At 47.3% G+C, this 72089-nt stretch overlaps 1 long non-coding RNA gene across 1 annotated transcript; it reads right to left on the bottom strand.

Moving 5' to 3' along the window:
• Positions 1-45310: 45310 nt before the first annotated feature.
• Positions 45311-50855, bottom strand: LOC146829591 (uncharacterized). The gene is made up of 3 exons (XR_014962018.1): positions 50800-50855; positions 50645-50702; positions 45311-45367 (listed from the first exon to the last, which is right to left on the bottom strand). It is a non-coding gene; the product is annotated as an uncharacterized LOC146829591 (long non-coding RNA).
• Between the last annotated feature and the right edge of the window lie 21234 nt (positions 50856-72089).

Genomic DNA, 72089 nt, shown 5'->3' with positions numbered 1-72089 from the left:
CACTGGTCAGCAGTGGTAAAGTGCCCAGAGTCCAAACACCAGCCAAAACGAAGTCCAGCACACAATCAAAAAGAGGAGGGAAGAAGCAAATAGACAGGGAAACCACGTCAAAAGATGCCAGGTCTAACAGGCCCTCTATCTTTTTTAAGCTAGGGGTGTCAGTTACAATCAATTGTCTTTGAGATTTGCTGGATTGCTATTCATCATTATTAGGACTGAAGCAAGCTTCAAGCAGCCGCGGCCGCTGCAGGTAAGAGTGGTGGGACGGTGGGGCTGGCTGGAGGGAGATTTCGAGAGACGACCACCAGGGAAAATTAAATACATCATTTTTCCTCATGGTCATTTCTTTAAATCCCCCCAGCGGGCCCCACCGCTCTTACCTGCAGTGGCTGCAGCTGGCTTTAAGCATATAAATCCTAAATATTGGATTATTGCTGCTCACCAATATACAATAGGCTTTGCTCAAACAAACCAGTAATATACGTCCCTGGACAATCTGTAGGGTTAGAGAACGGGCATTAAGAAACTGCCCACCCCTAACTAATAACATGCTGAGAAACAGTTTCTTCAATTACAAATTTGAAGATCAGAGGGATAACTTAATCAGTTAAAAATACTTGTCAAGCTACCTCCAATAAGTTGTCAACCAGTCAGGATGTAGCACAGAGCCGGCTGTAGCCCTTGTGGTGTTTGATCACACTCTTTGTATGCTAGTTGAAGGTGTACCACATCTATTAGTGCCCTTGAAAAGCTCTGCTGCATTTGACGTGGTCATTCAACGAGCCCTCCTACCCATAAAGCCCTGTGTGGTACTCGGTGGCAGGATAGTTAACTTGTTCTTGGTTCGGTTTAACAGGACATGGGTGGTGAAGGTTGTAGATTGCCGCTCCTTGTGCCACTGTCTCAAGAATGGTCTCTCCAAGGTTGATCCTAACAACTCTGCTTTTCAGTCTGCTCAAGAAGCCACTGGAGATCTCCATAACACTGGGATCTGTTCATTATACCTCCCCCTCCTCTTCACAGACCAATCTCTGTTGTCTCCTTCTCTTTCTATAGAAAAGGCTCAGAACCCCGTGAGAGCTTTGATGCAGCCAGCCCTGACACTTAAATTTAAAGCCATTGCAAAATGCACATTATACCGCACATGCGTAATTTGTGAAAACTCACACTTCTGTTCTTGGAAGACCACATAGCCGTGCTTCTCATGGGCTTGATTATCTGAATATTGTATACAAAAATATTGTCTAGCATAAATGTCATGTTCTAAATATCGTTTGAAAAAATATCATTTCGAACACCAATTGAGTGTTATTTTTGTAAGCAATAGTGAGGACACAATCTTTGTGCCAGTTCAATATTCTGATGCAACACCTCTCATGATCATATTGCACCTTGAATAGTGCAAGTATATCCTTTTGGACTTTCAGACCCTAGTGAACTATGGAGAACCCAGAAGTATGCCACATGGCTCATATTTTCCACAAGATACTCCAACCCTGCTTGGAATCTCTCCTTTCAGTCCCTTTAACTTAAAACCATTTGTTGTGCGCACAAGACAGTGCCATGAAGTGCTTAATTTGTGCTGGTGGTTGGCACCAGCACTCACTTTTGGGGACCAGGACTTATTTTTCGTCATTACACTTTGACCCTGTTCAAAAGAAAGACAGCCTGAAAAAGAGAAGAAAGGAGGAAGATAAATATAGGAAATCAGTGAGAAAGGTAAAAAGTCTGGATGAAGAAGAACGTGCAAGACTGAGAGAAAGGGATAGGTAGTTTTTGGTGGTGGAAGAAAGAGACCTGAAGTGGATTCAAAACTAAATAGCCTGGCATTCGGCATCCCCAGCAATCCGAGTGTATGGTGGACCTTTGAGACCCTAAACGTCTTTATTACACATTAAGCACTTCCTTTCCAGACGCTTCCGTCCTGAGCAGACGCCCAGACATCACAAAAAAAGCGGCCTATACACCTAATGTACACCCACCTGCATAGCAGCATTTTTGTAGATGGCTTATGAGGCAATCTCTGTCCCTTTATGGACTGCTGCCAACCCTCTGTGATTTAGCCAGTGTGACCCCTTATGCTCTAAAGGTAAGTATTCATTAGCTGGTTTCATGCCCAGTTCATCGAACATTGATATAATTCACTCGACTAGATTTATGAACCTAAATTGCCATGTAAAAAGGGTTGTTAGTGCTATACAAATGTGAACAACATAATATAGCATAACATAGTGAGCCTTCTTGGCCGTCTGGGCCTTCAGGGTACTTAGCATCCTCGGCAGGTGTTTTTATTCTATTAGCATGAATTGTATGCTTGCTGAGGTCTGTTTCCAATATGTGTGTGCCTGGAACTATCGGGGATTGCAAGCATCATAGAACTTCTGGCAGAGATTGAATAGAGAAATATCAAACCTCTGTAAGAGAGAAATAGAGGGAAGTGAACTTAACTCGGCGTCTCAAGCTAGACAGAAGTTAGATAAGTTATGCGCTAAACTTTCCTTAGAAGCAGATCAATGGAAATCAGGTCAGCAGATTCCCAAGCAGGAGCTTCGTGCTATTATCAATACTAAGGCCCGAGAAGAAGATTTACTTTACTTGGAAAGTAAATCGTCCACCCAGTTCTTGGTAACCGGGTGGACTAATGATCATATGTCCGCCTATATCAAGGCCATGCCTAACTCAAAACTTAGAAATACTGTATTGAAATTTAGAGTTGGTCAGAACCCATGTAACGCTGTTTGGAGAATAAAATCTGCAATGACGATTGAACAGGGGCTGTGCATATGTGGATTACAAGTAAAATGCAGTGGTCCACATATTTTGCTGGACTGTTTGTAGTTCCTCAAAGAACAGAAATAACTTTTAAAACCTCTTTATTGCCTATAAAATAGATAGTAGAGATCAAGCACTTAGCCTATTGATAAATATGAGATTTTTAAATGTGACATATGCAATAGGAAGATTTTTAATTGCAATACAGTAGTCATTGAATGAATTGGTAATATAATCTGAAACGGGGATGGGGTAGAAATATAATTTTACCCAGGACCTGAGAATATCTTTGAGCCTTGGAAGTCATTATGTATGTATAGATGTATATTTAATGTCTATGTGACCCTTTTTCTATCTGGTGATGAAGTATGATCTTTTATAGAGCGATATTGCTCCCATTGTATATTCTACTAGGATTTTAATGAGTTTTATATAGTTTTATGGTTGCACTTTTTGTATAATTCCCATTTTAACTGTTTGCTGTATTGTGGTACTTGTTTTTATGGGTATATTTGCCGAATACAAATATATTGCAACAATAAACAAAAATATGTGTGTGCATTGCAAGATCTTATGTAACACCATTTGCAAATAGTATGCCTCAACAGATGTTCTAGAATTATCCATCTGATAAGAATGTTCTTCATTAGCAGATGTGCGACCCAGAAGCTTCCATTAATGTAATCTTTCTACATGGTCTCTCATCAGTAAAGAGTTCCCCTAGTAATAAGTTTTGCAGGTACATTCGTCAGATGCTCGTCCACCCCACGTTTTTATTTGCATCCTGGGCCTTGCAGTCCTCATTTTATAATGGGAATGCAGAAAAGAAAACCATAACCGGATGACCTCCTCACTCACGGAACAGGAAACCTGCGAGCGTTGTAAACTATAAGGAGGGCAGGGTTAATGGAAGGGCCGTGTGCCTGGAAACCACCATAGCAAGTTGGAAGAGCTGGGCAGGGCAGGGCCTTCCACGGTTAGAGAAGAAGGGCCAGTGGCCACATAAGGCACAGGTGTGTCTTTTTCCGTGATAGGCTAGAACTGTAACCAAATAGTTATCAAGAGACAGTTTTTACAATGGCGATGGCGGCCATCAACATCACCTGACTTAAGTACCATGATTGAACTTTCCAACTGCAAATATATGTTTTGAGATATTTGGAGTTTGCTTTTTAAATCAGGCACGTTTTTATTTATGTATGTGTTAGAAATCCTCTGGGGGTGCCATGGGCTTGTTTCAGCTATAACTCAACAAGTGTGTCACTAGTTGAAATGACAAATACCCTAAACAGGCAGTCACAGAAAGGAACTGCAAACACAGATCTATAAGTTAATACAATTAGCAGCTTTGTCAAACTAAAACTGCTTGTCACGAGATAGTTTGTATCTGAACACACACGAAATGCTTCAAGACTCATAAATAAGGCCTCTTCATTGTTAATTCTCTTGTTGAACTCCATCAAGCATATAGGGGTGCTGCAGCACCCCTACTCCCAGCGCCAATGAAAGAGGGGTTGAGAAGCGGTGCCGTGGCACCAACAGATGTCTGGAGCACCGCGATTGATGGGCAAAGGCTGAGGTCACTGCTAAGTACTCTGGGGCAGATTTATAAGCCCTGTGCGTCACTTTTGCGCCGCCGTTGCGTCACTTTTGTGACGCAGCGGCGGCGCAAAGCCAGCGCCATGCTGCGGCAGATTTACAACGTGACGCATCTAGGGAGATGCATCACGTTGTAAAGCTTGCGCCACATGTGGGCGTACCTTCACGGGGGGGCGGTCCGGCGCAGGAACGCCTCCGAAAAGTGGCTGAATGAAATCTACAAGATTTCACTCAGTCACTTTTCCGGCCATGCTGCGTCAAATCCCTGCGCCTGCTTGAAGCAGGCGTAAGGATTGACGCAGCATTGTACCGATAGGGCACCCCCGAGCCTTGCTGTAGCTGCGTCGCGCTTGCGACGCAACTCCAGCAATGCGCCGCCCTTCCGCCATCAGATGCGTCACGCATCTGTTTATCCTTGCGCCACGATGCGCTGCATTGTAAATGCGGCGCATCTATTGTGGCGCAAGGGTAAACTTGTGTGACGCATCTTCCCTGGCGCATCCATGCTGATTTGCAGGGATGCGCCAGGGAACATAAATCTGCCCCTCTGTCTTCATCGATGGCACGCGCTGAACTCCGAGCAGCCACAGAGTACTGTGCTGAGGAGGCCCCCTGCAGTTCGGGGCCCTCCCGCACTGCGGGGGCTGCGGGGGCCTGTGTTACGCCCCTGATCCAACATGTGTGTGTGCGTGTCACCATTATGCTCATCTGCCCTCACACACTGCGCAGTCAGCGAGCCCCCGCTCACCTTAATACTGAACAACTGGCGACAAGGGTGTCCGTTTGTGTAAGGACCCATGGCTGCCGTGTCTGCTGGCACTTCGCCTGCTCCGTCGTTGGAGCGTTGTCCTGCGCCTTCCTGTGGCGGCGGATAAGCGGCGAAGGATGTGTCCGTGCCGGGTCCCGCCGAGTCTGCGGTGATCCCCGCCTGCCTGCCGCTGGTGAGTTTGTGCCCTTCCTTGACCAGCGCTGCCTCTTGCACCGGCCCGCTACCCTGTTTCTCCATCTTGGACTCCCCACGCACGTGAGACTGTGCAGGCACACCCTGACGGACGGCGGTGGCGCCGCGTGTGAGCGGATCCGCGGTGCCTGCAGCCTGGCCGGGTCTACGCGTGCCAGGAGCATAACTTACAGCACCGCAGCGTCCACGGCATCCGTTGCAACTGCTGCAAAGTGCGGATGTTGCTTTGACTTTCCACAGGCAATACAGACTAGTTACGGGCTGCTGGCACTGCAAGTACAGTTTACCAAGGATACTGCTCCAGAGCTCACAGGCAGTGCAACCTGGTCACAAGTGCTGGCACCTCAAAAGTAAATGTACAGTCTGGTACACCTGTGGGGCTGTGTCTTGCTGAAGTTTCATCCATGGTGCACGTCCTTCGCGGCAAGCTGCCTTTGCTGTCTTTCTCCAACCACGGTGTTATAAGGCATACGCCCATCACAAGCCTGCTGTGTTTAGTGAACATTTTGCCGTTCACGGATTAGTCGTGCAGTCAAACTCTGCATCCATTGGTTCTTCACGAGCGGATTTTGATCTGCGTCTTGCTCTGCGCCACCAGCCAGTGTGAGGAATGGCGACTGTGCCCCCGGTTGAAGCTTTTGTGGTGGATGGTCTGCCATCTGCACAGGTGGCCAAGTGGAAGGACTGGTTGGAACGCCTGGAGAACTACTTTGCGGCGGTGGGCCTGAACCCAGAACGTCGACGGCCCATGCTCCTACATCTGGGCGGTCCCGCGATCCACAAACTGGGAAAGTCTGTGGTGGAAGCCGGTCCACCCCACACCTATGCCAAGCTCAAAGCTGGCCTGACCATTTATTTCGAACCTCTGGCCAACCCAGATTATGAACGCTTTCTTCTACGCTAAGTGTGGCAACTGCCGGAGGAATCGGTCGATACATTCTACGCTTGCTTGAAGGAATTGGCGAGCACATTCAAGTTGCCTGATGCAGACGACAAAATAGGGGCGCAATTCATTCAGGGGTGTTCGTCCGTCAAATTGTGAGAAAACATACTCCAAGCGCCAGGAATCTCCATGGCTGACATACTAACCATGGGCTGATCCAAGGAACTGTCTAAGGTGCGCACGGCGCACATGGAGGCAGCCCTCCAGCAAAAAGTAAAGACTGAACCGGTAAATGCGGTGATGGCCGAATTTCCAACGAAAACCTCCGCAAGGAAACCAGAACGCAGCAAGCCACCAGCGACGACTCAGACTTGCTATATGTGTGGAGGATCATACCTCCATCAAGGCCCATGCCCTGCTCAAAGGGAAAGGTGCTCGGTGTGCCGCCGGTAAAATCACCCCGCAAAGGTGTGCCGCTCGGCTAGGCGACAACAACAGCATGGCCGGCAGATCAATGCTGTGGACTCCCCACAGATGTGGGAGGCGGAAGACGATATGGACGATGATGATGTAGAAGGCGCGGTCCATGTCATTCATGCTCTGCAGCCCAATGGATGTCTGTGGCGGAGAATCCCGTAAGTGCAACATCAGTGTTGCGGGGCATCCAATACAGGCGCTCCTCAACACGGGGGCTTCTATAAACATCATGGCTCAATCCATGCTAAAGACAATCCCACTACAGCCGACCCTGCGGCCAACGTCCATACAAGTGTTTGCTTATAGCTCCACAACGCTTCTTTCAGTGGTTGGTCACCACCGACATTTCCCATGACTCACGATCCATCCGCACCAAGGTCTACGTCACCCAGGAGGGGTCTGGGATGCTCCTGAGTTGCCGTGCGGCAGAATATCTACAGCTGATGGTTTACCCGTTTGCTGTGCACCTAGAGGATGTAGAGTCCCTGGTGGAGGAGTTCAAATCCCTATTTGACGGCATAGGATGCCTCAAGGACGAGATGGTACGGCCCCCATGTGGACCAGTCAGTACAGCCAATTGCTCTTAAACATTGAAGTGTGGCGTTTCATCTGAGGCCAAAGGTTGAAGAAGAGCTGAGGAAGCTGGAGGCACCTGACATCATCGAGCGCGTGGAAGGTCCAACTCCCTGGGTATCTCCCATCGCGATAGCTCGAAAGCCGAAGCAGCCAGTCGAGGTCAGAATCTGCATCGACATGCACCTGCCCAATCATGCAAGAAAGAGGGAACGTCATCTAACCCCCACGGTCGACGATATCGTTGCAGAAGTTCGCACTGGTTTTCAACGATGGATCTACGGGCAGGCTATCATCAACTCCTGTTAGATCCCGAGTCGAGAGCCATAACGACATTCTCCACCCATGTGGGCCTATGCAGGTATAAACGTCTCAGCTTTGGAGTGTCCAGTGCAGCAGAAGTCTTTCAAGACACCACTAGAGGAGTACTATCTGGCCTCAGAGGGGTCATAAATGTCAGCAATGACATTTTGGTACACAGGCCCACCCTGGAGGAACACAAAGACCATCTTCGCTGCGTTTTCCAGAGACTACAAGATAGCGGCCTCACCCTACATCATGAGAAATGTGAATTCCTCAAAAAGGAAGTAGCTTTCTTCGGATACCATTTCTCCCAACAAGGTAAGATGGAGCCCGATCCAGCGAAGGTTCGTGATATCCAGATGGCACCAGCTCCAACCACCGTGACTGGTGTCAGAAGTTTCCTGGGCATGGTCACATATTGTGGCCGCTTCATCCGCAACTCAACAGACCTAACTACGCCATTACGAGAACTCCTGAAGAACACCGCCATTTGGGAGTGGGGTCCTGTGCAGGAAAAAGCTTTTCTGGACACCAAACACGCCCTTTCGGCAGAGACCACGCTAGTCTATTTTGACCCAGCCCGTGAGTCAGAACTATCTGTTGATGCGAGCCCCATTGGATTGGGAGCAGTATTGTCCCAGAAGCAGCCGGACGGGGAGTGGGCCCTGGTAGCCTACTCAAGCCAGGCTCTAACCGACACTGAGCAAAGATACTCACATATCGAAAAGGAGGCGATAGCGATTCATTAGGGGTGTCACCACTTCCATTTATACCTATATGGGCAACTATTCACAGTCCACACAGACCACAAACCGTTGTTCCCACTCTTCATGGGCGTTTCGTCGAAACCTCCACCAAGGATTGAAAAATGGATCCTGCAGCTTCAGGAATACCAGTTTAAAGTGATCTATCGCCCAGGAACACAAAATCCAGCAGAATTCCTGTCCAGGCATGCCAGGCCAGTAACCAAAGAGGAGGAAAGTGAAGCGCATGAGACTGAAGAAAGCGTCAGACTAGTGGTTGAACGCTCTCGTCCTCTTCCCGTCCTGCTAAGCGACATCGTAGAAGCAACCAAACTGGACGAGTGCTGAGAGATGGCAACCTCGGTTGTAGTAGCGGGAAGGTGGCATCTCCTTCTTGAGAACCTGGCATGCAGAACTGAAGAAGCACAATCGTCGCTCAAGGCTCTGCACAATGTCCGCTCAGAGTTGGCTGTGTCCCCGGAAGGGTGTTTGATGAAAGGTACGTGCCTGGTCATCCCCAGGATACTGCAACAGCGAGTGGTGGATTTGGCTCACATCGCTCCCCAAGGAGTAGTGAAAACCAAATCACGTCTGCGCAGCAAGGTATGGTTTCCTGACTTGGACAATGCCGTAGAGCGGACAGTCCGCTCATGCCCCCTCTGTCAAGCTGTTGGTCCGGCTGAACCGCCTGCACCGCCTGTACCGATTGTGATGGAAGATATACCTCCTCACCCCTGACACAGGGCGAGTGCTGACTTTGGGACCGATTGTGATGGAAGATATACCTTCTCACCCCTGGCACAGGGCGAGTGCTGACTTTGGGAACCTACCTGATGGCAGACACATGTTTGTCGTCATCGATGACTTTTCCAAATATCCAGAGGTTGAGATACTAGACTCAATCACGGCAAGCAACACAATACCTTGGCTTGAAAAGATAATGGCCACTCATGGGCTCATTAGGGAGCTGCACACAGACAATGGACCACCATTTTCTAGCTATGAGTTCACCGAATACCTTCAGTCCCGAGGTGTTCAGCACATGAAGATCACACCCCGGTGGCCCCAGGCCAATGTTAATGTTAGTTAAATTTGTAAAGCACTGCTGCTACCTGAAGGTGTCCTGGCTCTAAGGTGAAGACCTACCGGAGATGCAATGGTTTGTGTATTTCGTGACCTAATTTGTGAAGAGTCAAGTTTTTAAGGCCTTCCTAAAGGCCATCAAGTTAGTCATGCGTCTCAGATGTAATGGAAGTGTGTTCCAAGCCTTGGCTGCGTTAGAAATGAAACTTCTGCCTCCCCAGTTAGGTTTTTTCACCAGCGGTATTGTGACTAATTTAGCATCCGAAGACCAGAGTAATCTTTTTGGTGAGTACCAGCGTACATGTTGTTTTAGAAAGTCAGGCCCTGGGCCCTGCAAAGCCTTGAAGATCAGACACAAGGCCTTGAAATGGGTACGCTTCCTGACTGTCAGCCAATGAAGTTTTTTGATAGATGCTGTGATTGATGCATACTTCGGAGTTCCTGTAAGGAGTCTGGCAGGCGCGTTCTGCAGCATTTGTAATTTATTCATAGATCCTTCTTGTAACTTGAGGTAAAGACTGTTGCAATAGTCCAATCTGGACATTACTAATGCAGTGACCACCGTTTGTTGTGCATCTTTAGGAAGTAGCAGCCTTATTTTTTTACACGATCTGAGAATGAAATAAGTAGTTGATGCCACAGAATTAACTTGGTCCTTGAAACTAAGCGTGTTGTCAATCCAAACTCACAGGTTCTTCACCTTCCTGGTCGGGGATGGCAGTGGTCCTAGTGAGTTTGGCCAGCAGTCTGGGGTCCAGAAAATTGGATTGTTGCCGAAGAGCACAACCTCAGTTTTACTGGAATTTAGCTTTAGGCAGTTCTGTGCCATCCAGTTTCGCACCGCATTCATACACTCCTGTAGTCTGGAAGCGGTGTCTTGTAGCAGCTCAGGTCGTATTGTTACCACAATTTGGGTATCGTCGGCATAGGATGTCAAATTAAAACCAAAGGATTCAATCAGGGGGGCTAGAGAGGACACATAAATGTTAAAAAGCGTCGGACTCAGTGAGGACCCCTGCAGGACTCCACAAGGCAGGGAGAATACTTCTGCCTCAAATTTGTCCAGTGGGGACAAATCCCATATGGGGAAGCAGAACGTTTTATGCGCACTCTAAACAAGGTCCTGAGGATAGCTGTTGCACGAGAACAAAACATGGAATACGCCTTATACAATTTTCTGAAAGAATACAGACTAATGCCTCATTCCACGACCATGGTCAGTCTGGGGTCGCTGTGCAACCAACGGGTGTTGGAAGATGTTTTCCCTCATGTGACACCATCGTCTGACCTACGTGATCAAGTTGCTGAACGACTTCGGAAGCTGCGCACCAAGAAGGAGCACATGTCTAGACGGCGGCATGCCAAGAGTCGATCGTTGATAGCAGGTGACCTGGTGTTGGTAAAAAATCGACATCCACGAGGAAAGTTCTCACTTCCATTCGAACTCGATCTCTGGGTTGTCCAGACAGTAAAAGGGACAATGGTCACAGCGCAGAAAGGCAGTAAGACAATTATAAGAAACATTTCACATTTCAAGAAGTATCAACGTCCTGTGCCTCCTAGTGTGGTGGAGCCAAATGCAGATGGTGGCGAATCTACCAGCGAATCCCGCACCGAGGAAGACTGGCTGCAAACTGGTCAGGACATATCTCTACCCAGTGCACCCTGTGACGTCTCTCCGGGGACAATCAGATCTGAAGATTGCAGAGATGGGGGTGAACGTCGAGGAGGACGGAGATACCACCTCCGGGCCAATCCTGTGGTGTTGTCTCGACTGAGAGGGTTTGTTATGGACTAAGTGTTTTTTAAAATGGGCAAAAGTTTTCTCTCTCTCTCTCTCTCTCTCTCTCTCTCTCTCTCTCTCTCTCTCCTTTCTCTTCTCTGCCCATTCAGTCACTTTGATGTTGTTGTTTATTTTGCATATTCATGATAAAAGAGGAATTTTATGTTGTGTGGGCCACCCCATGTGAGTGTTACATGGAGGGGGGTCCTTTATGCTCATCTGCCATCACACACTGTGCACCACCCATGCAGTCAGCAAGCCCCCGCTCACCTTAATACTGAACAAGTGGCGTGCCCACACCCGCTCGCGCTAGCAGAGCCCAAGGGTGGAGAGTGCATTGCTACAGTCGCCCGCTGAGCCAAAGCAGACAGAATCGAACCGTGTGCAGGAGATGTACGATCTAATGTAACTAATAAAGGTGGAAAGTACACAGATACAGTCACCAGCTGAGTTTTAAGGGAAAAATGCAGGGGTAGTCTACCACGTAAATGATGTTTTCGATCTCCTGAGATGGAGCAGACAGCCCTAATATTGGATTTAAAACCGTTGTGAATAACAAAACCATTCATATAATATATCAGTGGAGAAGCAATTTAGTGCTAATGTATACATTTTACAAGACGGTTCTGAATTAACAACGATTAACAGAAAATAAGCACCGAAAAAGAATCACATTGCCACGATAAATACATTGGATAATACGTAAGTCAGTGCTGAGTGCTGTCGCATTGGTCTTAACTAATACACATAAGTAACATCAATGGAGAATGTGTGCCTAGGCCCACTGAAAGTAACCACATCAAAACCTTGTTACCAGGGTCCATGGAAGTACATCGTGTCCAATGAATGGAAAAGCCAAAGTATAAGGGAAGAATGCTGGCATTCCATATTCTGGTTACCTGCTTGTGTAAAAATAAATCCCCGGCTATGCAGACAAACAGGCGTGACACCTAGATGTACCTACAAGTGTTCATTAGTTCCTCAGAACTGTAGTCGCAGTGACTGGTGAAGACAGACTACGGTGTCCATCCAGTGTTAAGCAGGGAAAGCTGTCTATTGATTTCTTCCTGCTCATTCAGACCTTTATTCACTGTGTCCAATGAATGCCTCCATTTTCATTCTCGTAGCCTCAACATATCTCCTAGGTTCCCACCCCTCGGCCCTAGGCACACCTTCATATAAAAAGTCCACCCAAGCAAGGTATGCCAAGTAATGAGGAACAACAGGCATTCTCTAATCTGCTGCAGGGCAAAGAAAAAGGCTGGTGTCAGAGTGAAAACATGTAGATAGTGAAGGTGTCTGAACCTACCTTGCAGACCACAAGTGAAGTGCTACAGTCGGACTAGCGGGTTCGATCCTTAGTAGAGAATTAGAGAAATCTGGCAACTCGAAAAGTGCCCAAAACCATAAAGAAAGGGCCATGGGAAGCTTTGATAAAAACCAGTCTGTCACGTCTTAGGAACAAAACAGGCCATAGCTCACTTTGGCCATAGGACCTCAAATACATTGGGAGTGTTACATGCTTTGAGCGTTCTGCTTATATGTCCGCCATTGCATTGCATTTATTTTGCATATTTCTCATTTATGAAGTCATTCAGTATTAATTGTGCATGTTTATCATATTATGTTTGGTTTATTAGAACATTGGAATGTTGAGAGCTACACTGAAGACAATGGCCTGTATGAACTGGTACAGGCCTGCTGCTCTCAACATTTCAATGTCCCAATACACAGCCTCTGCCTTTATCTTTCCCCTGAAACTTGAAAATATATTAATTGGGCAGAGGACAGCGAACAGCGCCATGCAGGAGGGCACATGCAGCCTTCACCCTTCCGTCCTCCTGTAGCTCAGTGTCACTAGGGCTTCAGAAGGAGGGCAGTGGAATGCTGCTCAGCTCCTGCGCCTCCCTGGCTTGGCTGAACTATAAAAAGCAGTTCAGAACCAGGAGACTCACTTCAGCTCCCTTTCACAGCTCTTGCTGTAAATGTTCAACTACTAACAGTTGTGGACCTGTGCACAGCTGTTAACTGTAGAACATTCACAGCGAGAGCTGTGAACAAAGGCTTCGGAGCTGAGGGGGATTTCAACCCCCTGGGTCTCCGAGAGGCCATTGTTTTTCTAATTAGAACATTCTGCCCTCATGTGTCGGAATGTTCTAATAGCGTTATAGCATGCCGTATCTGTGCTACAGCGGCTATTAAATGCCCGCTCCGATTAAAGGCCCTCACCTTTGGCTCGGGCTTTTAACACTGGAGCAAGCCTTTAATGGTCAGAATAGCCTGCTACGGCAGGCTATAAAGCTATATTATAGATTTATATAAATACAAATATATATATATATAAATATAAATATATATATATGTGTGTGTGTGTCTAAATTTCAATTAGCAGCAGATTTTAGTAAATATACAATTCAATTCATTTTACATCATTAATTGCGAGGTCTAGGCTTTTCATGAAAACATGAAAAGGGTTTTTAAGTCTGATGCAAAAGCATTTTTAGAGAGAGACACCTTCTGCTTTCCTAGGCAGCTTTGAGCGAGCTGTGTAATGCAAACATCCATGCTGAAAGCCTCAGGCTAGCAGAACCAGGCCTTATCTGTAAGTTCGGAACGCGATATTAGAGACAAGCTGCAACCTTCTAAAAACACAGGAGCTGATTGGAAACAATATTGTTATCCAAATAATGTATGCATGCAAAGGCCACCTGGGAACTCATGTAGGGGCATATCTACAAGGCAGCGATATAAAATTATCGCCGCTTTTGCGGCCGTTTTCGGCCGAAAAGCGGCGATAATTTTATCGCTATATCAGCAAGGTCACGCTATCGCGTAAAACCTTACCTTAGCGCCTGAATTCCTAACGCCCATCTTTGCATCTCTAATGAGATGCAAAGTGGGCGTTCCTCCCCAGGATAACGGGAGAAATGTCGCTACGAGACATTTCTCCTATGATCAAGCCTCACGCAAAGCAGCATAGCGACAAGAAAAGTAGCGATAACCTCTGTTATCGCTACTTTCCTTACGCCTGCTTTGAAACTGACTTAGCCATGATATCCTATGGAAGGTGGATATCATGGCTAAGTATGTGAGGCCCTATCAGCAAGCTATCGCCAAACTTCGTGGGATTATCGCTGGGTTTACAGCGATAATCTCACGTTAGGCAGTTAGCGCTAGGATTTTTATCGCTTTTGAGATAAGCGTTGCTAATAGCACGCTATCTCAGCGATAAAAATCCACGCTAGCCGGCGATAATTATCCTAGCGCTAAGTGCGCTTAGCGCTAATTATCGCCGGTTGTTGCTGATATGCCCCGTAGTTACTTTGGTGCTAGGATAGCTTTGGCTAGGCGCTAGAACGAGAGGGGTTCCATTGCAGGCTGGTTTCAGCATTCACTGCTTTGATTTAATGAACACCATCTACAATGTTCAATTCTTTTTAATGCACTCACCGCCTGTTTTTACTGCAACCAATATCTTTATTTCTATAGAAACCTTCATTCAAAGAATCTGCAAAAGGTTAGGGCATCTATTTTTAATAAAGTCTTTTTAAATATATAGAGTGATTTCTTGTCTGTGTTCATCCATGGAGACAAGAAGCACTGCAACTCACTAATAAAATCATCCTGTGGTCCTACGGGTCTGGCTGGTGCCCCACATGCACCACTCTCAAGCATGTCATGGAGGGTAGAAGGGTTATTGTCCTGACACCCTAGCTCGAGTTGGGAAGTTTCTTCCAGCCTTCGCTTTCCAGAGGGATTTGGATGTTTGAAATTGGACCTTATTTGCTTGTTAAACTGCAAAATCATATCAGGCCCTTCCCTAAGCATGCTACCCAGCGTAGCAGTGCAAGGAAATTAAAATCGCCGATATTTTCAGTCAGCTTTGGAGACCCATGCGCTAATGCGCTACCCGTTCGTTTGAATGGCCTGTCATAGGGGGGTGTTGGTATATTTTAATGAAAGAATCTTATGAAATTAGAACTGGGCTCTCAATCCAGGAAACTGCGCAGGTTCCTGATCGACAGTCCATTTCTAATTATTTAATTTTTTCCACTTTCACCCGCTTGTTTGTAGCAACTACCCAGACGTTTCTTTTTCTTCCTTTTTTCCAGAGTTTTATATAGCGCGAACTTGACCGAAGGTATCGGGTATCAGAGCTGCTTTACATGAGTACCAGTTGCGTTACACAAGTGACATTCATTTGTGTTCGGGACGGGGAGATTAAGGGGCATATCAGCAACGAGGCGATATAAAATTATCGCCGCTTTTGCGTCCGTTTTCGGGCGAAAAGCAGCGATAATTTTATCGCCTAATCAGCAAGGTCACGCTATCGCGTGAAACCTTGCATTAGTGCCCGGATTCTTAACGCCCAGCTTTGCATCTCTAATAAGATGCAAAGTGGGCGTTCCTTATCTGACATGACTGGAGAAATGTCGCTAAGCGACATTTCTCCTATCATCAAGCCCCACGCTATGAGGCATAGCAGCAAGCAAAGTAGCGATAACCCCTGTTATCGCTACTTTCCTTACCCCTGCTTCAGGACTGACTTAGCCATGATATCCTATGGAAGGTGGATATCATGGCTAAGTATGTGAGGCCCTATCATCAAGCTAACGCCAGTCTTCGTGAGATTATCGCTGTTGGCAGTTAGCGCTAGGATTTTTATTGCTTTTGAGATAAGCGTTGCTAATAGCATGCTATCTCAGCGATAAAAATCCACATTAGCAGGCGATAATTATCCTAGCGCTAAGTGCGCTTAACGATAATTATCGCCGGTTGTTGCTGATATGCCCCTAAGTAATTTGACAAGAATCACAGATGTTGCGGAGACTCGACCCCGGTTTTCTATATTTGAGGGCGACCGCCCTAGCCATTTGGCCACATCCTCTCCCATGGAAATGCTACCACCACTGTTTATGCACTGTCGGTGGCTCCACCACTAGCCACTCAGCTGTCTTCCCACTCTAAACTGGGGCAAACACAAGTTTTGCGAGACTCGAGAACCACTGATATACAATATTTCTCCCATTCCTGTTAAACTTGAAATCATCCTTTAAATCACCCTCCTCATAGTGAGCATTGCCCCATTGCTGCCCAGTCACAATGGCAGATCCCAAACCAGCAAGAACCTTTTGAAAGCACATGAGAGACTTGGAGGGGTATCTACCTTGAGGCATGTAACAACTTAATGAAGCCCCTTAAACATGATCCAGTCTTAACCAGGAAACAATGCGGGTTGCAATAACCCCTCTCCTGCTGCACCAATGCAACAAGCAAGAAACTAAGAAGAAGCCTTATTAAAAAGACTGAGGGCCTCATTTACAAATTTTTGCTGTAGGGCAGCACCACAAGCCTTCTTGCTGCGCTGCCCTATTGCAAAAGAAAATGGCAGGAATGCACCATATCTACAGATACAGCGCATTGCTGTCCTTTCCCACGCACTGGTGCCCAATGGGCTGCCATACGCTAACGCGGGCACCATGGTGCAAGGGTGTCTGCGTTACAGGGATGATTGTTTTTCTGCAGGAAGGAACACCTTCTGGTCACATTGCCAAAGTGGGGCCCTAACTGGACATCGCACCAAGGCATCACTAATCATGATCTAGGACAACCCAATACACTCCTACTTGCTCTTCCTCCATCATTTGACATTGCCCATCATACAGCCTTACAACAGAATAAATTAGCTTTGAATCCAAGGGATCCAGCTAGATTAGATTTACTTTACCTTGTAGAGAGACGTCAAATAATCTCATCTTTCCAATCATCATTACCTCTCATGACTGAACCACATGCACATCTAGGCTCCAATTTCAGGCTCCTACTTTTCAACGCTATTCACGGCATGCCAGCCATTATGAAATCATTCACTCTCTCCTGCTACAACTATGGTGACTACACCCAGATCATCCTGAAACTTGAAAAAGCTACAGACATGGGCAACTGCATGCTTGGTCCTTGCATGCTGCATTAGGCAAATGGATTTCTTGCAAACACCTAAAACTGAACACACCAAAAACAGTAATATTAACCTATACGCCTTTGACGCAGATACTTCACTCTTTTGTGGGTCTTTCTGGATCAAGATCTAGCTTTCTGCCAAATGTGGTGTAATTCCGTTCAGCGGTTCGGGCAGTAGTCCTTTCTAAAATCTCTATGGGAAATTGCATGTGGAAAACACCTTTTGGGACTCCCCTTTTTCTCAGCCCCCACTTGACAAATCCCCCTGACACATTCCACACAGCAGCTTAAATGAGTGGCAAACTAGTTTTGAAGATTTTGGGAAGATTTATCAAACTGTGCGAAAGTTATTAGAAAAACAAAAACACTTATCGTATGGAAACTACGTCCTAACTATAACTACGTACTAGCGATTGCCAGTAGGTTATATGTATATATATTCACTGAAAAAACCATAGGTTTCAGGGGCGTTATAGTTAGCTGGACTTTTCACTCGTACAAAACCATAGAAATTCCCCCGTTATAGTTAGTTCAGCTAACTATAACTTGCGCGCCCGCAATGCACTGCTGATGACGTCACATATTACATCACTCATGACATGGTCAGTGACATCGCTCATGACATCACTGATGACATCTCAAATTACATCCCTGATGACATCACTGATGACATCATCCAGTGAATATGTGTTTTTCTGAAAATTACATATGTTTTATATATGTATATCTCAAAGTCGATGGAAGAATAAATGGGTATATAAGTGTCTAAATGGATGATTTGTTTTTGAAAAATTGATTGTATAACTGACTGATTAAGTGTATCTTAGTGAATACATGGCTTAGTGAGTAATGTTTAAATATGTAAATATCTGTATCAGTCTCTCACTTTGTGTATAAGTGGCTGCATGGGTTGGTGAGTAGCTACATGAGTGTCTATATAGGTTATTAGTTGGTTTTTTGAGTATCAGTAGAAGTGTCTGATGTCTGTATGGTTCGGTGGGGGGTATTACATAGTGCATAGGTGCATGAATGAGTGACTCACTGTTTGTATGTGTTGAAGACAGCATGTGTGCAGGACTGTATGGGTGGAAGAGTGTGTGCATGGGTGTGTTAGTGAGTGAATGACTGTCTCAATAGTGTCTCTATGAGTAACTACATATGTTTTAAACTAGTATATGTGACTATTGGTGTATATAAGTGAGTATATGTGAGAGTGCGAGATTGAAAGAGTTCCTGTATGAATAAGTATGTGTTTCTATAAGTGATTGTTAAAAAGACTAAGTATGTGTAAGTTTCTGTAGAAGTAAGTGTGGTGGTATGTGTATAACTGTATATGCAGGTAAACGGATGTCTGATTCTTTATTAGCATGAGTGACTATGTGTGTGAGTAACTTTATGGATGAGTGGCGTTGTGTAACAGGATGTATAGGTGTATGAGTACATATGATGAGTGAGTACATGTATGAGTGACTGTATAGGACTGTTGGTGAATGAGTGGATGTGGATGTGGATGTGGATCTTACAATTACTGAATAGGTTGTTGTAACTGGTATTGGTATGTCCATTGTTTTGAAACTTTTAATTTCTATTTTTGAATGTGTGTATCAAAGGTTATATTAGGGGGAGAGGAGGTCTGCCACTCTATCACAAGGATGATGTCATCAGTGATGTCATCAGTGATGTCATGAGTGATGTCACTGACCATTTCATGAGTGATGTAATATGTGACGTCATCAGCAGTGCATTGCGGGCGCGCGAGTTATAGTTAGCTGAACTAACTATAACGGGGGAATTTCTATGGTTTTGTACGAGTGAAAAGTCCAGCTAACTATAGCGCCCCTGAAACCTATGGTTTTTTCAGTGAATTTCTAAGGTTTTTTAAATGCTAATTCCTAGCTATTGTAGGAGAGTAGGGTCTGCATTCTATGTTCACTCCCACTTTTTGCTTCTTCTTTACTGGTTTTCAACTTAGATGTGGCTGTGGGCCTGCTAATCAGACCCACAGCCCTGCTGTTCTCTCTCTAAATTGATACTATGTACTTTAGGTGCATAACCCATTTGGATAGGATCACCTTATTGGCCCCTGTACAGTGTGCCTTAGGTACCCAGGGCATAGGTGTACCCTAGGCCTACCAGGGGCTGCAGCATGTATTATGCCACCCCTGGCCTGGCCTTCCATTATGACACAACTGGCTGATCACTCAGCTGGGGCAAGGTCGTGTAATCACTCCTTGCTTAGGTGTAGTATTCCTATACCTAACTTACATATAGACACATGTGTACCTATCAGCCACTCCTATGGCAGGCCTTAACAAACCTGGAGGCAGAGTGCTTGGTAACATGTGAGATGGTGCTCTAGCATGAGCTGAGCCTGTCTGCAGCTTTCGGAACCATGTCCTTATAGCTGTTCTATGATATAGCCTACCATATACTCTTAAAGTGCCTTATAATCTTAAACGGTTATGGTAACTATGGTTTGGCTTTATCAAAACATGTCGTGTAAGGTGTCTAACACTTTGGAATAATACCCCCATCCCATTTCAGGGGATGAGGATATTATCCCTCCCTTCTAGAGGGAGAAGACATGTTGTAACCTACTTACCCAGTTAAAGTTAACCAGAGCCCCAGCATCACAAAATGGATGCTGTTGCCACAGACACGAGTCTGACTTCCTGCTGCTGGGAGTGATCCCGGCAAGGGAGGCTTGGACAATAGGTTTCCTGCCTTGGGAGGTGGGAGCACCACCCCAGACAGGTCTTAGTGTATTGGGGCAGGGAGGGATGAATAGAATGAGACATGCCTGGGGCACACAAGGTGTCCCGTGCATAGTCCAGTTCAAACCGGTGGTGGGGCTCTCCAGCCCCAGTCCTGGCGCGAAACTGGACAAAGGGAAGGGGATGTAACCGCCCCCCTCCCAGGTCCCACCCATAAGGCGTGACGTAGCAGGTAGTCCAGCCCCCCAGATTTGGATAAGAGTGGTAGCTGGGCCCCAGGAGATTAGATTATCCTGAACCTGCAACTTGAACAAAAACTCTGGACCTTCGACATTCGACGAAAGAAGAAGACTGAAGAATCTCCCTTGTGGCCAAGGAGTGGCTACCCTGCGCAAACAGGCACCATCAAGAGACTACCCTTTGCTTTGCTAAAGTTCTACGAGGTACCGACTGCAGAGCCCGACCAGAGCCTTGACTTCCAGACTTCTCCGACCCTGATCCACATCCACAGCCGAGCTGAGATCCGTGGAGGCGACGAGAGACGTGGGACCGGCTACCTGGGAAAAGTGGCGAGTATCTTCCAGCGCAGCTTCTGAGGCACCCTCGAAGTTGTGCACGGGGGATTGAGAAGCCCCAACCCCAAGCACCATCTGCACCGAAGATCAGCCCCCCACACTCCACGAGCCCTGCGTGGGGCCCTTCTGCATTTTCCTGCTTGCCGCGTCTGTCCGGTTGCTTGCCCGTTGGCTAGTGGCCTTTGTGACGACGCATCCAGAAATCTTCACTGCTGGTTTGGCTCCTCCAGACTGGCTCCCGCTTCCTTGAAAAAGAGAAGCACCCCAGACCTTCCTGGTCTGCACCAGAAGCAAGTCCTCCGTTCTTCGTGGGTTCCGCTTGCCAAGGCTTGGTGAGTCCTAGTCCAACTTCGACGCCGCCGACAGCAAGAGCCTTCGTGGGACAGCTCGCCTCCTGGTCGTCCTCGACGTTCCCTGGTCCTCGTGGCTGCAGCGACAAGCTTCACCTTCACCTGCAATCTTCACGACATCGCCTGGTTCCTTCCTGGTTCCACGTGGTCACTGGCTAGTGACCTTGACTCTGTCCCTTCTGCTTGCAGGTCTCCTCTCTTCTTGATCCCAGCCTTGGGATCCACCGGACACTCTTCACTGACTGCCTGTCAGCAACTTTCCTTCAGGCATACATAGAAGTCCACGACGAAACCCGACGCAAGTTCACACCTATGCACCCGCAGTCCGTGGGCTAGGTAACTTGGGTACTTCGGTGCTCACAAGGGTAGTGACTATCCTAGGGTCTAGTTTCCGAGTTTCGACTCTCTAGCTGCTTCAGAAGTGTCCTTAAACTGTTAATTTCTAACATCTACTATTTCTATCGACTTGTACGCATTACGCGTGAGTGTTTCCACTCTGCACCTGAATCCCGTGGGCCTCCCACTTCCTAACTGTTGCTAGTGTAGTGTAGCCCCAGCGATTCCCTAGGCCTAGGCCTATCCTATTTCCGTGACAGTGGTCCTTATACCACTTACTTAGTATATGGTTTGCGTGGCCCCTAGGGCCTAACTGTATTACTTACCTGTGTGACTTAATGTATGCTTGAATAAGACTGTGTTGTACTTACCTCTAATCTCATAAAGAGTGCTGAGGGTTTGACTAGAATAAATACACTTTATTTTATATACATATCTGTTGGGGTGTCCTTTCATTTGGTATTCAAGGGATTATATATGGTATCACAGCTGGCTTCACATGCCATTCAGAGTTTAGCCTAAGACTGCTCTTGTCCATGCTACCACTAGGATAGCTGGTCTATAAGGTTGACTTTACAACCAATCACCATAAGGGTTGTTTGGACTGATATAAGGTGTACACTAGAACTAGTGACATCATACATCAGGCCAACTTCTCACATTGGTGAGCAGTGGTTGGGATCTGAGCTTGCTGTTGTAATACCATTGTAATCTTGAGATACTAAATTGAAAGATCACACAGATATTGTCTAGGTACATATAACATAGATTATTAAATACTTAAGTCCTACTGGACTTAGTGGTTGTAGGTTGAAGGGAGTAACACACCCTGACTACAACTACCAGAGAGGTTTAGTAGAAACAACTAGTGTAGGTAGGTGCACACACCACACCCTCACTAGATCATGTCTCTGGGAAGAGATCAAGAAGATGCTCTCTCAGGAGGGGCAGGTCTGCAGAAGACCCCCTCTAGATATGATACCCTAACTTTTCAGGAGATGAGACAATTGTGTACCTCCAGAAAGTTAAAACAGGGTGCAAACCCTACCCTCCTTCAGCTAGTACAACTCCTAGAGGAGTATGATGCTCTTAGAGCCTCACAGGCCAGTACCCTAGGTACAAAGGAGGGTCTACCCACCACAGATGAGTCGGAGGGGACTTCAGATGAAGAGGTAGACAGCCAGGGCCAAGTAGGAAGACTTAGCCAGGCTAACCTAAGCTTACATGGGAGTTTGCATGGGGTACCCCCATACAGACCCCCAAGTGGGCTTACACAGAGAAGCAGGAGGGACAGATCCCCTTCAAGGGAATCCATCCACTCCCATGTCTCTAGCATCTCTAATGCTTCCTCTCACAGGGGAATGACTTCCCCTGAGAGAAAGGAGCATGAAGCCAGAATGAGGGAAGCTAATCTGAGGATTCAGAGGGAAAAACTTGCCCTTGCCAAGGAGAAGCTTGCTCTGGCTAGAGAGCAAAAGTTAAGTGGGTCAGAACCCACTGGTGGCAGCAATATCCCTAGGGATAGAGACAGGCACTATGATAATAGAAACCTGAGCAAGATTGTCCCTCCCTACAAGTGTGGGGATGACATCCACAAATGGATAACTGCTTTGGAGAGAGCTTGCAAAGTACAGCAGGTACCCCAAAGTCAGTGGGCAGCTATCTTGTGGCTCTCCTTCTCTGAGAAAGGTAGAGACAAGCTCCTCACAGTTAGTGATGAGGATGCAGACAATTACACTGTCCTGAAGAGTGCTCTGATTGATGGGTTTGGCCTAACCACTGAACAATACAGGTTGTTGTTCAAGGATACCCAGAAGACACAGACTCAGGACTGGACTGACTTTGTAGATTGTGCCACTAAGGCTCTGGAAGGCTGGCTAGTGGGAAGTAAGGTTAAGGACTATACAGGATTGTATAATTTGATCATGAGAGAACAAATCCTTAACAACTGTCAAAACCAGCTACTGCATCAACACCTGATTGATTCTGATCTGACTTCTCCCAAGAATTGAGAAAGAAGGCAGATAGATGGGTCAGGACTAGAGTTAAGCAGAAAAACCAGAACCAGGGCGGTGATCAGAAAAAGGCAGACCAGAAGGGTAATGATCAGAAACAAAAAGACCAGAAGTCTTCACCAGGCCCCCAAAAGGCTCAGGGGGAGGGTGGTCCCAAAAAGGATAAAAAGAAAGATGGCCAAAAGAAACCATGGTGCAACTATTGTAAGTCCAACTCACATTGGTTTAGTGAGTGCACCAAAAAGGATACGCCCCCAGCCACCATTGCCCCTAAGGCAACTGTACCCCCTAGTCCAGCTGTAAGTGGTGGTTCCCAGCAAAAGGGTGTAGTAGGGTTAACCCTGGGAACTGAGGAGGATTCTGGCCTAGTCAGAATACCTACTCAGGCTGTTCTGATCTGTGATGGGGACTTAGCTTTGTCCTCTACTGTAGGTCCCAGTAACCTGGGCAAGTACAGACAGACTCCTTTTATCAACCAAAGAATGGCTCAGGCCTACAGGGACACTGGGGCTAGTGTCACAATGGTGACACCTGCCTTTGTGGACCCTGGACAGATCATACTAGGTGAGAATTACCTAGTGACCAACGCTAGCAATGCCACTACCTCCCATAGTGTGGCTATTGTTAACTTCTCCTGGGGAGGGGTAACTGGCCTCAAGAAAGTTGTTGTTAGTTCAGACCTTCCTGTAGAGTGTTTACTGGGTAATGATCTTGAAACTTCAGTTTGGTCTGAATTGGAGTATAGGACCCATGCAGAAATGCTGGGGATAGATGCACATGTCCTTGCTGTGACCAGGTCACAGGCCAAAAAGTGCACCACTGAACCAGTGCTGGATCCTGAAACTATGGACCAGTCACAACCCAAGAGAAAGAGCAGTAGGGTTAAGGCTGTGCCTTCCCCCCTGCCTCAGGTGGTGGATCAGCCCTCCCAGGAGGATGATTCTGAGAGCCCTGAAGGAACTGTCCTAGAAGAACTTGAACCTGATCAGGTTGAGTTTCTTGGGACAGGGGGACCTTCAAGGGCAGATCTGAGGCAGGCTCAATTAGACTGCCCCTCTCTTGAACCCCTCAGACAGCTGGCTGCTGCTGAGGCTGCAGGGAATGCTCAAGGTACCCATAGAGTGTATTGGGATGAAGGGCTACTGTACTCAGAGGCTAGAGACCCCAAGCCTGGTGCATCCAGGAGGTTGGTCATACCACTGAAGTTCAGAGGCTTCCTTCTTACCTTGGCCCATGATATTCCCCTTGCAGGACATTTAGGCCAGAACAAGACTTGGGACAGGCTTGTCCCTCACTTTCACTGGCCCCATATGTCAGAAGATACCAAGGAGTTTTGTCGCTCCTGTGTCACCTGCCAAGCCAGTGGCAAATCAGGTGGCACTACCAAGGCCCCCCTCATACCACTACCTGTGGTGGGGGTTCCCTTTGAAAGAGTGGGCATAGATATTGTAGGACCAATGGACCCACAAACAGCATCTGGGCACAGATTTATACTGGTGATAGTGGACCATGCCACCAGGTATCCAGAAGCTATTCCCCTGAGGACCACAACAGCTCCTGTTGTGGCAAGGGCCCTGCTTGGAGTATTCTCCAGCGTGGGCTTTCCAAAGGAGGTCATTTCTGACAGAGGTGCCAACTTCATGTCAGGATACTTGACTGCAATGTGGAAGGAGTGTGGTGTGAACTACAAGTTCACCACACCCTATCACCCACAGTGCATTGGCTTGTTGAGAGATTCAACAAGACCCTAAAGGGAATGATAAAAGGTTTACCAGACAAGCTTAGGCGAAGATGGGACATCCTTTTACCCTGCCTTCTGTTTGCTTACAGAGAGGTCCCACAAAAGGGGGTTGGCTACAGCCCTTTTGAGCTTTTGTTTGGGCATCCTGTAAGAGGACCCCTATGTTTAGTAAAGGAAGGATGGGAGAGACCTCTCAGACAACCCAAACTTGACATAGTGGATTATGTACTTGGTCTCCGCTCCAGGATGGCAGAGTATATGAAGAAGGCTTCTAAAAACCTTGAGGCAAGCCAAGAACTCCAAAAAGCTTGGCATGACCAAAAGGCTGTGCTGACTGTTTACCAGCCAGGGCAGAAAGTGTGGGTGTTGGAGCCAGTGGCCCCAGCAGCACTCCAAGACAAATGGTCTGGACCCCACACTATTGTTGAGAAAAAGGGAGAAGTCACCTACTTGGTGGACCTTGGGACCCCCAGAAGCCCCCACAGGGTGCTTCATGTCAACAGATTGAAGGCATATGTTGACAGGGCAGACATGGGCTTACTCATGGCTACAGATGAGGGGCAGGAGGAAGAGAGTGACCCTCTCCCAGACCTGTTGACTCAGAACCCTGATGATGGCTCAGTTGATGGTGTGGTCTTTTCTGACAGCCTCACTGTCCATCAGCAACAGGACTGCAGACAGGTTCTGCAATCCTACAGACATATGTTCTCTCTGACCCCAAGTCAGACAAACTGGTGCACCCATGAGGTGGACACTGGTGACAGTCTGCCTGTGAAGAGTAAAATCTACAGGCAACCTGACCATGTCAGGGACTGCATAAAAGTTGAGGTACAAAAGATGTTGGAGCTGGGAGTCATTGAACCTTCAGAGAGCCCTTAGGCTAGTCCTGTAGTTCTTGTGCCAAAACCTCACACCCAAGATGGTAAGAGAGAGATGAGGTTTTGCGTAGACTACAGAGGTCTCAATGCTGTCACTAGGACAGATGCCCACCCAATACCTAGGGCAGATGAGCTCATTGACAGACTGGCAGCTGCTAAGTTTTTGAGCACATTTGACCTGACAGCAGGCTACTGGCAAATCAGACTAGCTGAGAATGCAAAGGCCAAAACTGCTTTCTCGACCCCAGGAGGACATTATCAATTTGTGGTAATGCCCTTTGGTTTGAAGAATGCACCTGCCACTTTCCAAAGGTTGGTGAATCAAGTCCTTACTGGGTTGGATGATTATTGTGCAGCTTATCTTGATGATATTGCTGTCTATAGCTCCACCTGGGAGGATCACCTGGTCCACCTGAGGAATGTTTTAGAGGCCCTGAAAAAGGCAGGCCTCACTATCAAGGCCACTAAGTGCCAGATAGGGCAGAGCAAGGTTGTATACCTGGGCCACCTAGTTGGTGGGGGTCAGGTTCAACCACTGGAGAGCAAGATCCAGACCATAAAGGACTGGACTCCTCCAACTACCCAGACTCAGGTCAGAGCTTTCTTGGGCCTGACTGGGTACTACAGAAAGTTTGTTAAGAACTATGGGTCCATTGTGACACCACTTAATGACTTGACCTCCAAGAAAATGCCAAAGAAAGTTCAGTGGACAGTAAGCTGTCAAAAAGCATTTGATGACCTGAAGCAGGCCATGTGCAGTGCACCTATTCTGAAAAGTCCAGACTACTCCAAAGAGTTCATTGTCCAGACAGATGCTTCTGAGTTAGGTGTGGGAGCTGTTCTTTCACAACTGAATGTAGATGGTCAAGACCAGCCCATTGCTTTTATAAGTAGAAGGCTGACCTAGAGAGAAACGTTGGTCAGCTATTGAGAGGGAGGCCTTTGCTGTGGTTTGGGCCCTGAAGAAGCTGAGGCCATACTTGTTTGGCACTCACTTCAAGATTCAGACAGACCATAAGCCCCTCTTGTGGCTAAATCAGATGAAGGGTGAAAATCCCAAACTTCTTAGGTGGTCCATTTCCCTACAGGGGATGGACTTCACAGTGGAACATAGACCTGGGACTGACCATGCCAATGCAGATGGACTCTCCAGATATTTCCACTTAGAACATGAAGACTCAACTGGTCAAGGTTAGTTTAATGTCCCTAAGTTTGGGGGGGGGGGGTTGTGTAGGAGAGAAGGCTCTGCTTTCTATGTTCACCCCCACTTTTTGCTTTTGCTTTACTGGTTTTTGACTTAGATGTGGCTGTGGGCCTGCTAATCAGACCCACAGCCCTGCTGTTCTCTCTCTAAATTGATACTATGTACGTTAGGTGCATAACCCATTTGGATAGGATCACCTTATTGGCCCCTGTACAGTGTACCTTAGGTACCCAGGGCATAGGTGTACCCTAGGCCTACCAGGGGCTGCAGCATGTATTATGCCACCCCTGGCCTGGCCTTCCATTATGACACAACTGGCTGATCACTCAGCTGGGGCAAGGTCGTGTAATCACTCCTTGCTTAGGTGTAGTATTCCTATACCTAACTTACATATAGACACATGTGTACCTATCAGCCACTCCTATGGCAGGCCTTAACAAACCTGGAGGCAGAGTGCTTGGTAACATGTGAGATGGTGCTCTAGCATGAGCTGAGCCTGTCTGCAGCTTTCGGAACCATGTCCTTATAGCTGTTCTATGATATAGCCTACCATATACTCTTAAAGTGCCTTATAATCTTAAACGGTTATGGTAACTATGGTTTGGCTTTATCAAAACATGTCGTGTAAGGTGTCTAACACTTTGGAATAATACCCCCATCCCATTTCTGGGAATGAGGATATTATCCCTCCCTTCTCGAGGGAGAAGACATGTTGTAACCTACTTACCCGGTTAAAGTTAACCAGAGCCCCAGCATCACAAAATGGATGCTGCTGCCACAGACACGAGTCTGACCTCCTGCTGCTGGGAGTGATCCCGGCAAGGGAGGCTTGGACAATAGGTTTCCTGCCTTGGGAGGTGCGAGCACCACCCCAGACAGGCCTTAGTGTATTGGGGCAGGGAGGGATGAATAGAATGAGACATGCCTGGGGCACACAAGGTGTCCCGTGCATAGTCCAGTTCAAACCGGTGGTGGGGCTCTCCAGCCCCAGTCCTGGCGCGAAACTGGACAAAGGGAAGGGGGTGTAACCGCCCTCCTCCCAGGTCCCACCCATAAGGCGTGACCTAGCAGGTAACCCAGCCCCCCAGATTTGGATAAGAGTGGTAGCTGGGCCCCAGGAGATTAGATTATCCTGAACCTGCAACTTGAACAGAAACTCTGGACCTTCGACATTCGACGAAAGAAGAAGACTGAAGAATCTCCCTTGTGGCCAAGGAGTGGCTACCCTGTGCAAACAGGCACCATCAAGAGACTACCCTTTGCTTTGCTAAAGTTCTACGAGGGACCGACTGCAGTGCCCGACCAGAGCCTTGACTTCCAGACTTCTCCGACCCTGATCCACATCCACAGCCGAGCTGAGATCCGTGGAGGCGACGAGAGACGTGGGACCGGCTACCTGGGAAAAGTGGCGAGTATCTTCCAGCGTAGCTTCTGAGGCACCCTCGAAGTTGTGCACCGGGGATTGAGAAGCCCCAACCCCAAGCACCATCTGCACCGAAGATCAGCCCCCCACACTTCATGAGTCCTGCGTGGGGCCCTTCTACATTTTCCTGCTTGCCGCGTCTGTCCGGTTGCTTGCCCGTTGGCTAGTGGCCTTTGTGACGACGCATCCAGAAATCTTCACTGCTGGTTTGGCTCCTCCAGACTGGCTCCCGCTTCCTTGAAAAAGAGAAGCACCCCAGACCTTCCTGGTCTGCACCAGAAGCAAGTCCTCCGTTCTTCGTGGGTTCCGCTTGCCAAGGCTTGGTGAGTCCTAGTCCAACTTCGACGCCGCCGACAGCAAGAGCCTTTGTGGGACAGCTCGCCTCCTGGTCCTGGTCATCCTCGACGTTCCCTGGTCCTCGTGGCTGCAGCGACAAGCTTCACCTTCACCAGCAATCTTCACGACATCGCCTGGTTCCTTCCTGGTTCCACGTGGTCACTGGCTAGTGACCTTGACTCTGTCCCTTCTGCTTGCAGGTCTCCTCTCTTCTTGATCCCAGCCTTGGGATCCACCGGACACTCTTTACTGACTGCCTGTCAGCAACTTTCCTTCAGGCATCCATAGAAGTCCACGACGAAACCCGACGCAAGTTCACACCGATGCACCCGCAGTCCGTGGGCTAGGTAACTTGGGTACTTCGGTGCTCACAAGGGTAGTGACTATCCTAGGGTCTAGTTTCTGAGTCTCGACTCTCTAGCTGCTTCAGAAGTGTCCTTAAACTGTTAATTTCTAACATCTACTATTTCTATCGACTTGTACGCATTACGCGTGAGTGTTTCCACTCTGCACCTGAATCCTGTGGGCCTCCCACTTCCTAACTGTTGCTAGTGTAGTGTAGCCCCAGCGATTCCCTAGGCCTAGGCCTATCCTATTTCCGTGACAGTGGTCCTTATACCACTTACTTAGTATATGGTTTGCGTGGCCCCTAGGGCCTAACTGTATTACTTACCTGATGTATGCTTGAATAAGACTGTGTTGTACTTACCTCTAATCTCATAAAGAGTGCTGAGGGTTTGACTAGAATAAATACACTTTATTTTATATACATATCTGTTGTGGTGTCCTTTCATTTGGTATTCAAGGGATTATATATGGTATCACAGCTGGCTTCACATGCCATTCAGAGTGTAGCCTAAGACTGCTCTTGTCCATGCTACCACTAGGATAGCTGGTCTATAAGGTTGACTTTACAACCAATCACCATAAGGGTTGTTTGGACTGATATAAGGTGTACACTAGAACTAGTGACATCATACATCAGGCCAACTTCTCACAGATATAACGTGCCTGAAACCTATGTTTTTTTCAGTGAATTTCAAAGGTTTTTAAATTGCTAATTTCTAGCTATGCCTACAGAGATAGGACATGTGAAGAAAGAAGGAAAAACGCACAGAAAGAAAAAAAAGAAATGCAGAAAGAAGCAACAGAAGTCCTCAAAGACGAAGAAAAGTGCAGGAAGAAGTATAACGTGCAGAAAGAACAAACAGAAGTGCAGAAACAAGCCTTGTTGCAAAATCATCCTGTACCCTCAACTTTTTCAGACGGATACTGGTGGTAACTGAGTCTGACTAACCAGTCCTAGAGCCAGTGCTATGTTAAAAGACACTCAGAATACAGTGAAAACACCTACATACACTAGGGCACACTATGTGTTGGGGTCCCCCTGTGATTAGCATGACCTCCTCTGTAAGCCCCTAGTATATAATAGGGCAGTGGATTAAAACTACCTCTTAAAACGCACCACAGGGCGTGTTTGAACACGTCACCTCATGCCCCGTCCCCTCCCTTCCCCACTGTGTAAACACGCCCTGTAGCCGTTTTAAGTTGGGAGATTAAGTCCCCTTGAATCCTGAGGGTCCCTAGGGTCCAACTAGACCAGTAGGTACCAGCAGTAAGCGCCACAGAGCTGCATTGCAGAGAGGTGTAAAAAGTGGCACGGCCTGCACCACCTCTCTGCAACGCAGAGCAGTGGTGCTTACTGGAAGCACCTGGTGGGCTAGTTGGACCCCAGGGTCCCTCAGGATTGAAAGGGAATTATTTCCCCAACTTAAAAACACGCCACAGGGCCTGTGGGCATTCTGAGTTGAGAGATTAAGTCCCCTTGAATCCTACGGGTCCCTAGGGTCAAACTAGCCTACTAGGTATCTCCAGTAAGCGCCACAGAGCTGCGTTGCATGGAGGTGTAAAAAGGGGCGTGGCCTCAGAACACCTGTCTGCAACGCAGCTCCCTGGCGCATACTGGAGATACCTGTTGGGCTAGTTGGCCCTCAGGGACCCTCAGTATTGAAGGGGAATTAATTCCTCAACTTACAACTGGCCAGGGGGCGCGTTTGCAGAGTGCTGCAAGGAGGGGGCATGGCCTCCGGCGCGATGCCGGTCTTTTATTTATTTATTTTTAAGATGGAGGGCTGTGTGGCCCCCTTTCTTTTTCTAATTTATTAGCCCCGGGGACCCCAACCCCCAGGTCATGGCCTTTTTTTAAATTTTTTTATTCTTTAGGAGGGGGGCTGTGTTGCCCCCCTCCTCAGGCCACTTATGGCCCCGGGGACCCCATCCCCCGGGGCCGGCCTTTGTTTTTTATTTAAAAAAAATATATATATTTATAGAAACACCTAGGACATGCTGGACAAACCATATGTACCTATCACCATGACGATTTGCGTGATATTCATTAAAAGGCGACTATGCATACAATGAATCCATGTAGAATGTATTCACACCGCTAGTGAAGCTCTGACATGTCTGACACCCTACCGTGCCTAATCCCGGCGCCCCCGCTGGTGGGTACTCTCCAAGTAGACACCCTTGTCGTTTATTTATACAAACATGGGTAGCTATTGACGGGCACATTTAATACACATGCACACCAAGCCATTCAAAGGTGATTCGACAAAAATTTGACCAAACTATGCAAGAAAACCCCTCACGGTTAATAAAACACACATCCACCGCCGGATGTGTAATACTTTTTATTTTACTCTCTGGAAAGGAGACAAACCTCACTTGAGAGTCACAGTGTGCTCCTGGCTGAGCCCAATGCTGTGTTACACCCACCAGTGCCCGCCGAGTGCCACACACCTCTGTGTTGTATTCCACCAGCTAGTGCGTATGCTATGACACTCTCTAGCCCATGTGCACTGTAACACCACCCCATGAATATGTCATGCCACACTTGCCTTCGCACGGGTTATATTGCCCCATCTAACGTGCCTTCCTCGATGCCTATGTTATAAAGCACAGCGCTATGCCATACATATTACAATCTGGGATCCATATCTTTGTCACAGTGCATATGCAATGTTACACTACCCAGCACATGTTTTATATTACAACTTTAGAGACTACTTAGGTTACACAACACTGCCCTGTGCATATTACACTCCAAGGCGCATATCACATAGCAAGCACTAGTGCCTGTGCTATCTCGCGCTCTCCAATGAATCTGTCATTGCGCACAATGTATTGCATATTATATTTCACGCCCCGGTTCATCTTATATCACACTTTTTGGTGCATAGTTTATACCATATACTATATCTAGTTTTCATTTTCAATCGTGCTCTCAGGACTATGTTCTATATAACACTGCGTCCACCTACCCTTTTCACGGGCATTACATTTTGCGATGGGGGGTGGAGGGCAGGGGATGTTTCTGCCAAGTGAGCCCGGAGTCACAGTCCCAAACGTCCTCTTCTTCCTGAATAAAAGTGAGATTATGCTGCATACTTGTTCATATTTTAAGTAGTTCGCACAGACACACATTTTAAAAACAATAAAGTTCCTAATACCCACCTTCTATGAACAGTTAGCTTGCTGCCCCATCCACCTCCTCCCTATCCTCTGTTGTCTGAATCCATGGACTAGCCTCCTCCCTACTGCTATGCATGGTCTGATGTGCTGCCACTGCCCTGCATTTAGCATGATGTACCAGTCCACTCATCCTGCCCTCCATTGCCCAATTCTATGGCCCATCATTGACCTCCTGCTTAGCCTCTGTGCTTTGCTTGCTGCCCCTATTCTCCTTCCCCCTGCCCTCCGATGTCTTTGTGCATGCCCCTGCTCCATCCTTTTTGACCACCATGTTCCATAGACCCGCCACTCCTATCTACTCTGAGTGTTCTGTTGAGCTGCCACTCCCCTACCACCTGCCTAGCATTGTCAGATGACTGTAATCTGTCCCTGCCACCTCCACCCTGCCTGTCCACATGCCATGCCCCCATCCCCTTCCTCCTGTCCTCCATGGTCCATTTTACTGCCACACCCTTCTGCCCTCCCTGGTCTGTTGTGCTGCAACTGCTCCTCCTGCCTGCCCCGCGTAGTCTGTTGTGAGGCCCCTTCCCCTGAACTCTCTTGTCTGTGCCCAGGTCCTGACCCTCCCTTCTATCCTCCATGGTCCTTTGTGCATGCCCCTGCACCCTCCTTCTTGCCCATCATAGCCATTGTGCTGCCACTAACCCTCCCGCTTGCCATGCATGGTCTTCTGTACTGCCATGGCCCCTCCCACCTTCCCTGTGTGGTCAGCTAGCTGCTCCTGACCCCCTCCCACCTTCCCTCCATGGTCTGTGTGTATGCCATCATAGTCTCACTGTTGCTCTCCATGGTGTGTCTGGTTTCTAGTGTCCATCCTGCCTGACCTCATGGTCATCTTGCTGCTCCTGCCCTGCCCCCTTGCCCCCAGCCCTCTGTTTCCATGTGCTGACCCCTATTCCCTCCCTCCTGGCTTGTCGGTTCCATTGTAATGCCCCTTATCCGTCCCTCCTGCCCTTTATGGTCTGTTATGCTGCAGCTTTCTCTCCTGTCTGTCCATTATGGTCAGCTAGCTACCATTGCCTCTTTCCCCTCTGTTGTCTGTTGTCCATGTGCATGGTCCTGTCCCCTCCCTATTGCTTTCTATGGATTGTTGTGCTGCACTCCCGTCCCGCATGCCCTGTGTGGTGTATTGTGCTGCTGCAAACCCTGATACCTGCTCTGTAGGGTCAGTTTGGTGCACCTCTCAATTTCCCTCCTGTCCTCTGTTATCCGAGTCCATGTCCCTACCCCAATTCCTCCTGCCTACCATGATCCAATGTACCATACTTGCGAACATTTTGAACTTGGTAAGAGGGAAATTTTGAAATAAAACTGGGGTATTGATTTTCCCCTTTGAGTTACATTGAAAAAGAGAAAATTGTAGACAGGAAACAGATCAAGTAAAGCCCATTTGAGCTTAAAAACATTGGACGTTTCCTGGCTGAAACGGGTCTGTTGGCATGTATGGTTGTATGACCACTGCCTCTTACTTCTGCCCACAATTGTCTATTATATTGCCACAGCCTCTCTTGCCAGTCCTGTATTGTTGGTTTGTTACCCCTGCCCCCCTTTCCACTGCCCTCCATAGTCTGTTGTGCTGCCACTGCCCTTCCTGCCTGCCTAGTGTGGTCAAATTGTTGCCTCTGCACTCTCCTACCTGCCTTCAATTTTCAGAGTCCGTGCCCCTGGCCTCTGCCTCTCAACAGTATCCCAATGAACAACTAGATTGCTAACATTCTATATTTATTACAAAAGTGTGGAATGCCTGACGTCATCTTGATGTAATCAAAACTGTAATGCCTAGAGCATTTCCTTTAGAAATTACATATATGAGAGGGTCTTATTTGCATCAAAATTATGGTTGGTGCTCTAAAAAACTAAAATGAGGACATATTTTCTGAGTTTTCAAATAGCGACAAAGAACTTTTAAATTATTTGTAATCTTAGTTTTTTTTATCCAGTTGACCACTTGATTAAATGTTGCATCCAAGGGGAGAGGGTGTGGTGTTACTTCCAGAGCTGCAGACTTTGCAACTGGGGAGCCAGGTTGGAGTTTCTGCTTCAGCTCAACATTCTGTGATTCTGGTCAAATCACTTAATCTCCCCATGTCTACAACCAAAATGAATTTGATCTTGTGTGATGTAACCAATGTTCATGTAAAGCACTCCAATACCTGACAAATCTGCACTATATAAAACTGCAAATACACAAAAAATAAGTGTTTTGCACACTTCTGTCATTGGGCTACATTTGGGCTACATCTGGGTGATATTTGGGCTCTTTTGTCTCTGGTGGCCATTTTAGGAGATTTATTTGTTATGAAGTTTCCTAATTTCCTCATTTACTGCAGTCTCCTCAGTAGGAAATGCTTTCAGTTTTTTACTTTGATTCCATCAAGAAGGTATTCAGATATGTCACACATTTGCCATACATTCTGAATGTTAGCACTCTAGTTGCTCATTAGATCACTGTAGTAAAGCTACTGCTCACCACGGAAGTCTGCTGCTAGTATTAGAAGTGCATGTTTCAGTCTGCATATGTAGCGATCACCAGCGCACGAGCGCCGACATTGGCCCAACAGCGAGGAACGCGCGAAAGAAACTACGTTTCCCTGCATGCTCTGGGGCGCAAGTCCCGGAAAGGGCTACTTAAGCACTTCCGCGGGAAGCGGAAGGTGCTTGTCAACTGTTTTCAGTGGAGACCTGTGGCGGAGGGTGTTCCCCGCCGGATTTCAGCTAGAAGACTTTACAGCGTTTCGAGCCGAGGACAGCCCCGTTTCACCTAGAGGGTGGCGTCGAGTGGACAACGCGACAAGACCAGGAACCCGCGGAACAGATCAGGTAACCCGGGAGAGACGCCCGGGAGCTCCGTTTCCCAAGTCCGCTTCCTGCTTAACTTTGGTTACTCCGAGACTCGCACTCGTGTGCTGGTTCCATCCCGTTAGGAGACTGCGGACGCACGCTGTGCGTTCACTTTGTGTCCCCTGGTATTTATTTTCGAGTGTGAAGTAACACTCCTTCCCGGAGCACGATCGAAACATTGCGAGCAGTGCTAGGGTATTGTTTCATTACCTACAGGACCAGTGGTGGCAGACATTCCTGTTTTCCCCAGAGACGCTACCTAGAACTCACTACTTCCCTAGAGGAATTCCCGTATTGGAGATACTTTGTGCTAAACTTCCACACCTCCTGTGTCGTAACAGGTGGGTACTTAACCAGGAAACGTGAAGCGGAGTCCGTCTGTGTACAGTCCATCCCTGCATCATTGACTCTCGCTTTCTCGTCCCTGCAGGTTGTCCGTAGCCCCGGAGAGTCTCCCTACCGCCCTGCCACGTCTCTGAAGGGATCCTCCTCCTCCCGGTCCTGTGTGTTTTCCTTTCCCCCTGGGTCCAGCCCCCGGTAGTCGAGTTCCTTTCTCCTGCCGGGGTTGCACTCCGGGGGATTTGGGGATCTTATCTGCAATCATCGTCCCCGCTGAGATCAAGACAGCAGGTCAGTGGTGCGTGCCTGTGTGAGCGACTGACAGTCTGACAGCCTTGACAGATTGACAAGCCCACGTTTGCACCCAGCCTGGACGATGGATACTAACGTGGTGCTGACCTCGTTGTTAGAGAGCCTGACGCTCTGCAGCAGGAGGTGCAGACCACCCGGTTAGAGAACCAGAGTGTACAGAGAGAGGTGAGCTCGCTACGAAGGGAGGTGGCGGGTCTTACGCGCAGGGGCCCCGGGGAAGGTTCGTACATAAGGCCAGCTACTCTACCACCACCTCCTGCCCAGCCCGTTGATACAAGAGGGGGTTTTTTCACAGCCACCACATATCCCCCCACAACCGCAGACACGGTGCCCACGGTCCACGTATTGCAAAACACTGGTATCCCTTTAGCCCCCCCAGAGCGCTTCTATGGGGACCCTAAGAAGTTCGAAACCTTCCTGAACCAATGCAGACTGCATTTTCTATGCAAACCAGCCGTGTTTCAAGGAGAAGCCGCTAAGACGGCATTCATGATGTCCTACATGGGGGGTAACGCCGCAAGTTGGACCATCCCGTTAATGGAAAGAAATGATCCGGTGTTGCACCATTTTCCGGATTTTTGCCTAGCCTTAAGGAAATTGTTCGATCGGAAGTCCCACATGCTGTCATTGGATCGGGAACTCCTCACCTTGAAACAGGGATCCCAAGACTTACTGACGTACGTTACCACCTTCAATCGGTTGGTCGTAGAAACAGAGTGGCCCCCTGAAAAACGACTCACCCTGTTCTACCAAGGGCTGCGGGGGGAACTCAAGGACGTCCTGGCACAAGTGGTGCAACTACCACAAACGTGCGAAGAACTCATAGACTTAACCGTACAGCTCGACCATCGCCTTCTGGAGAGAAAAGGTGACAAGAGCCGAGGAGAGATGAAGTATTCTTTCCCGAGACCAAAGGACACGGCGGGTGAACCACCGAAAACCGTAGAGGGGCCAGAGCCAATGCAGTTGGGTGGAATCCGGGGCCCTCTTACGTCCGAGGAAAGAGACAAACGTCGAAGAATGAAGTTGTGCCTGTATTGCGGAAAAGGAGGGCACTTTATTCGGGAATGCCGGGCCCGAACCCCGCTCAATAGCAGACCTTCCATTCCCAGGGTACAAGCCACATTCAGACAAGACGAACCGGCGGAAAACTAAGAAGCCCAAGTCAGAATGAGGTCTCTGAGTTGGGTAGGACACGTGTAATGATCTCCTCTGTCTTAGCGAATACCCTACAACCTGCTGTGGCTCATTTGAATCTTGGAGTATCTCTATGGCTCACTTCCCGGGATGTGCTGGAAACGGATGCCCTATTGGACTCCGGAGCAACGGGCAATTATATCGATCAGGGATATGCCCGCCGACTCGGACTACCCTACGAGAAGAAAGAGGTCCCTGAACTAGTAAAAGCGGTTGATGGGACGACCCTCTCTTCTGGGCCAGTGAAGTACCGGACGCGGGCTCTTCGGATGGTGGTGGGGTCGGACCATTACGAATGTATCCGATTCAACCTCATCGACGCTCCCCAGTTCCGGCTCATCCTGGGCATGCCCTGGTTGACGTTGCACGACCCAGTAATCAGTTGGACTGATCGCACCGTTACCATGGCTTCAGTGTATTGTCAAGAACATTGTAAGCATCAAGAAGAAGAACTGGATCACGAAGAAACCCCAGCCACGCACTTAGCGGCAGTCGGTCCCCAAGAACGGTACTGTTGTGCCATAACCCTGCCGGAGCGCTATCGAGAGTATCGGGAGATCTTCGATAAACAAAAGGCGACTAGATTGCCTCCTCATCGGGAGTATGACTGCCGGATAGAGCTCATTGCCGGAGCAAACATCCCTTGCAGCCGAGTGTACGCCCTGACGGAACCTGAAACGCTATACCTCAAAAAATACTTAGAAGACAACATGGCATCCGGATTTATCAGACACTCTTCCTCACCAGCATCCTCTCCTCTTTTCTTCATACCGAAGAAAGACTGCGAAGAATTGAGGACGTGCATCGATTACCGCGCCCTCAATAGGATCACGATAAAGAATCGGTACCCTCTTCCCCTCATACCAGTACTTCTGGATCAGCTAAAAGGAGCACATTACTTCACCAAGCTCGACCTCCGCGGAGCATATCACCTGGTGCGAGTCCGAAAAGGCGATGAGTGGAAGACCGCCTTCCGAACTAAGTTCGGTCTGTTCGAATATCGTGTGATGCCTTTCGGACTCTGCAACGCCCCGGCGGCCTTCCAGTTCTTCATGGATGAGGTGCTGCGTGGATATCTGGATGTGTTCTGCGTGGTGTACATTGATGACATTTTAATCTATTCCGCTACCCTCCCAGAACACATCACTCACGTCCAAGCCATCTTGGAGCGACTGCAACAGCATTCCTTATATGCTAAACTTGAAAAATGTCTCTTTCACGTTCAGGAGGTCGCGTTTTTGGGCTACATCATCAATTCCCAAGATTTCCAAATGGAAACGAGTAAGGTGGAAGCCATCACCCAGTGGAAAACCCCGCAGAATGTCAAGGCCGTGCAAAGCTTTCTCGGTTTTGCCAACTTTTATCGGCGGTTTATTCAGGACTTTTCGAAGATAATCCGCCCCATTTCCCAACTGCTACGGAAAAACGTCCCGTTCGAGTGGGGAGAGGAAGCAGACCGAGCATTCCAGACGTTGAAGGATAGATTCACCCGGGCTCCCATCCTACGTCACCCAGACCCACAACTCCCATTCATTCTCGAAACAGACGCATCACAACGCGCCCTGGGAGGGGTACTCTCACAACGACATCCGGTTAACGGGCAGCTCCACCCTGTCGCGTTTTATTCCAAGAAGCTTACACCCAGTGAGATCAATTACACTATCTCCGACAAGGAACTACTGGCAATCAAGAGGGCGTGCGAAGAATGGCGACACTACCTTTTAGGAGCCTTGCACACGGTGGAAATTTATACAGACCACCGCAATCTTCTGTTTCTGAAAACCGCAAAGGCGCTGACGCCTCGGCAGTTGCGGTGGACTTTATTCTTTTCCGATTATGATTTTGTCATTAAATACAGATCAGGACCTCAAAACGGGAAGGCAGATGCCCTCTCTCGTATAGGAGAATGGGGGAACGATACCTCCATAACCCCGCAGAATCCACCGCTCATCCTAACTGAAACCCCATCACCCAGTGATGTCATTGCTCTCATTACCTCCCAAGACTTTCTCGAAGATGTAAGAGTGACAGTAGCGGACCTAGATGTACAAGCATGGATCCAAGAAGAATCAGAGCACCGATCCGAAGTAGATGGACTAGCCTATCACTATCATGCGATATACGTACCACACAAGACCCAGCAACGACAAGTCCTGACGTGGAGCCACGATTCGGTCCTAGGAGGACACCTAGGAATCCATAAGACCATTGCCTGTGTGGAACGCTCCTTTTGGTGGCCTGGACTGCGGAGAGATGTAAAGGAATACATCCAGGGCTGTGCCATCTGTATGCAGGGGAAGGCCATTCATACAAAACCAGTGGGCCTCCTACAAACCTTGCCTACTCCCCCACGACCCTGGCACACCATATCCATGGACTTCATCGTGGAGATGCCCCCCTGTGACGATAAAACAGTCATCTTGGTACTGGTTGATCACTTAACGAAGATGGGCCATTTCATATCGCTAAGAAGGCTACCCACATCCTCAGAGCTCGCTATCGTTTTTCTCCAACATGTGGTCCGGGCTCATGGAATCCCGAACGTCTTGATAACTGACAGGGGCACGCAGTTCACGTCGCGCTTCTGGAAGTCCTTATGCAACACTCCCAGCAGTACCCGTTTAACGTCAAAACCACAGCCTATCACCATAGACGGACAAGAAGAGTACGAGGTGGAAGTGATTCTGGATTCCCGACTAATGCGGGGAAGGGTTCAATACCTGGTCGATTGGAAAGGGTTTGGGGTGGAGGATAGGACATGGGAACCCGAGGAAAACCTACATTGCCCTGAGTTGTTGGAGCAGTTTCATGAGGAACATCCAGGTAAACCGGGACGACCGCCGAGTCGTCGGTCCTTGAGAAGGGGTACTGTAGCGATCACCAGCGCACGAGCGCCGACATTGGCCCAACAGCGAGGAACGCGCGAAAGAAACTACGTTTCCCTGCATGCTCTGGGGCGCAAGTCCCGGAAAGGGCTACTTAAGCACTTCCGCGGGAAGCGGAAGGTGCTTGTCAACTGTTTTCAGTGGAGACCTGTGGCGGAGGGTGTTCCCCGCCGGATTTCAGCTAGAAGACTTTACAGCGTTTCGAGCCGAGGACAGCCCCGTTTCACCTAGAGGGTGGCGTCAAGTGGACAACGCGACAAGACCAGGAACCCGCGGAACAGATCAGGTAACCCGGGAGAGACGCCCGGGAGCTCCGTTTCCCAAGTCCGCTTCCTGCTTAACTTTGGTTACTCCGAGACTCGCACTCGTGTGCTGGTTCCATCCCGTTAGGAGACTGCGGACGCACGCTGTGCGTTCACTTTGTGTCCCCTGGTATTTATTTTCGAGTGTGAAGTAACACTCCTTCCCGGAGCACGATCGAAACATTGCGAGCAGTGCTAGGGTATTGTTTCATTACCTACAGGACCAGTGGTGGCAGACATTCCTGTTTTCCCCAGAGACGCTACCTAGAACTCACTACTTCCCTAGAGGAATTCCCGTATTGGAGATACTTTGTGCTAAACTTCCACACCTCCTGTGTCGTAACAGGTGGGTACTTAACCAGGAAACGTGAAGCGGAGTCCGTCTGTGTACAGTCCATCCCTGCATCATTGACTCTCGCTTTCTCGTCCCTGCAGGTTGTCCGTAGCCCCGGAGAGTCTCCCTACCGCCCTGCCACGTCTCTGAAGGGATCCTCCTCCTCCCGGTCCTGTGTGTTTTCCTTTCCCCCTGGGTCCAGCCCCCGGTAGTCGAGTTCCTTTCTCCTGCCGGGGTTGCACTCCGGGGGATTTGGGGATCTTATCTGCAATCATCGTCCCCGCTGAGATCAAGACAGCAGGTCAGTGGTGCGTGCCTGTGTGAGCGACTGACAGTCTGACAGCCTTGACAGCATATCAGAATTTTTTTATTGAAATAGAAGAGGATTTGAGAAGTCACTCAAAACGTGCCCTAATTTTTCTTTCTTCAGCACTAATCATAATTTCTATGGCAAAATGACCCCCTCATTGTGTTCCTTTTTAAATTAAATGTTTTAAGTGTTACCAGTTTATTCCAATCAAAATGGCTTCAGGTGTGCCATACTTTTGTCATAAGTAAGACAGTAAGCGCTCTAGTTGTTCTTAAGAACACTCTGGGACATTCTGTCATTGGGCTATACTTGGGCTACATCTGGGTGATATTTGGGCTACATTTGGGCTCTTTTGTCTCTGGTGGCCATCTTGGGAGATTTATTTGTTATGAAGTTTCCTAATTTCCTCATTTACTGCAGTCTCCTCAGTAGGAAATTGTTAGACCTGTCAGCCCTTTGGGTGGTCCCTCCTCGTCATTATTTATTTTGTCCCACTTCTGCCTCAAACCCTGTTATAATTTTTTTCCTTTTTGGGAACCACCAGACTTGTTAGTGTTGATGCAGTGTCAAGGAGCCATTTTCCCTACCCCTGGAACTTCTGTCTGAGGGCCTGAGACACAAAATGGTGGCCATCCATTGTCACCTGAGACATAACCAGAACTCACTGGAGGTTTCTAGAACCTCCTGGAACATTCTAGAATCCTGTGATAGTGGGAGGCAGTTTTAGAATGTTGGGAGGCCATCTCAGAGTGGCAGTTGGCATCTGACTGGAGAGGAGAGAGGACAGAGATAGAAGGAGGTCGGAGTAAGGCAGCAGAGGTGGAAACCAGTGCTTGGAGTGGGGTCCAGAAACCCACCCTTGATGCTAGTCCCTACTGACCAAGCCCAGCCTAAAGCCCTGTGTGGGACCAAGACCAGAAGAACCATCGTAAGGATCTGAACATTTGGAACAGGCCTTAAAGAGGAAGAACAGCAAGCTCCTGACCTCTTCGGTGGTGTCCTCCTGGAGTCCTGACGTCGAGAAGCCTGGAGACCTGGGGCCTGAGGTAGAGAAGCGGCGCTGACAGAAAGCAGACGTCGTACCCGGAGCCGTCGGAGATCGAGTGAGGGCGCCGACGGAGGTCGTGGAGAGGCACCGGAGGTCGAGTAGGGAGTCACCTGAGGTCGAGGTGAGGCGTCGACGGGGGAGTGAAGTCCGCCCACCGGAGTCGCCGGAAACTGAGGTGAAGCGCGCCAGAGGTCGGGAGTGGAGATCGCACTCCGGAGACACCCGGAAGCGGGGAGACCGTGTCCCTGCAACGCCGGAAGGCGACATCGAGTTGAGACCGCCCAGCGACATCGAGTCGAGACCGCCCAGCGACATCGAGTCGAGGCCGCCCTGCGACATCGAGTTGAGACTGCCCAGCGACATCGAGTCGAGACCGCCCAGCGACATCGAGTCGAGGCCGCCCCGCGACATCGAGCCGGGCCCGCCCAGCGACATCGATCCGGAGCCGCCTCACGGCGTCGACACGGCGCCGAGCAGAGCCGATCGTCGTGGAAGGGACAGTAAGTGGTAGAGGGGGCGTCTAAGGCCCCGTGGAGCCCTAAAGACCATCCTAGGGGTTAGAGGGGTGTTAGGACCAGCCTGGGAGTGCCAGGGGTGAACTGAGACTGGTACAGTGACCTCCGTAAAGGGCTGTGTAGTTTGGAGGGCCAGATCTTTAGGTTACCCTCGTTCTGCCTCAGCTTAAGCCCCAGCCTTGATCAATCTAGGTGGGACACCCCCATGCCATCCAAATGACCACAAGCTGTGTATGGGCAAAGTAAGACCAAGTGACCTCATGAAAGTGATCTGATCTGTAATTGTCATTGATTGCTTTACCTTAATTATTGAAGGTGCTTTACTTATTGTCTTCCACTAATTTATTCTTGCACTGTATTTATTGTCTGACTGTATTTATTTGCCGTCTGTATTTATTGCACCTCTACTTATTCCTTGCTTAATGATGACCTGAACCTATTTGTTGAAATTCCGAAGTAGTATTGTTTATTTGACCTGCTCTTTTGAAGGAAAATCCTATTGTATTGTATTTATGATGTGAAGCCTGCAACTAAGAGAAAATAAGATAAAGACATATATATTTTCATCTTGTCTTCCATAATTTTTACGGTGTAGTGTCGTTTTTGGAACGGATGAACGCATGGTTATTGTGAGGGTGTGACGTACGCTTAACACGGTGCCTGACCCCCAACCGGTCAAGCCAAGCTACCACTGTGCTGGGAACCTGGTGACCGCTAACCCGGTTGCCCGGTTTCCAACATAAAAACTTTCAGTTTTTTACTTTGAGTCCATCAAGAAGACATTCAGATGTGTCACACATTTTCCATAAATTCTGAATGTTAGCACTCTAGTTGATCATTAGATCACTGTAGTAAAGCTACTGCTCACCAGGCAAGTCTGCTGCTGGTATTCAAAGTGCATGTTTCAGTCTGCATGTCAGAATGTTTTTATGAAATAAAAGAGGATTTCAGAAGTCAAAATGTGCCCTAGTTTTTCTTTCTGCAGCACTAATCATAATTTATATGGCAAAATGAACCCCCTCATTTTGTTCCTTTGTAAATTAAATGTTTTAAGTGTTACCACTTTATTCCAATCAAGATGGCTTCAGTTGTGCCATACTTTTGTCATAAGTAAGACTGTTAGCACTCTAGTTGTTCTTTAGAGCACTCTGGGAAGCTGCCGTAGAACACAAAGGAATCAACTGACATGTTTTACTGAGAATGTCAGACTTCATTCTTACATGACTGAGAAAGATAATGTGAATTTACAGAAAATATGCTCTCAGTTTAGCTTATAGATCACCTTCCAAACCTCTGTGGGAAAAGTATGAGAAAATAGTTTTCTCTCAAACATGGTTCGTGATATCACAGCAGAAGGCTTTTTCACATGGTAAAATCACCTTAGAACACACCACAATTCCTATAATGAGTATGGTACCATCAACAAATGATTTATAATGTAACTAAAGTCTTAACACCTTCTATTAACTGCAATGCTTTTTAATGAGGTGCTATCATATATATTGGTCCCAAGATGGCTGCCAACACTTCTTGGATGAAGTACTGACAGCCAATCAGATCTCACGATGAGATGTGTGGTTAGGCTCCGCCCAGATATGTATGTGATTTTACTTTTGATTTACTCAGGAACTACTGAACAGATTGACACCATATATGCAAAAGGCACATGCCTGACCTGAGGACTACCTCTTTGCCAAATTTCAAGTAATTCTGTTCAGCCGTTCGGGCTGTACCTTGGACTAAAGGTCACTATGGAAAATTGCATGGGGAAAACGCGTTTTGGGACCCCCCTTTTTTCTCAGCCCCCGCTTGACAAAGTTATTCCAAATAGAATGTTGCGGATTTCCTATGGAAACACGGTCCTAACTTTAACTATCTACTGGCGACCGCCAGTAGATAATATATATATGTATATATATATATATATATATATATACACACATACACACACACACACATATATAGACATAGATATAGATATATGTAGATCTGAATCCAAATGAATTATCCTCATGGGCACAGAGGTGCCATGGGGATTAAATGCGGATGCTGAATTACAAGTACATCCGAAATAGCTTTTTCAAATATCTGACGCTTTTTTATGTATCTTGTGTCTTGACTAAAAGCTTTGTTGATGATGGATTTTAGAAGTAGCACTTTTTCTTTTGTGTGTTTCATTTAATCATTTATTTGTAAATTGTTTACAATTACAGTTCACATGGGATCAGAGTCAAGTGGAACATGTTCACTAGGATCTATGGAATGCTTGCTGCATACTGCCCCTCGAGTGTTAAAGGGACCATCCAGTGACGGTGGAAGAGGTGTGGTGCAGCGGCCAGCATGCCTGACTCCCGACCACGGGTTTCACGGTTCGATCCCCGACACCGCTGGCAGGTTAGCCCAGCACCATGTGACTCTGGGCAGTGACTTGCTTAATCTTCCCGACGGCCACCAGCGCCGGGACACCTCCCCGGAGGTAGCTGTGCGCTTTACAAATGCTGGTATTTCATTTCAGTGATGATGTCATGCTAGATCTCAAAAACCCACCTCACATCATCAAACAAAGCAACATTCTAGAACTGCTATTATTGGTGGTTTTTAGGAGGGTGCAAAGAAAACTGGGTTTTTCTCTATACTGAATGGCCTCTTTAATGATTCTCTTGACCTATTGACCCAAGAAAAAGCAGAACCAATCCGGATCTTATTTCCTTTTCTCAAAATATGATTTGGATCCAGGTTTCTAGATCTATGTAGGATACCGCTGTCTTAGTAAAAATCACAGATTATTACCAAATGTCTTCTCTACCTCGCGACAGTAATTATGCTATTGGACAGTTAAGGTTATACGACAGTCCTGAAATATGGACTTTTTTTCACAGATGCCTGTACCTGGAAAGACTGCAAAGTGCTTTAAGAAAATACCCCCCTTGGTTTCAGCAGAGCAGAAAATACCTATCAACCATTTTAGCTTACCGTGTTATGATGGAATATATAAATGGAAACCATGCTCCGTGCACTTCCTGGCTGATGACGTGAACACCTTGAAGTAGAAGACAGTGAGTATGAGCAGAGATGTAGAAAATACAAGTCCATTTGTACCGTATTCATTGGAAACGCCTGTACTATGTATTATTTGAGCACGCGAGGTGCATCTATGGAGGCACTCTCTAGCATTCCAAAACAAGCATTGGCATAGCCAATATGTCTCGCTTTTGGGACCTTATAAGTATTTAGCTATGCAGCACAATATCCTTGGTGCAACAACATCAACTGTTGCATGGGTAAACACTTATAAGGTCCCAAAGGCGAGACCTATTGGCTATGCCAATGCTTGTTACTAAAGTGTTCTAGGCCCATCTCTAGGTTTGCACCAAAGAAACCCAAACACTTTCGAAATAAACAGTTGTAATCTCTTTTTGTACCTTCACTAAAACTTCAAATGGGCAGTAGTCTAGGAAATTAATGGAGTTCCATTGAGCACTGTGACAAAGATAGTTCTGGCCAAAAGAATCAGCAAGACCTTGACGTAGTTTATATTTTGCCTGCTCTCAATTCATGACACCCTAACTGTCAAAATCACATGCAATCTTCTGTATGACTAAAGCTTCAGTGCCTATGGTGTTGAGAGAAGCACTATGTGGACATTTGCTAAAGACAAAGTTTCCATAGTTTGTGGAATTCCCCCCTTTACTAAAATTAATGAATTCAACTGGATCCTGCTAGCGCTTGGATACCCTCACTGGTGACAGAAAGCACTCTATAAATCTACTGATTGATTTCAATATATTCTGCGTAGCATCAGGACTTCTTTATTTCCCATAGATGTCAACATTAAAAGGGGGCGTTTAACCCAAAACCAGGGACATGTCCAAAGTAAAGCACATTAATCATAATGTATACGTTCTAGGAGTGGGACAAAGCAAAGCCATTTCATTTTCCTAAAGAGGGAGCTAAATAACCACAAAGAAAATAGAAGCTTTCTAATTTTCAATATGCAGGTACCCCAACATGTCAACTTTGTACGACCTTTTTATAGGGGATTATGTGAAAGATAAATGAAGGGAATTAGAAAGGCTTATAATCCACCGGTTATATTACTCTTTCACTGCGAGTTGTAAAACGTCTGGAGAACAAACGGGGCCCACATTAAAGAAGATATTAAATTATAATGTTATGTTATGTTATGTTAGCAAGAATTTCTATAGCGCACGTTTACCGAGAGGTTTCATGGCGCTTGCTTTGTTTGGGCAGTGTCAAGGCAGAGACGGATTACGGATGAGCCTGCTCAAACAGCCATGTCTTGAGCCTTTTTATGAACCCCAGGAGGTAGTCGCAGGACCGGATCGCTAGTGGTAGGGAATTCCAAAGTTTAGGGGCGAGAAAGGAGAACCTACAACCTCCCTGGCGTTTGAGCTTGAAGGCTGGGGTAGTTAGCAGCTGGAGGTGGGCTGAACGCAGGTTGCGGGGAGGGACATGCCTAGATATCATGCAGCTGATGAATTTAGGGCTCCGACCGTGCAAGGCCTTAAAGATTAGGCACCCTATCTTGAAGGCTGTGCGTTGGGCAATAGGGAGCCAATTAAGTTTTGATAATAAAGGTCTGGCAGATTGCCATTTTGGTTGTTTGTAGATTAGACTCGCAGCTTGGTTTTGCACCAGCTGGAGACGTCTAAGTAGAAACAATGGCAGGCCGAGGAAGATAGAGTTAGAAAAGTCAAGATGAGAGACTACCAGGGCAATCACTACCTGTATGAGAGCGGAGTGGGTGAGCAGGTGGGCGATCTTCCTAATTTTGCACAGCTGGAATAAGCAGGTAGAGACCACTGCCCCTACTTGGCCTCTAAGTGAAAGATCAGCATTTATGGTAACCCCTAGGCTTTTTATGGAGAGGGACGGGGTTGGGGGAGGGCCTAGTTCAGTCGGCAAGTAATGTGGGCACCAAAAGATCTGGCCTTTCCCAGGCAGGACTAGTTTGGTCTTGCCCGGAATAAGTTTAAGATGGTTGAGGTCCATCCAGCGCTGGATGTGGAGCATGGTGGTTTGGAATTCCTGGACTGAGTCAGGGGAGTTATCAATAGTGAAAACAAGCTGGAGGTCGTCAGTGTAATTGAATGTGGTTACCTTCCTGTTCCTTAGAGAGTGAATCAAGGGCAGGAGGTAAAGATTAAATAGGTGGGGAGACAGCAACGATCCCTGTGGGACCCCACACATGGTGGCGATCTTGGGGGCAGTGAAAGGGGCAAGGCGTGCTGCTTGGGTTCGGCCCTCGAGGAAGGACTTAATCGAGTTATGTTATGTTAAGCTTTATTTGTAGAGCGCACGTACACCAGGTTGGTTTCTTGGCGCTACTCTGATGGTGTTGGACTGAGATGTTACTAGTATGCCTGTCTAAATAACCATGTCTTTAGGAGTTTACGAAAGGTCATGAGGTCTGTGCAAGATCCGATCTCAAGAGGTAGCGAGTTCAATTTTGAAAGCACGCCATTTTTCACGATTTTCATGCACGGTGAGAAGATAGATTGGTCAGTATACACCTGTCATGTTAGTGTCGCATTTTTATCGCCCCTTGGGGAAACCACTTGTTTTTTTGAAATACGCATGTCTATCACAAAACACCACCGTATTCATCACAGTTAAAGAACTGATTTAAAGGGTTTTTGGGGGGTGACTGACGGTTTGTTTCCTTTTACGCTACAGATATTTTTCCCCTGAGGAAGGGCTGCGGCCCGAAATGCATTGGGCAACCAGATGTATCACAATACATATTGGATTTCAGTTACATTTGTACACTAAACAAAAGGAATGAATGCATAAAGAAAATTAAAACGAATTTGCATGAGTTAAAGAAGAATAAAAAAGTTTGATTTCAAGTAATACTGTTTGGAACATTTCTTTACCTGAATTGCACGTGCTAGTAGAGTGCGAGTGGGGGACGCCCCTCTCTAGTGGAGGTCTGCGCATTCAATTTCTGTTTACTATCCTTCCACTCAGAAGGATTAACCCACCAGCACCACCTACTTTTTTCTAAAGGACAAATACCAAGACTACACAGGAGTGCACTTGACTATATTACAGAGAGTAGGGTCGAGCACCTGTAGAGGGGGTCTTAACCAGCAGGATGAGTGCCAAGGGACAGTGCATTAGTTCAGCGGGTTAATGTATCTGCTGCACAGATCCCAGAATACCTCTCAATGAGTGACGGCCATCAACACAGATCTGCTTTAAAACATCAGAGCAGAACAAAATGTAATCCTTACCTGGGTGCAAACAGGTGCTTGTATCAAAACTGGGAATACAAACTAGGCGCAAAGTGTCAACACATCAGAGCCTCCACCTCACTTCTCGAGTTCCGCAAGAAGCAGAATACCAGGCTCTTCATATAAGCACCTTGGGGACCTCACACCTACACACCTTGCCCAAGCGCCTGGATACACTCTCGAGGGATTAGTCCGCTATACAAATCAACATAACATAACAATACCGCGCTACCCTGGCAGTATTTCCCTGCACCTGTTTTGCCAGGTAACTGTAATATTTCAGTTTTGCAGACAGAAAGGAGGAAGGCATAAAGTGTTCCAGCCTTATCCCCTTCTTTCTCCAGAAATCGGAGTCTGTGATTCAAGTTTAAATGAGAAGGAGAGATATTAGGAGGCCCAACATGACCAGGACCTTTGTCTGTGTCAGGACACTGTAAGCAACAAACAACAGCACGCTCCACACTAACATTCCAAAAAGAAATATGTAAAGACATAAAATGCCTTATGCTAAGGATGCAACAGACACCTTTCAGGTGAATCCTCCTTGCCTTTCTCCACTGTTCGGCAAGAGGGTCACTCAAGAGTAACTTATCAGATGTTCTCATTTTGCAGCCAGACAAGTGTCAACATAGACATATGTGAAGGAAAAAGGAGGGGTTGTCAGCACTTTTTATGCCCCTGTTTCATTAGAATTTACCTCTGACTGCCTTTAAAAATAGAGAATTAATTCTTTCAAGACGTCTCATTATTCTTCAGTCTCATTGTGAAGTCCCTCCAGTTTATTTCGGGGGTGCTTCAGCACCCCCGAACCCCTATTTCCAGCACCGCATGCATCTTACAGTTGCAAGAGCGGAGTGGCAGCTGTCATTATTTCTCCGCTGATGGAGACAGTGGTCCAGGCTGTCTGTGGGGCGCGGCTTTGATCACATTGTGGGACGAGTGTCATTTAGTCGGCAATGCATTTTGAACTTTATTGCTCATCAATGGATCGCGTGCACTTGTATTCCACAAGGTTGTATGTTGCAACAAGCAGGTCACCGTGCTGCGCAGCGTTACAGGCAAAGGGCAGGAATGCGTCGTATTTATCACAATGCGGCATATTCCTGCCTCTTCACAGCACTGGCCCACAATGTGCGGCCTTGTGCCAGCGCAGGCGCCCTTGCACAAGGGTGCCTGCATTGTAAGCAGGATTATTTTTGTGCCGGAAGGCATCCCGCACAGGGATACCAGGGGCGTAACACAGCCCCCCGCATCCCCCGCGGTGCGGGGGGCCCCCAGTTGCAGGGGGCCCCCTCAGAACAGAACTACGGTCTGAGGCCTCCGGATAAAATGCGGAGTGGGACCCCTCTGTGTACATTGCAGGGGGGCCCCTTAAACTTTCGTTACGCCACTGAGGGATACCTTCCTGCACAAAAACAAATCCCCTGAGGCCTTTTCCTCTTTCTAGAAAGAGGAAAAAGTAGGAGAAATAAACATATTTCTCCTTGTTACGCTTCCCCTGGGAAGGCGTAACATTTGGGCACATTTCCAGGTCTACCTGTAATGGTAAATCTGTGTATGCGCCAAAATCTATGGGTGTTGTATAGTAACACGCATGCAACGCCTATGGAACGCCTCCCTAGGGCAGAGTAGCAACGCAGCAATTTGCATTGCGTTGCGTTACTCTGGATTTATCAAGCCACTCGGGGTCTTGCCTGGCTTGATAAATTACATTTTAGTCTTGCGTCGCGCATGCACCATGTTGCGCGGTGTCAAGGCGACTGAACCCCTACATAAATATGGCCCTGAATTCAGTTGCATTATTAGCCAGGCCTGTGGCCAGTCACTTTCAGTTGGGTGTAAAAAGCAGTGCATTAATCCATATATGCCTGAAAACAGGCATGTTTTAAAAATAAATAAATACGGTTTGTGTGTTCGCCAAGCAGTGAGGGCCTTGGTGTTTCAATCAGTGTCCATTGAGAGGCGCTGTTGGTAGAACCCCACACTTCCTCCCAGGATCTGGGGCTTGGTCCCCCAAGAGACAATGTAATACTTATTTCAATGTCATGTTTTACGATTACCGTTGTTTACAGGCCTGTCCGCCAGGAGTGTGCTTTTCTTCCTTCGTCTGTACTGCTTCTGTTGCAAAGCAAGGAGAGGAAATAGGGGAGTTATTATGGCACGCTGACCACCAATCAGAATTTGAGCCTGGGGGTTACTGGCAGCTCGTGCATACCCTCAGATCTTCTGCCCACGGCTCCTTTGATGTCTTCTCCAAACTCTGGAAGTTGAGGGCCACCATGACGATGCTGACGAGCAGAACAGTCGCACTCCACAGCCAATCCTGGATTTCCGAAAGCGAAGGGGGCGTGTCTTCTTGCAGCGTGGCCATTACTTGGATTTTTATTGGTACAGCGGTGTAGATGTCAGGCCAGCCCCTGAGTGGAACTGAAGCTGAAGGGGCGTGAGGTTCTGCTGTTCGGTGGAGAACCACTGGTGATGTCATCAGGGCATCATAATGAGATGCACTCTCTGTTCTATGGAACCTGTTGCTGCAGCCTTGACACGGGGAAAGATTCCCTTCACTTACCTGACTGCACATTTAAAAAAAATTTTTTAAAGGGACTGGTGGTTTCCAATAAGAACCTCATTCCACTTCCCTTTCATACCAGGCCAACTACGTGACAACACAAATTAAAGCTACCCCGACTTAGCTCAGGAAACAAATTAGAAAGCAAGCCACAGGCAAAATGACATTTTCTCGTTCAGGTGCTCCTCTTTGTACCAGCATCCACAGATAGCAGTCAGCAGTCATGTGCTTTACAAGTGGAGCATCAGCCGTACACCGAGTATTCATGACTGACCAGCCAATTCTGCACTGTTTGACTGTTTTAGATATGTCCATACATTAGTTTCTCTGTCAATAGATGTTGCTATGTATGGTTTGTAATTAATTGTGTATAAATACAAAACGTGAAAAAATATAGCAGGACAATTCTTGACATGTAATTTGACCCGATGTTTTCGTAAAACAATGCAGCGGGTAAATACCCTAAATTAGGCTGGTTTCGAAGCTGGCCCAAGGTAACCAATTAACATAAACAAGTCTTGGCAAAGCCACGTGGCCTGGCTTACATTTTGATGCCTCATTAACACATTAAAAAGCCTGTTGCAGGTAGAGGAAAAAAACAATCAGTTTCTGCATTGTTTGCACAGGCTAAATTATTTAATGAGGGTTCACTATACGTCAGAGATTGTAAAGTAGTCCCTCATGCATTACAGTCACGCCATAAGAAGCCTCGCGAGACATCAAATAGCCAATATCACCAGGTGAAAGCAATGCTCCTATGGGCGGAGGCAAAGCACTACATGTATAAATGGTGATAACAATAGCTGTGCATACAATTGCACTGCGGAGCCCTAAAAAGGAGAAGACGTGTGAAAGTCGCAGCTTCAAACAGAGGTGAACGATGCAAGCGGTGTGTGGCCCTTATCCCACTCTAACATGCCGGCATCACCTACAGGGATGAGAGTTCGGAATCCCATCGACCCCCCTTTGCTTTTTCCATCACCCACATTTCAACAATAAAGACCTCAAAAAGTTTTAAATCCCCCCTCAAAATAACAGAGATACACCTGCTTACAGCTGTTCTGTTCTGAGTAAGTTTGGCTGGGCTGGGGGTGGAGGGTAGAGTGTGGAGACCAAGACTTGCACCTTCTCACTCACTGGGGTGCTGCAGGCTGGCCGCCTCCCCTTCCAGTTACTACTACATAGATTACAACTACATCCATGCCAAACCCTGCTGCTCAAAATGAAGCAACTGAGTGCTGCTAGAATTAAGTGAGAACAGGCTATCACAGAGTTAATGCTGAATTTCTTCCACTGGTCCAGCTTTTGTATTTGTTCGCTACTGCCTAAAATATTTAGCATCTGATAAAAGTGCCAGCTGGCAATCTTGTACAGTGCTATTCTCCAGCTGGTTGAATGTTGGTGCACGCTGCCTTCTCCTAATGGGAGCAGGCCTGGGCCTGCATGCTTTGTTCAATCAGTTGCATGTTAGGTGTGAGGACCCAGATGGTGTTGGCAGTCGCGTGGATGGATGCTGCTCCTAGGCATGCTTGTCTTATGAAGAGAGTCAGGACAATAGAACACAATCATGTTTTCCTTCCATGCATATCATCCAGCATCTCCCAAAGTCCACTCAGGCCCACTCAGCTCCAACCTCTTGTAGCCTGCTGGGTAGAGATTGGACGTTTCGTGGTTGTAAAGCAATCTTCTTCGGCATTCAGGTACAACACTTTGATGTTCCTGAGTTTCCATACCAGGGGACCAGCTCTCCTCGGGCCCTTGGAGACAAGTTACTTCAGGACACAGCAGACAGCAAAGTCCTTTCAAGCAGGGGGACACAGCACACAGCAAAGTCCCTTGTCCTCTCCTTAGTCGAATCAGCAAACTGCAGGCCAGCCCCAGAACACACAGCAAGGGCAGTCCTTCTCTTCAGTCTCTTCAGCTGTTCTTCTTTGGCAGAGGTTCCTCTTGATCACAAAGTAGTTTCAATCCTTTTTCAGGCTTGAGTTCAGTCTTGAGTTCAGGGGTTTCAGCTCTCACATTTATACCCCTTTGAAGTCTTTGTGTTCAGGGGGCTCTGAGCCCGGTCCAAACCAGACCTGGGTGTCTTCCTGCCAGTGCACACCCTCTTCCTTTGATAGTGAGGGTCTGAGCCCCAGACGCTCCGCAGAAGGTGGAGCCATCCTTTTGTGGCAGCAGCACAGCCCTCTTCACATCCCGGGGGCTACTCCACCCCCCACATCAAATGCAGGCCAGCCTATTGCTGCCTCACCTACTCCTCCCAGGGATCAGGACACTTCCCAGACCCTGTCACATCCAAACCCAGACAGTCAATACACAACCAGGCAGAGGCACGCAGGATGGTTAGGACAAGAAAACAGCCACTTCTAAAAGCGCGGTTTCTAAACACACAATTCAAAAACCATTTCACAAAAGGATGTGTAATTAAATTCTGAGTTCAGGCACACTAAACTCCATCTCTCCATCTTATGCCTATGGGAAGATATGCTGGAAACATGTGACGGGTATGCCCAGACGTAAGTCCCGTGCTCTCCATGCCACTGGAATCAAGCTATCCTGGCTGAAGAGGGGTGAAACCCCAAAACCAGTCCTAGGATGCTTGGTTCCAGTCCAGGGAGGACCTGGCTTGGCAGTTTTGGGCTGGACTGTTCCCATGAGGCACAGTGTCAAGACTGATTTGCATATGGCTAGGTTCAAACTGGAATGGCATGGTGAGCAAAAAAACGATGGATTTAGGCCCAGATCTCGGCACTGGGGTGCATGTATGACATTGTTCTGCATTCTGTCCATCAAGTGTTGTTTTTGCATTGGAAAGATGTGACACAGCATTCTCCATTCTGTCCTATGGGCAAGATGGCCTTGCAACAGTGAAAAACGAATTTAGCAGTATTTCACTGTCAGGACATGGTACACACCTCAGTACATGTCCTGCCTTTCACATATACTGCACCCTGCCCAGGGGGGTACCATGGGCCTACTATAGGGGTGTCTGATGTGCATAAAAAGGGAAGGGTAAGGCCTGGCAAGTGGGTGCACTTGTCAGGGCAACAAGGCAGTTAACAAACTGCGCGCAGGCACTGCAGTTGCAGGCCTGAGATATCTTTTTAGGGCTTCTTGTGTGGGTGGCACAACTAGTGCTGCAGGCCCACTAGTAGCATTTGCATTACCAGCTCGGGCACGCATAGCACACTTTACTAGGGACTTTACTAGTAAGACAAACATACCAATTATGGTCAACCAATTACCATAACACTTTACACAGGGAGCACTTGCACTTTGACACTGATCAGCAGTGGCAAAGTGCCCAAAGCATCTGAGTCAGCAAAACGCAATCCATCAAAGCATCAAAATTAGAGGAGGTAGAGGCAAAAAGTCAGGGGTAACCACGCCAAGAAATGCCAGGTCTAAGAAAATGTTTTGCCTTTTCTTCAAACACTTTAGGCTTCTAATAAACTGTGACAACTCAAAACAAAATGTTGTGTATATTTCAATATACTAATCTTTTTTTGAGTAGAATACTTTTGATGCAATATTTTGGTAGAGCACTTACAAGGTAAACACAATATTTTGGTTGATAATATTTTTGACACAATATTCTAGTGTCACAATATTTGTGGACAATATTTTGTCTTAACACCAAATTATTATAACAGAATAAAAACAAAAGCCAGTATCCCCAAATCAAACTGCAGCCTGAGATCTTAGTGTGGGGGCAGGCAGGGGTGTGCCCCTGCCCAGCTAGGCTTTGCCAATCCTGCTTTGATCCGTGTCATTTTACTGCCTGAATGTCATGGCAGTCCGTCATCTGGAGGTTGCGCCTCATCGCCGCTGGATTTCTTGGGCGATTACAATGACACTGTCTCATAAACAGGACCGATGACCTCCGATCGGCGGTCCCGCACACATCATTAGGATGTGACCGAACATTGTTCCAGGCCATAAACCGGCTGTAATACATGCTCCCATTGGGAAATGGGAGGTGTTGTTTATCCCTGCACCCTGTGGCAGGAAACACAAGGTGCAGGGGTCAACAGGAGGGCCCCAAACCCGCTTTCTGACATAGTTTCCATGTCGGACAGGCCGGCATGGAAACCATGCCAGAAACCATGCATCCTAATCCCAAGGGCAGAAAGGCTCGCCCTTTGGTATTACAAGCTGGTTCCGACAGGTCGATGGGCTCCTTGAGCCCGTTGAAAGCCAGCCGGAATGACTATGATACATAATCAGCCGGTCAGAATTGAAACCGATGATGGGGGTCAGAAAGCCTCTGACCAAAGATCTGAGGCTTTCCTACCTCCATCGTAATAGGCCCCAATGCGTGTATTTTCAGAACCAATAAACTGATGTTTGGTGAAAAAGAGGCTTAATTCCCACAATTTAAATTTAAAGGTGATATTTGAGTGATAAATCATGGGAACTTTGAGAGACTTTTTACTAAATTAATTTTGGTGACAGGGCATTACGGCTATTTATGTAATTAATTAATCCATTTAGAGGCTTTATACAATCACAAAGCATCTTTTCTGTTACTGCTGGCAACCATGCCTGAAGAACAGAAGTGATCCCTGCTCATTTCTTGCATATGTTGGCCAGTAATGCAATCTTGTTTGTTTTCCGTCAGCACATCGACTACAGAATATCACAGGTCCAAAATAGTGTGGCAAAAATATCCAGGACCAAAATATTGTGAAGGTAAATAGGTAGGCATAGTTTTACACTACTTAACTCTGCACGTATGTACCTTGACAATATATATGTTGTCATGGAACACACACGTGAAGCTAAGAATAGTAAATCTATATTTACCTATATGGACCTAACTTCTCAATATTTTGGTTCCCACATGTTTGCCACAATCTTTGGCCTCGCAATAGTTTGGGCCTAGATATTCTGATTTTCAACCAATCTTGTCTGATGTGATCACAATTAAAATACTAATAGTATCAGCAGCTTGGGATGATTTTCATTGACCTTAAGTAGCTCTTATTACAGACAAGGTTGGAGACCCCTGCTCTAGGGTACTCCAACTTTTGTGTGGACATTGAAATCTGACTTTAAGTAAACCAAATGTCTGCTCTTTATTGCTTCTTGTTTGCTTCTGAACAGCATTGTACCTCCTTTTTCTATGGGGGTGGGAAGGAAGGCTTGGAGTTATGATCATGGCCTTAATAGTCGGCATGTGCACTGTTTATGAAATAACCAAATGTGGCAACTATGGTTACATTTTAAAAAACATCCATCGTCAAGCTCTCCTCTTGCTAGCACACTCATATAGTCCACAGTGTCTCAAGACGTAGGAGTTATGAGCACCCGCAGGATACCGAGCAACTAGGTCTGTTATTAGACCTGTGGCATTACATATTATTTGGACATATAATGAATGTTGGATTTCGTAATTGTGACAAACATACTCTGTTTCAGGGGGTGGATAAATTAGAACATGTGTTCAGTGACTTAAGGGACATGTGCTAATGCATAGAATTCGATTTTCGTAGCTTCCAAACCGGGAGAGGCTCTTAAAAATGCAATATCTGTTTTAATTCTAGCCAACATTGAATCAAGAACATTTTTAAATACCATGCATAGGCCACTCTGTGATATCCATCCTGCAACAGAGTGTTCGTAACTACAAGAAGCTAGAAGGTGCAAGCCACACAACAATTGAATATGTGTAGAAATAACAGCACAGCGTTGTGTTGGCCTACTTAGTACAGGGTCCATTCATTAAAGTAAAATATGGCTCTTTAGTAAACCTGTACTAAGTGCAGACCTCGTCATCTGTTTGTTCTGGCTGACAATACTTTTTCTCCTCCTCTTCTGCTGAGCTCCAAGAATTTGCATCCACCTCACTATAGCATTGAGTGCGGCCATTTGAAAGATTAAAATGCATTTTGGGACCCTTTTTAGTTCTGGCATTAGTCAAGATCTTTTGATTTTACTAAAATATATATGTAACATATTTAAATGTAGGGGCTTTGAGCCTCTTCTATTCATCCATTGATCTGTTGTGTGTCATTCACATTTTGGTTCTGACCACTACCGCGCATAGCATGAGGCAGTGGGTCAGCCTACTTAAGCCACTGGTTAACTTCACTTTGAGTGACTGAATTTTGCTCTTTCACAAGCAGCGCATCCACACACATGCTAGTTCCCATCAGTGCCTGTGTTTTTGTTTTTACATTATAATCACTTTAGAGTTGCCTTTGTGTTTAGAGCTTGATGTGATAGCAGGACACTTCCGTTGTGAACACAGGGCACATTCCATCTTTATCTGATCTCATCTTTGGAATGTTTTGCTTTTCTGACTGCTGCTATTTTACAGCATACCATATTGTGTCCATTTGAAACTGTTCTGTATTAAGTTGTCCTCTTATACTTTTTTGTTTGTTTGTTTGTTTGTTTCTTTCTCGTCCCTCAGGCCAACATTCTTCAACATCTACATGACACCAGTCGAAAACATCGTCAGATCGCACGACATCCACATCATCTCCTGCGCCGATGCCACATAGCTCGTCCTCTCTCAGCTGACCCTCCCTCGAAGAAGACTAACTACCACAACTGCATGAAGAACATCACGACATGGATGAAAGACAACTGCCTGAAACTCAACATGGACAAAACAGAAGTTCTGATCTTTGGCAGACACACCGCCCTGTGAAACTACTCCTGGTGGCCAGCAGAGCTTGGACCTAACCCCACACTGAAAGACACCGCCCGCAACCTCTGCATCATCATGGACAGGGAACTCTCCATGAAACTTCAGGCCAACGCTGTCTCCTCATCCTGCTTCCACATGATCCCCATGCTCTGCAAAATCTTCAGATGGCTCTGCATCAGCACAAGGAAAACTGTGATGCAGACCCTCGTCAGCAGCCGGCTTGACTATGGCAACACACTTTAATGCTGCACCGCCACCAAACTCATGCAAACACTCCAGACAATCTGCAACGCAGCAGCCAAACTGATCCTCAACCTGCCCAAGAGGACACAAAGCACCCAGCACCGAAAAGACCTCCACTGGCACACTGTCCACAAGAGATGCCATTTCAAGCTTCTGACCCATGCCTATAAAACCCTCCACAACCAAGGACAAGCATACACAAACCACTGCCTGATCTTCCACCAGCCAACTAGAAAACTCCACTTTGCACACCTCGTCCCTGCTCAGACACCACGTATCTGCTGCAGCCCTTCCAGAGGACACTCCTTCTCCCATCTCACCAACACAGCTTGGAACACCTTCCCCCGCCCCCTCCACACTGCACCCTTGCTGACCCACTTCAGGAATGGACTCAAGAGCTGGCTCTATGTCTGAGACCTGCAGCACAGCACCTGGGCATCCCCCTCCCCGCCCCCGGGTGATTAGCCACACTATACAAATACTACTTGATTGATCTATTTTCTTCTTTCTTTCATTCCTTCTTTCCTTCCTTCCTTCTTTTATGCCTAATTTCTTCCTTGTTCTTTCTTGCCCTCTTTCCTTCCTGACTTCTTTCTTTCCTTCTTTCTTTTTCTCTTTCCTTCCTTCTTTCTTTCATTCTTGTCTCTCTTCTCTCTTTCTTTCACTTTCTTTCTTTCTTGCCTACCTTCTTTTTTTTTTCCTTTCGTCTTGCCTTCCTTCCTTCTCTCTTTCTTTCTTTCTTTCTTTCTTAAAGGCAAGAGGCTGGCATCCAGTGTCAGAATGATTGTACTTTTTAGGTCTGTGTTGGCCATGACCTTTTGATTTTACTAAAAATGATGTGTATAACATAGTTACTTATAGGGGTTTCAGCCAGATTCATCCATTAGTCTGTGGTTGGTGTCGTTCACATTTTTCTTCCACCCACTCCAGCATGCATTAAGGGGCAAGGCATCAGCCTACTTCAGCTATTGGTTAACTTCAGTATGAGTTACGGCATGCTGTCTTTTCACAGGACCACATCTAAACACAAAGTAGTTACCTACAGTGCCCATAGCTGGCAAGTTTTCAGAGCCCTTATGTGTGACACGTCCATGGTCTTAGCATGCTTAGGTGTAAAATTTGATTGAATTATGTGTGATACTTTGAGTGACACTTTATAGCTAGCAGAACTTAGGCAACGAAGGCCTGGAACGACCTCCCCCTCCGAACCTCATCTTCTCTTCAGGAATTCAGAGGGAAACTCAGGACCTGGTTAATCAACTGATCCACCCTAGAAGCTTGGCCCTCAGCGCCTCGATACCCTCGCGGGTAAATAGCAGTGCTTTATAAGTCCTGTTTGATTGATTAATTGATTGAAATCCGTGAAATGGGAACTATTTTTAAAAACCACCATCTTTTGCTCAAAGAGAAGTTCTGGAAGTTGCACTGAAACAGCTGCACCACCCCTGGAGTGCTTTTGGATGTCCAATGGCACAGCCGTTGTATTAGAACACAATTATATTGTGGGTCAGGCAACAATTCATCAACAAAGTAGGCATTTTACAAAGCTGTGTGATGGAGACACAAAATGGGAGATGTCTAGATTAAGGTGTTTGGCACTGTCACAATGTGGGTTAAACTCTAAGGTGTTTGGTCTGTTTCATATGCTCTACAATCTGCCATGCACTACAAGACTGCCTCGATGCACACAGAAGGTCAAGCGCTGCAAGAGTGTGCTGCAGGCAGAAGAACTAATCAATGAGGACAATTTAGAAAATAGGAATAGGGTTATGAATTGTGCAGTCTGAATGTTAACAAGCTTAACCTACAATTCACCTTACATATTAGTGAAATTGAGGTAGAGTTCCTCAACTTGACCATTTATGTAAAGGATGAAACTCAGCAAACAAAGACTTTTAGAAAAAGCACGGCTGGAAACACGGTGCTACATGCCCGGAGTTTCCATCCTAAGAAGCTGAAGAACAGCATACCATACGCAGATAATCTCCGTAAGCGGAGAAACTGTAGTGAGGATGGACAGCTTGCAGTAGCGCAAACGGAGTTAACTGATAGGTTTTTGAGAAGAGGATACAGTAAGGCCACATTAAATTCAGCAGAGGTCAGAGCCAATAGCAACTTGAGAAAGAAACTTATATTTACAGAGGACACCCAAAAGCATAAACAAGATGAATTACGTCAATCTATAAGGTTCATCATGGGTTTGAGCAATCAGCATCGGGAAATCCGGGCCATTTTCCAAAAGCATTGGCATCTAATATGTAGTGACCAGACACTAGGCCCCAGAATCCAAAAAAGAACTTTACTGACATTTCGGAAGGCCTGGTCTATGAGATTGGATCTGGTCAATAACACCCCCGGATTAAAGCAACAGCATAGTTGACTAAGCAGCAGTGAAGGATTCCGACGCTGTCATAAATGCAAAGCCTGTAACTTCGGTGTGAATACAACTGAGGTGCCTCTGCCGTTTACAGACATTAAGTGGCAGATACTTAAACCACTGACATGTAGGAGTGACTATGCTGTTTACATTCTGAGGTGTAGTTGTCAAAAACTTTACATAGGGAGCACCATCCCCAAGGTACATCAGCGCATCCTACAACATATCCATGCCATCAAGCACAAGGATCAGACGTACCCAGTTGCTAGACATTTTGAGCAGGTTCACAATAGTGATATCAGCAATTTGGAGTATTTAGTGGTAGACCAAGTGTTAGCAAGACCCAGAGGTGGCAACAGAGAGAAATGTTTACGGCAGCTTGAATCACGCTACATCTTAAGATTCAATACCAAAATTCCACAGGGCCTCAATACTGAAGAGGATCTTCATGTCCATCTGTAAAATTAACAATTGGTGTGCTTCTGTTGTGAAATTCCCAGTTCTCAGTTTTGAGTTTTAATGTTGAGAGTCTTTAAAGCTTTTTGAATAACAGAATGAGATTTATTCGGAATGAGATTAAGACTATAGCCATTTTTGTAGGATAGCTTCCCAGCTCCAGACAAACTTTGTTAATTCATTTTAATACACTGTTCATGAATGTTTCACAGGGTTGTATAATTAATTATTTTTGGTTGTGGTATATAATTTCTGAATTTTTCGCCAACTAAGTGGTTTTTAAGTATAGCACTGCTGAGGGAGAAATATCTTGCAAAAAATTGGATATTACAATGCAATTAAAGGGATGCATGCCCTAGGTGTGCGTAATGCATTTGTATGATTACAAAGGAACACCAATGTTCAGATACCAGAGGATGCATTGGGCACTTGCCCTAAATTGGACACAGCAAGAGAGTTTTAGGATTCATAGAGAAGGAGTTTCACCCCCAGGTTAAATTAAAGTTAATTGCTATGCATAAAACCCTCAATGACATTGTTCTAATCATTTTATTTCGAAATGTATGGAGGGTGTTAGGAAAATGGCGTCATGCACATGTCATTTTAAATCTTTGCACACAGTTATATTTTCATCCAGTTACTTTAAGTCATTTGTGAAAACCCAGGAACATGTATATATGTCAGGTTAGGCCCTCTGCCCAGGCCCAAATCCACAGAAGCGAAGATGAAAGTCCTCCACACTTCCCAAGAGCTAGCGCCCGGAATGGAGCAAAGTAACACACTCAAGGGCAGCAGCTTCCAAAAAGTGTGGGGGGAATTACCCAGGGAGTGATCCCCACTCTCCCCCAGCTAGATGATGCTGCAGCGGGGAATTGAGGAAGTGCAGGAACTGCAAAGAAAATGTTACAGTGTTCGTTTAGTACTATTAATACCTATACAAAGCTTCTTTTGGAGTGTGTTCAACACCGCGCTCCACTTACCCCACTCTTGTGAGCACAAGTCCTTGGCGAGAGGTCTTCTGTGAAAGGAGTCCAGTGGAAGATGCAGAAAGTCACAGAGGCTGAAGCCAGTAAGGGGCAACATAGGACCAACAGAGGGAAATAAACAATCAAGGGTAACACTCTCTCTCACTCTTGCAAGACCCTGTCTCATAAGCATAAGACAGAACAGGGTGTCCTTCTCCTCTGTATGGTGGAGCGTTGCCCGACTCATAAGCTAAAGACAGAACGGGACGCCTGCATGCACCAATGCAAATGACTATACTCGGCTCTTAAACTGAAGACGGAGCGGAGTAAGCATTTACCCGGGATAGAGGAAGGAGGTGAAATACGTGTAATCCAACTCCTAAACTGAAGACAGAGTGGAACTACACCACCTAATCCTTGAGGAGAGAAAGAGAGGGCTACTACACCCCCTCCGGTATCTACAAGAAGATACGGAGCGGGGTAACACACACAATCACGTTCGTACCAGGTAACAATAATGAAGGGGCAAGGGAGTCTACACACACTCGCACTGAAAGGCTGGGTCGGAATACAGGGAAGACGAGAGGTGAGACCAGTCAGGGAGTTAGGGAAACACGAAAAGCTGGCCAAACAGAGATGCCAGGGAACGGGACCCCCGGAGGGTGTAAAGGATATAGGATAGCAGGATCACGGGGTAAAGGTAAGAAAATTCCCACCGGGAAGTTGTCTCAGGGAAACAAACAGGAATCCAGGAATCACAGTGGCTACATCCGTGCCGCTAAGTGAGGAACAAACACGGAATTGACCAAAGGGGCGTGGTTACGTCAGGTATCAGTAAGCCAAGCAACGGCTTACGCGTCAGACGTTCCTTTTAAGATCGTAGGGATTGTCTGCAAATTCCGTCCTGTGAAGGGAGCACAATGCTGAACACACACACACACGGAAACCCCGCCTCGTCTCCGTCTGCCCCTAACAGTACTCCCTCCCAAAGGCCTTCTCCCCGGTCTAGGTTTGGATGGATGCAATTTATGGAATCTCTGAACCAATCGAGGGGCATGTACATTTTCTGCTGGTTCCCACGTTCTATCCTCAGGAGGATAACCTGCCCAAGCTATGAAATATTGCACTTTCCCTCTGTATCTTCTTGAATCTAGAATTCTATGGACCACGAATTCTTCAGAACCCTCTATCTCTATCGGAGGGGGAGGTTTTTCAGGTTTTAGAGGGGGTATGTACTTCTTCAGTAAAGAGCAGTGAAAGACGGGATGTATTTTGAGGTGTGAAGGTAACTGAAGTTTTAAGGTAACAGGGGTTATGATTTTTGTGATGGTGTATGGGCCTATAAAGCGAGGCTCTAGTTTTTTAGATCCTGGAATTCTCAAGTTTTTGGTTGATAACCACATCTTTTCCCCAATCATGTAGGGACGTTCTACTTGACGGTGTTTATCTGTTTGTTTCATCTTTTCTTTAGCTTTATGTAATTCCTGAATCGCTGTTTCCCATACTGCTTTAAGATGCACATGATGTTGTTTTAAGGCAGGCATCTTCTCCATACCAGACGGGAAGGAGATAGGAAGGAATCCTGGATGTTGGCCGTAGTTAAAGAAGAAGGGAGAGATTCCTATAGAGGAGTGTGTTGTGTTGTTATATGCAAATTCCGCCAATGAAAGCGCTTCAACCCAGGTAGCAGAGAAACTGGTTAGGAGGCAACGTAAATACTGTTCCAATGTTTGATTAGTTCTCTCTGTCTGCCTGTCCGTTTGCGGGTGATAAGCAGTAGACAATCAGTGATCTATGTGCAATAGGGAACACACCCCTCCCTAGAACTTGGAGATAAACTGGGGATCCCTGTCAGAGATAATAACCGATGGAACTCCATGCAACCGAATAACCTGGTTTAGGAAGATGTGTACTAGATCCTGCGAGGAAGGTATCTTTTTTAAGGGTACAAAATGGGCCATTTTGGACAACATATCTACCACTACATATATGGTGTTATATCCCTGACAACCGGGCAGTGATAAAGTCCATACTTATGGTATGCCAGGGTTTGGGGGGAACGGGTATGACCTTTATTAATCCAACGGGAGTACAATGAGATGCCTTCTGACGGGCACAAACGGGACAAGCTTTCACAAAGGCATTCATTTCATTAGTCATTCCTTCCCACCAAAACCATCTGTGGCAAGTACTAGCAGTTTTATGTGTTCCTGGGTGTCCTGCTAACGTACTTTCATGACACCATTCTAGAATTTTCTGTCTCAAAGAGGAACAAGGTATGTACAGTTTTTTCTGGTGATAATATAACCCCTCTTGGATGGTATGTGCCGGGTTTTTTATCCATTCTTCTGAAGGAATCAGGGCACATTGTTCTTTTAACTCTTCTATGAACGTAGTAACCCCATGTGTCTCTGCTCCTATGATTTTGTGTGATGAAATGATGGGGAGTACGTTATCTGGAGTAATCACTCTAGCACCCCCAATACGTGATAGTGCATCCGCTTTACCATGCTGTGCGGCAGGTCTATGCGTTATGACAAAATCATAATCGCTAAAAAAAGATACCCAACGCATCTGTCGGGGAGTAAGAGCCTTGGCAGACTTGAAAAATTGAAGGTTTCTGTGATCTGAAAAAATGGTGATGACATGAGGGGATCCTACCAAGTAGTGTCTCCATTCTTGAAAGGACAATTTAATGGCTAAAAGTTCCCTCTCTCCTATAGTGTAATTTTGCTCGGCTGGCAGCAACATTTTAGAAAAGTATGCAACTGGGTGCAATTGCCCCGTGCTTTTGTCCCTCTGAGACAAAACCGCACCTACAGCGTGTTGGGAAGCGTCTGCTTCCAGAAAAAAGGGTTGTGTGTTGTCTACATGTCTGATTATAGGGCCCGAGGTGAATTTATCCTTCAGAATACCGAAGGCTTTTTCTGCTTCCAGGGTCCAAGAGAATTCTATCCCCTTTTTTAGTAGTTTCGTAATTGGCGAGATTACGTCAGAAAATGATCAATGAATTGCCTATAGAAATTAGCGAACCCTAGAAATGATTGAACCTCCTTAACTGACGTTGGGCTCGGCCACTGGATGAGAGCTTTTATCGTTTGAGGATCCATTTGAATCCCTTGAGGCGAGAGCACAAATCCCAAGAAATCGATGGTATCTGTATGAAACGTGCTTTTATTGTCACGTGGTCATTCCGCAGGATCCATACGCAGTGATAAGCTCCACCTCTGGACCTGCCAAACACCCTGATGGTCAAATACGTACAGGGTGTTTGGTGGATACAGCGAGGGAAAAAACCCCTAAACAGGGGAAAAACCCAGGGAGGGAAAGGAAGGGTCAGCAGGGAAGGGAAGCTGAAAAACAAAGCACACAGTTTAACACATACCATACTTTCTACTCTCAATGTATCTCACTACAGAACAGAGCTTCACCTGAGCCAGTACCTTTAGGGCGGCTACACCGCAGCGTTCCTTCCTTGAACCTTCCTCCCCTACAGAACACAAACACAAGGGTTAGAGAACACTGCCCCCTCGTCCACTTAAGAGGTATCTAGGTAGCAGGTGAAGGTCACTCACCCTCTTGATAAAATGAAACACCCAACATTAATCATCTCCCGCGGGGTTTGCTCCAGGTAAGTTCCTGTTAGTACACCACACAAGAAGCTCTTCTGAAAAAGTAGGGATCATTAAAGTCTAACTACGAGGTATATATTGCTCCATATACGCCAAGTTTATATTCGTCCTTCCAAGTCTATCAACACGGGAGGGCGTAGTGGTGAACTACTGCCGTCCGCGTTGTATGCCTGATTCTGTCCAACGGTCTGCGATACCTTCGTGACGGCAATGAGAAGGAATTCCCTCCGTCGCACTCCGACCCTTGCCGGCGTCGTATGTGTATGCGTGCGTCACCCTGTTCCCCTTGTCTCCGGGAGAACAAAGGACCCTGTCCCGGACTTCGCTCCCCGGCACCCCAGCCTAATCCCTGGTACCTGCCCGAGCGTTTCGCCCGTCTCAAACTCCGCCCCTTGGGCTTTCCGACCAAACGAGTCCTCTCTCCCTCACTCGGGAGTCTGGAACCGCTCTTCTGCTGCTGCGTCTCGTACAGCCTCCGGATACGTAGTAACTGGACTGCGCGTCTCCCGCCAAGTCCACTGGAATCACGAACAATTTCCCTACCGGTCCCGCCCCCTCTATATCCTTCCGGCGGCCGGGGCTTCTGGGAATTGTAGTTTAAAACCCACGGAAGCGTGGGAGTTGTAGTCCAGGCAGGCGCCTCGACTAGAACCTGACAGTACGTCCTCCTCCCCGGCGCCTTCTAGGCTCAGGTTTGGAAGGGAATTTCCGATGAAAGGAAGCTACGGCCCTTGGTGCATGCACGTTGTACCAAGGTTCCCAAGAGTCCTCCTCCTCCGAATAGCCTTTCCATGCCACTAAGTACCATAGTACCCCTCTGCGCATCTTGGAGTCCTTTATGGACCTCACTTCGTATTCCAGCCCTTCTTCGCATTGCACTGGCGGGGGTGTTCTCCTCTGGGATGTTAGTGCCTTCTTCAATAACTGAACGTGGAATACCGGATGAATCCGTAGAGTGTTTGGTAACTTTAGTTTGTAAGCAACGGGATTGACCTGTCGCACTATTGGATATGGGCCAATAAATCTTGGATGAAAGATGCTTCTCATCTTGAACCGAAGGTTTCTGGTGGACAGCCACACCTTCTCTCCTACCTGAAACTGAGGACCGGGAGTTCTGTGTTTGTCTTCCCATCGCTTATATGTCTCTTTTGCCTTTACCAAGTGTGTGTGCACAGACCTATGCATCTTTCTCAAGGCTTGAAGGCGTTCCCTCAAGCTGGGTTGATTGTCCACTTCTGGAGGGATGTCAATGGGCAAAAAGCGGGCGTCATAACCGTAAGTGGCTCTGAAAGGGGACATTCCCGTTGAGCTGTGCCAGGCATTGTTATAAGCCAACTCGGCCATCCATAGTAGATCCACCCACGAGTCCTGCGCTTTCTGGGAATAACACCGCAAATATTTTTTCAAGGTCTGGTTCAGCCTTTCCGTCTGACCATCCGTCTGCGGGTGAAAGCTGGTGGATAGAGCTGCTTCCACCCCCATGGCCTGACACCAAGTTCTCCAAAACCGTGCAATGAACTGCGGGCCCCTGTCAGACACGATCACCTGCGGGACTCCGTGTAAACGTATGACCTGAGACGCCACCATCTGGGCGGTTTGGCTGGCTGTGGGTAGAGTAGTACACGGGATAAAATGACCCATCTTAGTTAGATTATCAACTACCACCAGGATAGCCGTACATCCCTGATCCAGGGGCAATCCTGTTATGTAGTCCAGACTAATGTTCTGCCAGGGGCGATCAGGTGTGGGCATGGGCCTTAGCAAGCCCCTCTTCTTAACGTTCTCCCCCTTGGCTCTGGCACATTCCTCACATTCCGTCACCCATCGCCGGGCATCCTCCCCCAGGGTTTCCCACCAAAAGTACTTGCGTAGCAGACGTTCTGTCTTTGTAATCCCAGGATGTCCCGCCAAGGGCATTACGTGACACCATACAAATGCCTTTTTTCGTAGTTCCCTGGTGGGCAGATACAAGCTGTCTCCCTGAAAGGGCAACCCTTGTCTCACCTTCCGTCCCTCTTTACTGGCAGCCCATTGTTCCCAAGCCCCCACTGACTTGGCATTCTTCACCATATCCAGGAACCTCTCAGCCCTAACCACACATAACACCTTGGTTGCCGGTATAAAGGCTTGCGGGATCCCCTCTGTATGTTCTCCTGGCATCCCTTGTCTGGACAAGGCGTCTGCTTTACGGTTATCTATTCCTGGTCTATATGTCACCACGAAATTAAACTCGGCAAAAAAAAGCATCCAGCGCATTTGTCGTTGCGTCAGATGCCTCGCCGATGACATATACTGAAGATTGCGGTGATCGGTATACACCGTCACCGCATGTTGTGCCCCCCACAGGTAGTGCCTCCACTCCTGGAATGCTCGTTTGATTGCTAATAGCTCTTTTTCAGCTACTGTGTAGTTGAGCTCTGCAGGACTCAACTTGCTTGACAGGTAAGCCACCGGATGGAGGCGACCGGTGAATGTATCCCTCTGGGATAATACCTCCCCTATTGCTTCATCCGAAGCATCGGCTTCCACTACAAAGGGTAGTTCCAGCACCGGATGGATTAACACCGGAGCTGTGGTGAAGGCTCTCTTTAAGGTTTTAAACGCCTCTTCTGCCTCTTTAGTCCATACAAAGTGTACCCCTTTTTTCAATAGTCGGGTTATTGGGACGGCCGTCTGCGAGAACTGTGCGATGAAACGGCGGTAGTAATTTGCGAACCCCAAAAAACTTTGCACTTCCCGCACGTTCTTTGGGGCTGGCCATTCCTGCACTGCCCTGACCTTCCTATCTGACATCTGCAATCCCTTGGCGCTGAGATTCACTCCTAGGAACTCCACCTCCGGCACCCCAAACTCGCACTTACTCAATTTTACATACAGTTGATGTTCTCGCAGCTTCTCCAATACCTTCATTACGTGTTTGGTATGACTAGCTTCATCCCGTGAGTATATCAGTATATCATCGATATACATAACTACAAAACGGTCCACATAATCTTTTAACACGTCGTTTATAAAGTATTGGAAAGCCGCTGGGGCATTACAGAGCCCAAAGGGCATGACCAAATACTCGTACAAACCATACCTCGTCTTGAACGCCGTTTTCCACTCATCCCCCTCACGTACTCTGACCAGGTGATAGGCCCCCCGTAAATCCAACCGGGTATAGATCTTGGCCTCCCTCACCTGGTCGAGCAACACGGAGATGAGCGGTAAAGGGTAACGGTTACGTACGGTGTTTTTGTTCAACACGCGGTAATCTACACATGCCCTCAGATCTCCATTGGCCTTCGCTATAAAGAAGATGGGGGAAGCTGCCGGGGATCGAGATGGTCTGATAAAGCCCAATTTGAGGTAGTGGTCTATGTATTCTTTTAGATGGTTTGTTTCTGGAACAGACAAGGCATACACTCTACATGACGGGATAGTAGCCCCTTCTACCAGATCAATGCGGCAATCGTACTCCCTATGCGGGGGCAGAGTGTCCGCCTTGATTTCGCTAAACACGTCCCCAAATCCTCTATATTCCCTAGGGAGTTGTACATTGGTTTCTGCGGCAGTAGCCGCCAAGTAAGGGGAGGCCAAGGCTGCAATATGTATTGAAGGGCTAGGCGAAAGATGTTCTTGACAAAATTCGGATGAGAACAGGAGTGTCTTATTCCTCCAATCCACCGTAGGGTTATGTAGGCAGAGCCATGGCATGCCCAGGATAACCTCATACTGTGGGGCTGCTATGATGTTTAGCGACAACTTTTCCGCATGGATGAGTCCCTGCAACAGCACCGATAGACCCACCTCTGATGTTCTTTCCGTTATCTGGCCTGACTTCAATGGTTGCCCGTCTACAGCTAACACCTCTTCCGGGTTCTCTTTCTGAACACGGGGTAAAGCTAATCGAGACACTAGGCCTTCGTCGATGAAATTGCCGGTCGCTCCGGAGTCTAGCATCACCCATACCTTATGGGACTTGCTCTCGCATTCGAGCGTCATACTTATGACTAGATGTGCCTCGGTTTCCCCTATATCTCTCGTGGAAAGCGATGTGAGTTTCCACGCGGGTTCTCTCTCAACCCCAGGTTTGTTGTCCTCAGACAGCCCCATGTCCGGGGCTAAGGAAGATACCGCTACTCTCTTGAATCTATTGACCCCCGTACTCCTGGGTTTGGAGGGGCATTCCCGAACGTAATGCCCCTTTTTTCCACAGTACATACAAAGGCCCTGAGTCCGCCTGACTTCCCTTTCTTCTTTCGTTATCGGAGCCCGAAGGGCACCTATCTCCATGGGTTCCGGACTGCCTTCTGACCCTCCCACTGTCTTCCTTGGGGGCCTGTCATAACCAACGGTCCCTTTCTCCCATTTTCTCCTACCGCTTACTCTATCCGTCATGCGACTGTCTAGTCGTAACGCCAGATTGATCATATCCACGCAAGTTTGAGGCTGTGGATCTACTTGCGCCACCACGTCTTTCAGATCCTCTTTTAATCCCTGATAAAAAAGGGACATTCTTTTTTCCTCCGGCCACTCGGCCTCAGCTACCAATCTATTAAAAGAGGTCAAATACGTAATTAGCTCGCCTTTCCCCTGCCTCAATTCCATGAGTTCCTTGTCTAAACAAAAAGTGGTGGCCCTTCTATCGAAGACCTTCTCGAACTCTGATCTAAACGCAGCCCAGTCTGACAGGATATAGTCGTTATTCCGTACAAGCGGTACCGCCCAATTGGCCGCATCCCCCGCCAGATAGGATATGGTGAAAGCCACCCGGGAATGATTGGTGGGGAAAGAAGCAGGCTTACATGAAAAATGTAACAGTATCTGCGTTAGAAAAGCCTGCGTTTTCCTAGGGTCCCCAGAGAACCTCTCTGGTGTAGCCAAAGGAATGGGCGGGGGCACAGTTACCTGTATGGAGGAAGCATGAGTAGAGGCACTAAAAGGATTTCTGGTTAACTGTTCTACTTTGTCTTTTAGGGCACTTGTTTCTGCTCTCGCCGCCGCCAGCTCCTGCTGAACCACGACTAAAGCACCTAACACCTCCTCCATGGACGCCATTATCACTGCGAAATGAACCGGGCAGAATGTAATTCGTGGGTTCGTGATTCTGTCACGTGGTCATTCCGCAGGATCCATACGCAGTGATAAGCTCCACCTCTGGACCTGCCAAACACCCTGATGGTCAAATACGTACAGGGTGTTTGGTGGATACAGCGAGGGAAAAAACCCCTAAACAGGGGAAAAACCCAGGGAGGGAAAGGAAGGGTCAGCAGGGAAGGGAAGCTGAAAAACAAAGCACACAGTTTAATACTTACCATACTTTCTACTCTCAATGTATCTCACTACAGAACAGAGCTTCACCTGAGCCAGTACCTTTAGGGCGGCTACACCGCAGCGTTCCTTCCTTGAACCTTCCTCCCCTACAGAACACAAACACAAGGGTTAGAGAACACTGCCCCCTCGTCCACTTAAGAGGTATCTAGGTAGCAGGTGAAGGTCACTCACCCTCTTGATAAAATGAAACACCCAACATTAATCATCTCCCGCGGGGTTTGCTCCAGGTAAGTTCCTGTTAGTACACCACACTAGAAGCTCTTCTGAAAAAGTAGGGATCATTAAAGTCTAGCTACGAGGTATATATTGCTCCATATACGCCAAGTTTATATTCGTCCTTCCAAGTCTATCAACACGGGAGGGCGTAGTGGTGAACTACTGCCGTCCGCGTTGTATGCCTGATTCTGTCCAACGGTCTGCGATACCTTCGTGACGGCAATGAGAAGGAATTCCCTCCCTCGCACTCCGCCCCTTGCCGGCGTCGTATGTGTATGCGTGCGTCACCCTGTTCCCCTTGTCTCCGGGAGAACAAAGGACCCTGTCCCGGACTTCGCTCCCCGGCACCCCAGCCTAATCCCTGGTACCTGCCCGAGCGTTTCGCCCGTCTCAAACTCCGCCCCTTGGGCTTTCCGACCAAACGAGTCCTCTCTCCCTCACTCGGGAGTCTGGAACCGCTCTTCTGCTGCTGCGTCTCGTACAGCCTCCGGATACGTAGTAACTGGACTGCACGTCTCCCGCCAAGTCCACTGGAATCACGAACAATTTCCCTACCGGTCCCGCCCCCTCTATATCCTTCCGGCGGCCGGGGCTTCTGGGAATTGTAGTTTAAACCCCACGGAAGCGCGGGAGTTGTAGTCCAGGCAGGCGCCTCGACTAGAACCTGACATTTATCCAATTTAGCATACAGCTGGTGCTCTTTCAATTTATGTAAAATCGTTTGTACATGAAGCAGATGTTCCTTCTCGTTTTGTGAATAAATCAGTATATCGTCAATATACACTATGACAAAAATATCGAGATACTCCCTCAGGATGTCATTCATGAAATATTGAAAAGCCGCAGGGGCATTGCATAATCCAAATGGCATAACGCAATATTCATAAAGCCCGAATTTAATGCGAAATGCCGTTTTCCACTCATCGCCTGCTTTTACTCGAATGAGATGGTATGCTCCTCTAAGGTCGATCTTTGTGTACACTTTAGCCCCTCTAACTTGGTCTAATAAGACAGGGATGAGCGGGAGAGGATATTTGTTTTTTATTGTGATCTTGTTCAGTGCCTGATAG

Source organism: Triturus cristatus, chromosome 5_2, assembly GCF_964204655.1.
Source record: "Triturus cristatus chromosome 5_2, aTriCri1.1, whole genome shotgun sequence".
Lineage (NCBI taxonomy): Eukaryota > Metazoa > Chordata > Amphibia > Caudata > Salamandridae > Triturus > Triturus cristatus.
Note: the sequence above shows the minus strand (reverse complement) of the source record. Positions and strands in the feature narration are given on the sequence as shown.